General features: G+C 34.2%; 2 protein-coding genes across 2 annotated transcripts; both read left to right on the top strand.

Annotated features, from left to right (window-relative positions):
* The first annotated feature begins 6,942 nt into the window (after positions 1-6,942).
* On the top strand, positions 6,943-33,835 carry LOC143248098 (uncharacterized). The gene is made up of 9 exons (XM_076496534.1): positions 6,943-6,999; positions 7,997-8,126; positions 21,938-22,162; positions 22,373-22,584; positions 25,330-25,479; positions 27,102-27,272; positions 27,905-28,011; positions 31,237-31,327; positions 33,656-33,835. Exons 1-9 carry the CDS (start codon positions 6,943-6,945, stop codon positions 33,833-33,835), a joined length of 1,323 nt encoding a protein of 440 aa, XP_076352649.1.
* Positions 33,836-38,681: 4,846 nt separating this feature from the next.
* On the top strand, positions 38,682-45,902 carry LOC143248300 (glutamate receptor ionotropic, delta-1-like). Its single transcript, XM_076496694.1, has 4 exons — positions 38,682-38,800; positions 39,622-39,851; positions 42,715-42,977; positions 45,593-45,902. The coding sequence occupies exons 1-4, from the start codon at positions 38,707-38,709 to the stop codon at positions 45,825-45,827; spliced, it is 822 nt and encodes a 273-aa protein (XP_076352809.1). The 5' UTR covers positions 38,682-38,706; the 3' UTR covers positions 45,828-45,902.
* The last annotated feature ends 26,187 nt before the right edge of the window (positions 45,903-72,089 follow it).

The raw sequence follows: 72,089 nt of genomic DNA on the forward strand, positions 1-72,089 counted from the left end.
TCACCGTCATCTGCAACAACTTGGAAAATGGGTCTCCCATGATTTGACAGAAACCAACCTTATGGTCTCCCATGATTTGACAGAAACCAACCTTAGAGCAAGAGTGGACATTTACACTGCTCTACACTCTCGTGAACGTAACTCCCCTTTTTTTGAACAGGTTGCTGACAGGAGATGAAAAATTGATATATTATAAACACGTTAAGTGCCGCAGACAATGGCTCAATGCAGGTAAACTGTCCAAAATAGATTTCCACCAAAGGAAAGTCTTGCTAAGTGTTTGGTGGGATATTGTTGGTGTGATCGACTTTAAGTTGCTGCCACTCAATGTAACGATTACATTAGAATTATATTGTCAACAGTTAGAGCGCTTGAAGGAAAAGAGGCCTGCTTTGATCAATCGTAAAGGTGTTGTGTTACATCATGATAATGCACGGCCCCACACAGGAAGGATCACATCTGCAAAGATTGAAGAGCTGGACTGGGAAAACTTCCACATCCTCCTTGTTCTCCAGATCTTGTCCCATCTGATTATCATCTATTTCGAAGTTTGATGGAAAAGAGCTTGGACCACATAAACATGTCAAAACTACTCTTTCTACACTCTTTTCCTCCAAACCTCAAGAATTTTATAGAAGTGACATTCAGAAGCTTGTGAATCGTTGGCACGAAGTATTAATAGTGATGGGACATACATTATTGATTAAATAACATTAAAAGTGTTTGAAATCCTTTTTCTTTTTTTGAACCTAAAATTAAACATTACTTAAGGGATGACCTGATAGTTTCATAGAGTGCTTACAGAAAGGGATACTTCATATATAGTACTCCACAGGATGTAGTAATATTTTTTAGGTACAGTTGGGGGTCATAGATCTTTTTGAATCCACTAAAGACTGGGATAATATAACAAGTTAATTGTAATGGAAATCATGTATTCTGGTTATAATGCTAATTAGTTTTTTATTCCGTAGTTATTATTTAAGTTTGTATCTTTGCACATTATCACCCGTATTAATAGTTTACTTTCAATAACAACCCGTTTTATTAATTTAATATTTTATTCTATGCAGCTCAGAAAAGGCAGTTTTTTGTACTTTTTAATTTATACGTAAAATAACAAATCTCTCTCATATAGTCCACAAAATAGTTTAAGTGTATTGTGTAGCAAATAACGTTTCAATTTGAATAAATAAATAATCGTGAACTCGATACTATTTGACAGTTGTTTTATTTCTTCGACGCTTCGGCTTTATGCTTTCGCTTCGTCAGGAGTATGCGTATTCTGTAATGAGCTTTATCACTCAAATTAGAACTGGTATTCTAATAATTGAAACCGTATTGTTGAATGCATTTTGAATGTTATTATTCACCTTGCTCATAAAGCTCATATCATAAACACATAACTATGTAATAAAAAGAAGAATGTTAGTCAGTCAGTCTATGTGTATGCGTGCGTACTCAACTGGAAACCTATTATTCCTATCAGTCAATTTTCGTATAGAACAACGCGAGTTGAATGTCGTGCAAACTACGACGTTGGTAACATTAACTCTTTCAAAATAATTACTTCAGTAACATAATTACACACTCAAAGTAAAACATTGAGTTAGCTCTTTAAATATAAAATATAAATTCACAATATAAGTTCTAACAGATTCTCAAAAATTGATAATTAAGCCTAACTTTTAAATAAGCTTCGTACGCGTAGCCCGATTTTACTCGCTACATTATCTATGGTACTTAGTTAATCTTAATATTAATACCGCAAGTTCCTTCAGTTCCAATAATTTGCAGCTGACATATTGAGCGAAAGAGTATTATAAATGGTTTGAGATGATATTAAAATGTGATTTAACTACATATAAACATATGAAATATGTAAAGAACTACATGACAACAGTTAATTTTTACACTTATTGACACTATGATTTTAAAGATTCACTACTTTATAAATATTGTACGTTTTTATCTATATCAATACACACACTTAAAAAAATCGACAATTAGGCCTAAAGTTATTGGTGGTAGTATAATTGATGCTTTCCTGATACTTTAGGATATAGTTAAAAAAAAAAAAGAGTTAATACCACTATGGATGGAAATATAAGTGAAATAGAAGCAAACGAAGATGACTGATTTTTACATTTCTTGATACCACAATTTTATGTTTATATTCAACAATATAAATATTTTATAACGCCGTTTTTCCAAGTGTTCGATCAAGATCTTAATTAAAGATTTCAATTATCAAGAAAGACAAAGTGTTTGTATAATAAGTGTTGTGTACAAAGATATATTTCATTTGTAGTAACTCCATGTCATTCTTTATTGTAAATCTAATTACAACAACTTCATATTCCACTTACTAAGTTTTGTTTCATTCATGTCCAACTACATGATAGAATAACAGTATTCAAAATATTTATCTGTTTATGAATTTCGCGCAAAGTTACAGCAGGGCTATCTGCGCTAGCCGTCCATAATGTAGCAGTGTAAGACTAGAGGGAAGGCAGCTAGTCCTCACCACTCACCGCCAACTTTTGGGCTACTTTTTTTTACCAACGAATAATGGGATTGATCGTAACATTATAACACCCTCACAGCTGAAAGGACGAGCATGTTTGGTGCGACGGGGATTCGAACTCGCGACTCTTAGATTATGAGTCGAGCGCTTTAACCACCTGGCCATGCCGAGCCTATCTGTTTAAAATATGCACACTTTTGACATATATAATAGTACTCCACATAACAATGCTGCATATGTGAAAAATTATTTGGACTTTGCCTGTTATGGCGCACCACACGCTTCGTATGCAGGAAGTCGAGAATTAAATCCTATTTATGTCCTTTAATGTTTTTCTCTAAAGGATACTTCATTAATCAAATAATATTAGTACATACATTGTACGCGGTGCACTACTTTATTCCACTAGTGAAAACTTTGTTGTCCATCAAAATAATGTACCCTTTATCTGTCCAAGTTATATACTTTTAAAAAATTGGAGTGAATGCAATGATAAATAGCGTAAATATTCATACAATTTATTTATAACATAACGTATTATTATAGTATTAATTGCAACCTTACCAGATGTTTTGTATAAGCTTTAAAAATTCGCTGTATATATATTTAAACCGCTGAATGATGGTCAAAGAGACTTTGAAGGAAGAGGTCACAGCCAAATTCGTAGAGTAGTTTCTGTAACTCGTTTCCAAACACCCAGCTCTTAACTTCCTACCACTGTGTGTTACGCGATTTGTTAATCGAAGAAATGTATTACAGGCCCAGTTTGAAACATAATGTGTCAAAGTAGGAAGTTGGTATAACTAAAGAAACAGCCCTTACGTTAACTGTTGGAGTAGAAGCTTCAGCTGACTTTATGTTGTATTTCTGTAGTGACGGCCAATCTTTCATTGTATTCCTCCATAGAGAGAGCTAGCACATTATCTGAGACATGTAAGACTTTGTGCACCCTCCTCCCATGCGATGTGTATATTGTTCTACAGAAAATTTAATATTTTTTTCTTTTTTTGGTTTATGCGCGTGGCGCCATCTATGAATTTAGTTAGCATTAAGTTACTTCAAAGATAATAAATGTTTATTAACAACAATAATGGGAATGAAGAGGGTTGTGAACCACCACTAACTTATCCCTTGTTTCAACCTATCATCTCACATTGTTTGGTTGAGATTAGCTCAGCGACCTAGGGGTAGTTAGATAACAGATAAACAGACACACGTGTTTTTTTTGTTCTATATATATAAAGAAAAAATAGATATATAAAGAGAGTTCTCAGTGATGTCGAGAAAACCCACTTGTAGAGAAATATATATGTAAAAACGGCTCGTTTGGGTTGAGAAAATATTTTACGTAAAACCAATACAAAAGAACATCTTTATACCTATATTAAAAATAATAAAATAAATAATATAAAATTACATATTCAAACATCTAACACCGCCCTTTACATTCCAACGCTCAATTACACAATCCCTTTCAAACATGTGGTCAGCTTCTGGTCAGTTACCTCTTTCTTTCTTTGTGAACCTGACGATTACCGAAGAAGATCGAAATGTTGTTCGCTCCTCTGTGTAAAATATTTTCTCAACCCAAACGAGCCGTTTTTACATATATAAAGAGAGTTCTGTTGTTAAAGTAAAATGTTTTTTTTTCCTATGAAATACATATTTTAATAACCTGTGAGTAAAATCACACGCGAAAGGAAATCAGAACAGTAATTTTAAGTACTACATAGAATAAGTTGTAGGTTAAACCATTATAAGCAATCCTGTGAGTAAATCATAAGCACAGTATAACAAAAAGAAAGTTGCAATAAAATTGATGAAACATAAAATATTAATTTTAAATTACGTAATGCTGATTACAAAAATATAATGTTTTCAGTACTGTTTCGTTAACATTTAAAACACGTTAACAGACTGAGTGTCACTGTCCTTGTATTTTACACATATCACACTATTCATTTGTTTATTTTATAATATGAAAATAAAAAGGAAAACATGTTTATGTTTTTCTCTTGCAGCAGCTTAATTAAATTAAATTGATCTCAGAAGGTTCAAATGGCTCATAACAGTTTTTGAATGGAGTGGTTTTTCGTATTAAAAACGTACAGAAACACTAAAGTGACTAAACAGAACAAGCATGGGACATTCATTGTTTTTGTCAAAACACGTTTCCTGATAGAATTAAATGTATCCTAAATGTAAAAGAACTGTATAACTTAGAAAAATTCAAATCACAAATATTAATGTTTTCAAAACAAATGTTTCTATCTGATAAAGTGAGTAGGATAAGAATAACATACTTACCATTTTATATTGGTTCTGTCTGATTTAATATTATATATTCACAAAGTGGTATATTTTCCATAGAGCACAATGATTTAAAATACTTGAAATATTTTTGATTCACTTACAAATAAAAGCGCAACACCTTCTTAAGTTTTTACTATAAACTATATAATAATACTAATATATCGGAATATTGCTCTGTCAGTGAGGTTACGGTTCATAATAAAAGAACATTATTGTTAGTTGAGGCTGAAACATTTGGATTTAATTGCATTGATAATACATTTAGTATACAATATTTCTATATATATATATCATTATGTTAAACTTTTTTAAATCTTCTTTTCCTTCTACAAACGTTTTGTTCGAAATGAATAAATACAAATATTATACAAAATAATACTTATTTTCCCTGATGAAAATTAAAATAACAATAAAGTGTTTTGTTACCAAGAGTTTCAAGGTATATGTATCACAGTTGAAAGAACAATTCATTTCATTCTTCCATAAATACAAATAAATATATTTATTTGAGTGTATTAAGAATATTTACCCCGAATATTTGTTTGTTTATTTAGAATTAAGCACAACGCTACATAATGGGCCACCTGTGCTCTGCCTACCACGGGTATCGAAACCCGGTTTCTAGAGGTTTGGGTCTATGTAAATATTTATGTAAGCGTTCACACGGAATTAAAGACATACATGCACAATAGATGTAGAAATGTTATTGACTTATTCTAGTCCTGTAATTTAGACATAGCTTACAAGCTAGAACTATTGTTCAGTAAGGCTTATACTTGCTTGACCATACTTCTGCGCCACGATATTTTGGATTGTAAAAATTCAAGAACTGATGTAAAAAATCGTACAAGGCAGAAGATGTAAATTATGAGGTAATCTCATACACATGAGATACGCATACTTACGATTGTTATATAATATTACTTTCATTAAAATATTTAGAAAATATTCAACCTGATTTTCTCAACATAAAAAAATAATTATATTTGCAAATATCATTTTCTCAGTTCTTTAGACTTCTAACTTTTCAGGACTCTTCCTATATAGAAATAGACCTGCACTGAATAGAGACACTCTGACTTTAGGAAAGTGTAAATGGATGAAACTGAAGAGGCAAGAGACATTTCATAACAAATATATAACAAATATATCATTGAAATAGAGTGATGGAAGTGTTGTAAAACGAAGCCATACAAAAACAACTTGTATAGTCGTGGATTCCAAGATGTCCGTAAATGCGTGTAAGATATTTCCATTTGAGCTAATAATTGTTCAACTTGTTAACTTGAGCTTGAGTTTACTCTCTGAAAGGGTTCGTCTCTGTAATATCAGGTAAATAAACTAGGCTTTATGGAGTTTACGAAGCTGGCCGATTCAGAACAATTATATCAATTATATCGGCTATCACCTTAATACTAGTTTTTTCTATTGATTTAATGCTGTTTAACGTATATCAATTATATAACCAAAATATTTCTCAAACAGCGAAATTGTATAATCCTAATAATAACAACTAGATGACAGCACTAGTATTAAAAATTTGGATTTTTGCTTGTTTTTTGTCAAACGTAAAGATACACACAATGGTCTATTTGTGCTATGCCAAGGGTGTCGAAACCCTGTTTTAAAAGTTATAGGCCTTCAGATTACCGCTGAGCTTCTGTAGCGATATTTGAATTTTTTGTAAATATGTTACAAAGTTTACGAATAGAATTTATGTTTATTTGCCATTAAGCACAAAGCTGTGCAATCGGTTATTTGTGCTCTGCTCACCACATGTATTGAAACCCAATTTCTGGCACTATAAGTCCCCAGACATATCACTGTGCCCACGGAGGGCGCCGTTTAATGATTTAGTGTTAAAAAACAATAAATGTAACTTACTGAAAAATAAAAAACAACGAATCATAACCATTATTGCACAAACTCTGGTATAAACGTAACACCACCTACACTGATACAATTATGATTAAAGTTCGCGTTGTATAGAAAATGTCATCTAAACCTAATCAGTTTTTCCATTGATCACTAACAATGTACAGTTCTGATTTGTTATTTTCTGATCAAACCTGTTTGTTTGAAGTTAAGCACAAAGCTATACAATGGGCTACCTGTTATTTGTCTATCACAGGTATCAAAAGCCCCTTGCTGGTATAGCGGTAAGTCTACGGATTTACAATGCTAAAATCAGGGGTTCGATTCCCCTCGGTGAGCTCAGCAGACAGCCCGATATGGCTTTGCTATAAGAAACACACACACACAGGTAACAAAAACCCGCTTGCTAGCATTGTAAGTTTGTTTGTTTTTTAATTTCGCGCAAAACTACACAAGTAGCTATCTCTGCTAGCCGTCCCTAATTTAGCAATGTAAGACTAGAGGGAAAACAACTAGTCATCAACACCCACCACCAACTCTTGGGCTTCTCTTTTACCAACGAATAGTGGGATTGACCGTCACATTATAATGCCCCCACAGTTAAAAGGGCATGTTTGGTGCGACGGGGATTCGAACCCGCTACCTGGCCCCATTGTAAGTCTGCAGACAAACTTTTCTGCCACTGAAAGGGTGAGGGGGGGGGCTATTCATACCTTTCATTGACTGCCTCACGTTTCGTGCATAAACTGAGCAATGATTTAAATAGGCTGTCGTTTATAAACTGTATTATACAGACATGTTTGTGTGTGTATTGGCATAACCAGTGTTTTTACCATTTTAAAACAAACTATTATGACAGTTAGCTTATATGTACTAAATTTTAATCACGTAATTAAAATATGTTTCTATCAGTAGTTAATGGCTTTTCTTCAGACATTTTAATGCTGTATAAAAAGAGACTTAAACAATTTGTGAAAACTTACTTATTAGAGTAATCATTTGTTTTGTTTAAAAAAATTGTGAGCGCGGAGTAATTCAGTGACAAACAGTTAATCCTAAATATTCTACGAACTTAAAGCTCATAACTTGATTGTACTTGGGTTTGTCTTAACCGAAGAAACACTAATATCTGATGTACATAATTCATGATTATTTCAAGGAAATCTTAATATCTGATGCCTTACATTTGAGGACTACTTTTCGCTATACATGGATTAAACTGGGTGGTAAGTGACTCCAAATTTTGGGTATAACTAACCCTAATTTGGAATTCTTGAGCAGATGGAAAGGAGGGTAACCAACCAAAAGTATATGTCAAAAAATATTAGTATCTTTCAACAGATGTCCCCGGATGGGTCAGAATCAAGTTTACGAACTTACAACACTCAAATTCGGGGCTCGATTCCTCACAGTGAGCAAAGCATAGATGGTCCATTGTGCTCAAACCAAATTAAAAAATACGACAGCAACAAAGAATACACAAACAGATAGAGGGAGTGATTACACTCCACAACAATTATTTTGAAAAGTTTTGCTTCCTGAAAAGTTTTTGCTGATAGTGACAGGCACCTGGTGGAGATGCACAAATATAGTTTTGGTTTTGCTTCATCACGTAGGAACTCTAAGAAATAGACAGTTAACTGTTTACTGGCAATAACGTATTTAATTGCGTTCATGTTTCTAATACGCTATTAAGTTCAACATAATTAAAAGTGTTTTGCTCCTGATTTTCGTTTGTATTCAATGACCGGTGCATCACGTTGCAGTGTCCAACAGTAGTCAGCAAGCATTGATGGATTCCAGTTGCCCTGATATTGTTTTTCTATTGTAGCAATGTCCTGGTGAAACCTTTCATCTTGTTCGTCACTGACAGCACCAAGATTTGCGGGGGAGAAGTCCAAGTGTGAGTGGAGGAAATGAATCTTGAGTGACATGTTGCACTTCATTGTTTTGTATGCTTTGAGAAGTTTGTCTGTCAGCTGATGTAATGTGGGGCTCTATAATTGTCAAGAAAATTGTCAACAATGTCTTTGAAGGCTTTTGAGGCAATCTTTTCCAGCCCAACTAACAGATCTTCGAACCGCTTGTCACTCATAACATGTCTGATCTGAGGGCCAACAAAAATGCCCTCTTTGATCTTGGCCTCAGTTATTCTTGGGAACATCTGTCTTAAATAACGAAAACCTTCACCTTCTTTGTTCATTGCTTTCACGAAATTCTTCATAAGTCCCAATTTTACGTGAAGAGGAGGCAAAAAAAATATTTGCCAGGTCGACAAGCGGTTCATGCGCCACATTTTTCTGTCCTAGAACCAACTTTTTACGGAGTGACCAGCTCTGTCTAGAATAATGGCACGACTGTCCCATTCATAGATGAAACAACAGTACTTTTTATAGCCGAGCTGCAGTCCCAGTAACAGAGCAACGACTTTCAGATCTCCACAGATATTCCAGTTGTACTTGCTGTACTTGATGTGTTTCAGCAACATTTCCATGTTCTCGTAGGTTTCTTTCATGTGTGCTGCACAGCCAACAGGTATTGAGAGGTGAACGTTGTTATTGTGTAACAAAACAGCTTTGAGGCTTAACATTGATGAATCAATGAAGAAACGCCACTGTTGCGGATCATGGTCACACCCCAAAGCAGAAAACAATTCTTCGATGTCAACACAGAAACAGAGACTGCCAACTTGTGCAAAGAATTTGGTTATATCATATTGGCGGCTTCGAAAAAACAGAAATTTTCATACCTGGTGACAGCAAACACCATTTCTGCAGTCTCACACGCAGCAATTCGGCTTTTGCTTTTGATAGACCCAAATCTCTGACCAGATCGTTTAATTCTGACTGTGTTATGAGATGTGGATTGCCTGAGGAGCACGGCTCAAAATCCGGATCAATGTCACTGCCAGTTCCCTGCATTGCAGTTTCTTCATCTGGTTCGTCTAAGGTCCATTACTCTGGTGGTTTCAGAATTGGAAGACTGTCGTCATGTGGCACGTGTCTCATTGCTGAAAGCAGATTAGGGTATTCAATTGACTTATTGTTTTTGGCAGAGAAACCAGACACGTTAGTCAAACAGAAGTAAGAGTCCGTCACATAGTCTTTCTGTTCTTGCCATATCATCGGAACAGCAAACGGCATTGTCTTTTGAGTGCCTCTGAGCCAAGCTCTCAGACAGACAGCACATGTCGCACAACAAATGTTAGGCGCCCATTCCTGGTCTTGAGCACCAATTTTACAGCCGAAGTACAGATGATATGCTTTCTTCACAAGAGCAGTCATTGAGCGTCTCTGATGAACAAGCGTACACTCGCCACAAATATACCAGAATGTATCGCGGCTGTTACGACATTGACGAGACATATTGACCGACACCAATCGTCTTGTAAAACGTCTATAACATCTAACTTACTTGTTACAGTGCTACTGAGGCAATGCTATATTCTGAAACAATACGTACTCACTATAAGGTCTATATTAATTCAATGAGCAGCATCTGTGTATGCAAACCACTTTTATAGCCTGCTGAGACAGTGTCAAGCTGGCTCCGGCCTGCCCAGGCATGACCGGGCTGCATATTTCCACAGAACAGCTTCCAACCTGGCCTGATTTCATGCCTGGACATGCCCAGACTGCACAAAATATTGTTTGTAGGTCTCTTACAGAAATGAAAATTTTTGGACACAAATATAAGAAAAAACATGACAAAACTATTTCGATGAAACTGTACGTGATGGGCAAATTTGGATGTGATTTTTGTGATCTACAGCCAAAAATCTATGAGAAACACCCAACAGTGTTCAAGAAGCAAAAACTTTGTTGTGCAGTGTTATGAAAAGAGTAATATATGGCTTAGCGGTAAGTCTTTGTGCTCACATCGCAAAAACTAAGTTTCGATAGTCGTGGTAGGCATAGCACATGTAGGCCACTGTGTAGCTTTGTGTTTAATAATAAATAAACATTTGCATCCAATGCTGGGAGTATGGCCCTGTTTAACCAGTAGATCGACGTATACAAACAAATCTGGTGGCAATACGAGTATTTGTGTATTTGTATTTATACGCAAAATCTATATCATCAATAGAATACTTTCTCATCTTTAACTTATAATATAAGTCGTAAGTTTAACTGACAAGAAAAACAAACTAACCGGAACTTTCCTCGTAAATGTATCATAGAAACGCTACAAATCAGATATCGTGAGAAAGTACTTTGTCCGAGAAGTTCGTATTGCATATTGGCTTTTTAATCCAGAATCAACTTATCTGTTTTTTGCCTAGTCCAACTTTATAATGCAATGGATATGCCACGTAGTGGCACCATGTCGTTGTCATCGCGTGAAGACTGGTTTCCATTTTTATTCTAGTCTATTTGTAACGTGTTTCACGCAAATAACACTTAACTTCTGTGTAATTTCTTTAAAAATAGCATTCCACTACAGGCAATTACTATGAACGTTCTCGACATATCTAAAATATGTATATATAGTTTGTTCAAAACAAAATGATTATCGTTTTGAACACACATTTATACGTTTCTGCTTATGCAGCGATGTTTGCCTTTATTATAACTTTACTTTATTTTGCAATTAGTATCTTCAGCTCATTTCGTAGACCGCTATAAACATATTTTAGCTACCTTTGTCTTTAGTACTAATTTCATTTTTCGCTTTTGTGAATTTCATTGTTTGAACTCCTATAAACTTTGTCATACCCTCAACGCCCATAACTGTTTCATACCCTGTGCACTATTATAAATGCCATTATTTTAGTTTTCTGTTTACTTTACGTGTAGTTTTATTAAATAAAGTACGTCAGCAACACCCACCGCCAACTCTTGGGATACTCTTTTAGCAACGAATAATGGGATTGACCGTCACATTATAATGCACCCACGGCTGAAATGGTGACCATGTTTGGTGTGACGGGGATTCGAACCCTGTCTCGGGGAAAAATATCTGAACAATTTACAGTTTATGTGTGGGTGAGAGAAACGTAGAATAAAGAGACGTTAGTGAAATGAGCTGCAGCTCTTAACTTGTATTTCATTAAGAGAATCACCATCACTTGAAGGTAAAGAAAGATTTGTCAGAACATTATCATGTCCATTGTGAGTAATGTCACGCAATATATCGATCAACAAATTGCGCATAGTTATTACATAGCATGAAAACTATCCTGTTGAAGATATACAGTAAGTTTTCTTTGCATTACACCCATAGTTTACGAAACAGTTTACGTAGTAGATTTCAATGAAAAACAAATTCAGAAACTTTCGACGGTATTGCTAAACCTGTTTTGAATGTCACGCCCACTTGGAAAGATTACTGCAAACTTCAAATGAGGCATCTAATTTAAATAAAATAACCAATATATGTTAAAATGCAATTGGTTATTTACTTTTCATATCTTTCTCTTAGAAGCTGTTTCATTATATCATTTATTGTTCGCAATAAATGTTAACAATGTTTACTCTGTCGTGGGGTGGGTGTGGCCTACTTATTGGCGTGTCACTATGAATTCGAAGATCACATGCTGAAATACTGTTGTCTCTTCTGCAGTCTTCTACGAATATCCAGAACAAGACAAACAAACTAAAAAGAGTCATGAATTATCGAGGGTTGTAAAACTTTTGATTTATATACTCGCGAGTTACAAACAAACTGTGCAAGCTGTTGTGCTTAACTTTAAAAACGTTTTAGTACTTATTGTGCAAAATTCCTAACTTTAAAAACGTTTTAGTACTTATTGTGCAAAATTCCTAACTTTAAAAAGTTTTAGTACTTATTGTGCAAAATTCCTAACTTTAAAAAAGTTTTAGTACTTATTGTGCAAAATTCCTAACTTTAAAAATTTAGTACTTATTGTGCAAAATTCCTAACTTTAAAAACGTTTTAGTACTTATTGTGCAAACCATATTTATTTGTTTTATCTTACTTTATTACATAAATTATATTCACATGAAAATGTAATTTCTGTCTTAATTTGTCTATTTCAGTTGTAATGGCGTAAGAGATGCTCTTGTAACGGTTTTAAATTTATTGTTTTGTTTAGAATTAAGCACAAAGCTGTACAATGGAAAGTCTGTGCTCTGCTTACCACGGGTATCAAACCTGGTTTATAGCGGTGTGAGTCCGCAGACATGTCGCTGGATGCATTAAATTTATTAAAAAATCACACACACACACATATGTACAATAACAAAAATAAAAGATACTTGTAATAAACCCAATACGATTTCCAACATATATAAGTGCCATGGCTGATATATATTTACTTGTATTCACAAAGATACTTGTAATAAACCCAATACGATTTCCATGTTGTTTTACAAGTTATTTATTATTTTCTACACATATATAAGTGCCATGGCTGATCTATATTTACCTGTATTCACATGTAAGAGCTTTTCAGAGTTTTGCTCAGCATATTAAAAACGCTTTTTTTCACTCTTTAAGAATAATTAGAATTAATAAATGTAAACCTAACTTGCCAAAACTCAGATTAAGTTTGATTGCGTGTTCTAAAGCTTCTCAAATTCCTTACAAATCAAAGTTATCAAAATGGGGATTACTAGGATACATCTAGTTTTAAATATCTTAAACATATCAATGTCGTAAGGTTGTAATTACCAGGATATATCCATCTATAAATATCATACTCGTATTGGTGTCGTAAAACTCGTATTTATTGGAATGAATCGATTATTAAATTTCTTATCATATGTAATCATATCATAATGGTTGTAATTGCCAAGATACTTTAACTGTATAAAGATTTTTAATACATATTTCTTTTCATTTCACTAAAATCAAATTTGAAATTTTGATCTATCATATAGAGGTCTAATGCATTCTCTACTTTGCGATACCTTATTAGACTTTCAGTCTCTCTTTTGGCGTAATGCCACAATATTATTCATACACCTAATTCAATAGGTGTTATTTTGTGATAGTTGAAAAGGTCTTAAAAATCCCACGAATATCATATAGACATCTCTCTTATAAGAAGCCTAACTGTTTCGCTTTGGTTTGCTGACCCAAGCTGGAAGATGTGCCTTGAGTAGACAAAACTGCAGTCCACAGCAGAGGTACAGCCAATCAGACAAAACTGCAGTCCACAGCAGAGGGTACAGCCAATCAGAGAATGAATTTGGCCTCTATGTCACAGATTATAGTTTCAATTTACATTTGATGGAAACGAAAAGAAAGTTGTAATATACATATAGCATCATCAAACACTTGGTTCAATGTATATTATCGAACGATAAATTAAGCGCAGTTTATTCGTACACTAACTTAATTCAGGATTACTATACGGTAAACTAAAAAGAATTAAATACCACATAAACATAAACTTGTAATATCTTTATCAGTCATAAACAGGATGTATGACCTTGTAATATCTTTATCATCCATAAACAAGATGTATGACCTTGTAACTATCTTTATCAGTCATAAACAGGATGAATGAACTTGTAACTATCTTCATCATTCATATCAACGTCATGGAAATAATGATGATCAGGATACAATACCAGGAAGTATTTGTCTTGTGGATACAGGTACTGACAATGTGCCTTACTTGTGGTGAGTAATACTATAATATCACCACTTCATTGGAATATATATGTAATGAAGTTACCTTACATAACGCATCGATTGGCTTCACTGGTATGTCTTGGTGTGAAATAGAATAAATACCTGTTTCCTTGTTTCACTGTTTGAAATAGACCACGGTTGAACAGATACGCTACGGTAGAAACTTGTACATATGAGACATATGTCACTTTTCTATTTTCTAGAGTGATTGTGTCATTTTTATTTTTTGAGACTGAGTATCTTCCTAATTGTATTGAACACTGGAGGCTGTATAAGGCGTACGGCCTTAACTACTGATCTTTGTGTCAGTGGAATCTCTCCTGTAACAAGACACCATTACTTTCTTAGTACTGTTGGTATTGTTTGTTTGCTTTTTTAATTTCGCGCTAAACTACACGAGGGATACTACACGTCCCTAATTTAGTAGTGTAAAAGAAGAGGGAAGGTAGCTAGTCATTACCACCCACCGCCAACTCTTGGTCTACTCTTTTACCAACGTATAGAGGGAATGACCATCACATCATAACGTCCCAACGGCTGATAGGGCGAGCATGTTTGGTGCGATAGGAACTCGAACCCGCGACCCTCAGATTAAGATTCGAGCGTCTTAACCACCTGGCCATGCAGGGCCCGTAATGTTGATATACGGCTGTTGCATGTGTCTTTCTGGATTGTTCTTGTGTCGATAGTTAATCCATATTTAGGTATTTTATAATGCCTATTAGTAAAAGAAATATCCACGTCTTTATAATCTAAGTCAGTGGTTCCCAACCTTTTTTATGCCCCGCACCCCTAAAAGGTTTTAATATGTTCTCGCACCCCTCACAGTAATTATTTATTTAAGAATAAAGATGAAGGTGGCCAAAACAAATTTTATAATTAGTTTTTAATGATATATATAAACAAAAAGGAAACATTTGAAAAAGAAAAAATATTACAACAAACTAAAAGTTGCATAAGTCCTACATCGTCTACAAAAAATAAATTTTCATCCATGCATGAAATGAAATTTCTTTGAATTTGAAATATTCAAATGTTCTTAAGCCAATTTATATTTAATGACTTTTGTTCCTGTTTATTTCTAACAAGTTTTTCAAAGCATGACACTTTGTTGCTGATAGCAATCCGCAAGTCTGCCTGTGCACCCAAGCGATTTCTAGATTTTGTCTTGATTGACAAAAGGGCACTAAATCCAAACTCACATAAGTATGTCGTCACGAATGGGATGAGCACATTTGGTGCTTTTTTCACAAAGTCTTGGAACCATGTCCATTGCCGAACACCAATATTGTTCCAAAGTTTTGCTTTCAAACTGCATTTCAAGAACTCGATTTGTGCGCAGTTCAATAAGATCTTCCTTCAGTTCTTCATCATCTGACATATTATCCAAATTGAAGGAGTATGGATTCATAATCCATTCTTCGAAAGTTTCCAGTTCTCCTCCAAAATATCCATCAAATGACTTTAATAGTATTTCCAAATGATCCACAATTTCTTCATGGAATTAGCGACTCATCCTCACCTACCATTTCTTCGAGTGATGGAAAATTAGAAAGATTCCCTCTTTTAACTCGTCGACACCAAAGATGTAACTTTTCTTTGAAAGCATTTAACTTTTCGCAGCATTTCAATATGTTTATGTTTTACCCTTGAAGAGATACACTTAGGTCATTCATACGAGTGAAAATATCACTTAAGTAGGCTAGCATTTGGTTGAATTCTTGTGATTCTATTTCTCCGGGCAGATCATAGTCACGTTTCTTCAGAAAAGTTTTGACTTCTTCTCGCAGTTCGAAGAAGCGCGTTAAACTTCTCCCACGTGACAGCCAGCGGACTTCTGTGTGGAAAAGCAAAACTGAATGCTCACTTCCAAGATCTTCACAAAGCGACTTGAAGAGGCGGTGGTTCAGAGCGCGACCCCTAATTCAGTTGATGGTCTTTACAGAAGTGTCATGGACCTATTTAAACTTTGGAGGCAATGTTTTTAATGCCAAAGCATTTCGATGAAGAAAACAGTGGTACCTTGCAAGTGCGGAACCTCTTTTTTCATCAGTGCAAAAAAATCCTGATTTATTTCCTAGCATAGCTGAGGCACCGTCGGTACACACAGAACCAACAATTTGGATATCTAATTCATATTTCGCAAAGAAGTCCTTCACACACTGGAAGGCATCTTTCCCTTTTGTGGTTGTTTTCAGATCTTCACAGAACAGGAAATCTTCAATTATGGCACCATCATGGACATACCTCACTAGTGCGATGAACTGACTGCAATTTGCAACATCAGTTGTTTCGTCCAATTGGAGAGAGATTTTCAAGGGACTGGTCATGATATCTGTGATAACTTGGTCCAAAATGTCCCAACTCAAATCATCAATTCGGTTTTGAATAACATTATTTGATAACGGTACTAATTTAAGCTTGTTTGAGGCTTCTTTTCCCAGAACAATTGTTGCCGTTTCTAATGCACACGGTTTTATCACCTCTTCTGCAATTGAATGGGGCTTCTTTGGTTTGGCTACTTTATACGCCACGTGGTATGAAGCCATCAGCAGTGGTTTGTCAGCAGATATAAAACCTAATTTTGGAAGGATTGCTTGAGAATCAAAGCAGGCTTTTCTATCTTTCAACGATTCAACATCATGGCCTGCAACAGCTGCTCCACCATGCCGGTTGTTAAAGTATTCCTGCAGATCAGATGGCTTCAAATTTGCGTTTGAAAGGACAGCGTCACAAAGCATGCACTGTGGTTTTTGCAGATCCTCAACTGTTCTGATGCAAGTGAAACCAAACTTCACATGATCATCATTCCATTTCCTTTTCTTTGACATAATGAAGTTTTTTGCACGAACACAGAATCAACAATGCACTGACTACCATAGCATCACGCATGGGTTTATATACTCTGCGAAACTTTCTAGAACATTTTCGAATATACGTCACATGACGTCATCGATACTTCTGGAAGTTTCTCGAGTCACGATCACGCGAATACATAACATAAATAAATAACAGACACTTTAAGACGGCGTTCACGAACGTAACCTAATTAGTTGTGCCGAGTATTTAGGTCACGTTTATGTTTCGTGTGTTGTTTTTACAGTTGTAATCAAGATGTCGGTCTGCGCCAGTGACGGTAAAAACGATAGTTTATCGTAACAAGGTAAAAAGCTACGTCTGTGATAAGAAAATAAGAAATAAAAATCGAACGTAAATTTTGAATATATAGGACAGTACCCTTAATATAAACAAAAAAAACTGAAATGTTATCCCGCATCCCCTGGAACGCTATCTCGCACCCCTGGTTGGGAATCACTGATCTAAGTGTATGAATATTTTACTTCAGAAAGGAGTGTTAGATATCCTTCTCAAGCATATTCAGTCTTGTATGGTATTACGCTATCTACGAAATTAGAAACATGGTTATAATGTAGTTCTTATGCATGCTATTCTACAACTTTATATCAGCTGTGTCTGCTACACAAGATTCAGATCTTTTGCATTAATATCGTTTTAATTCAATGTACTCTTGGCTCCAAATATGAAGCTGCAGATGTTAGTGAACGAACAACGCTATAGTTGTAGATGAAAATAATTTGTAACTATATATTCTAAAAGCCGTTTAGAAATAATCATGCTCCCCATGGGTCCTTGGTAAATTTGCAGATATACAACGCTGAAATTCGGGGCTCGATTCCCCACAATGGACAGAATGCAAGTAGATCAATGTGTGGTGCTGCATGTTATGAAGTTGAGTGAAAGGTAACATTGGTAGAATTTGAGAGAGCGTTAAAAAAGTGAGCGGCTTTTTATCAACCTCCAAAGAATTAGAGTACTACAGTACTCTGAGTCGTAAGAAAGAGTTTTGCAGTAAGAACACTTAGAAGTCACCTTTTTGAGTTCAGATAGTATGGAGACTACAATATCCTGTATGGTTATGAAGCTTTATAAGCGGATGTACATGAGACATGCGCAAGATCAGGAAAAACGCAAAAGACAGGAGTTCAAGAAAATAAAAAAAGGAAAGAATATTGTGAGAAATATGAGAGAATGAATAAACCGAGAGAGAGAAAGGAAAAAAGTAATGCACTGCTAGTAAGAAACAAAACCTATTTATACATCTATGTGTTATTGGTGACCGCTCATAAACAAATATTCCTACGTCGACATTGGTAGGATAGATATAAAAACGAAAAGCAAAATGCGAGCACAGTTCGATCACAATATTAGGCTAAAACAAATTAATGTTAGTGTGACTCCAATTTCGTTGTCGAATTTGCTTGAGAAATTGAACATGACGTACTTGTTTGACTTTTCAATTATAATAACAAAACAGACTTAGCTCTTGCATGAAAAATGACAAATATTTTTGTCAGATAAGTCACCCAGATGGTTGAAAACCCGTTATTTCGGCTTAGCGGTAAATATTATAGTTAGATTCTCTTCAGGATAATTTTTTTATGTTTTTGTCTCTATCAATGGCTGAATATTAAAACAACTTGATTTATAAATTGTAATCTTAAGATGAACGTTATCATTTGAATGACTAAAGGATCCTACAGACAAACTAAAATTTATTTCGCGACATGCATGTATACACTTTCTTGCTCATTAATCGATTATCCAAACAATATATATATATATGTAGTCATTTTATTTGCATTTACAAACGTCTGTATAAAGTGCAAATAATTCTTTGTATAATGAATATGTCGTAAACACTGCACAAACTAATCTACAAGTTGTTTAGCTGGATTTTTTCTTATTTTATTCTGTATTCTATCCTTTCATTGCATCAAATTTGCACAAGATACATTGGATAGTTGAACGGATACTTGAAAAACATTAGTTCTAAACTTTGATGGTTTTCATTGTTGTTACTACAAATAAAACAAAACAATTCTTGCCCCTTATTCTTCCTCCCTGTCGCTGTCAAACACGTGCTAAATCAGTTTGCTTTATTCCCAAAGATTAAGTTCAACTCTAACATTTGTCTCTGAGCTGAAAGAACGGTCTATCAGGTAACTGTGCGACTTTCCTAACAAAAATATCTGTTTGTTTCTTTTTGCTTCACGTAATTTTTGTCACCAGTCTTGTTTCATTATAAATATGGGTTTGTTATATAAATGGTGAACAATCCTGGCGCTCGGATAAAAAAGTCTATGGGCTTCAGACACTGACTGGGTGCTCTTCTGCTGGTGAGTAGCTCAAAATTAAAAATAACTGTATCAAAATAATCCTACTTTGTTTTGTTTTTTTCCAGGTTTTTTATTCCACGTGTCGTTTGAATTATCGTTCAAGTTGACGATTACAATTCAAATTTCTTAATTATTTTTAATGTTTTTTGTTTGTTTAGAATTAAGTACAAAACTACACAATGGGCTGCCCACCACAATATTCGGAACCCGGTCACTAGCTTGTGAGTACGAAGACATACTGGGGGTTACAGAATGTGTGTAGGCAAGCGTTTTCTAAAGTTTATTTACTCTAGCTTTCTTATTTGCTCATGCAGTTTCATGGGATTATTAATTAAGCAAGTAATTCAGCTAAATATTCTAAACAAGTCTAGGTATACCAAAACTAGAGTAAGAAATATTTTTATTTTCTAGAAGAGAAGAAATTGAAAATGTTTTACTTTTGTATTTATAGTATCAGAACATGTTCTTGTTAAAACAATACTTTTAATTTCTAGCCCTGCATGGCCAGGTGGATAAGGCACTCCACTCGTAATCCGAGGCTGGCGTGTTCGAATTCCCGTTACACCAAACATGCTCGCCCTTTCAGCCGTAGGGACGTTATAATGTGATGGTTAATTCCACTATGCGTTGATAAAAGAGTAGCCCAAGAGTTGGCGAAGGGTAATGATGACTAGCTGCCTTTCCTCTAGTCTTACACTGCTAAATTAGGGACGGGTAGTGCAAAACGCCCTCGTATTGTTTTGCGCGAAATTCAAAACAAACTATAATATACAATAGTCGTTTTTGGTACTTAGACCACCGAATACATTTCTCAGTGAGTAGTGATAAATTTACAGGCTTACAACGCTAAAATCCGGGACTATATTCCTCGCGATTGATAGAGTGAAGACAACTCATTGTGTGTCTTTGCATTAAAAAATAACCTCTCAAATATCCACTCTCACGTATGCGCACAAAGCATCCCTTATACATTGAAATACAGCCAAGGATATATTTCAGGAGCCAATATAATGAAATGAGCTTTAATTTTTTCCGTAGCTTTCAGAAAATATATGGTATATCTTTTCATATTCACCCAATTGTTACACACTAAAACACTCTACTGAAAAATATTAAAAGGGCAAAAAGTAACATTTCACCATCTACACTGTCGAACGACTGAAGACAATCTTAATGGATAATGATATAATATACCTCAAATATCTCACTTTCCAATATTTCTTTTATTTATTTCAAATACTCATCGAGAAATTATTGATTATTTTGAGAGAAATACATTCATCTATCTTAAGACGTATTGTTAAATTATTTATGGGTTTAGAGAGAGATTACAATAAATATTTTCTGATATTGTTACAAATGAAATTTTTGTCTAACGGCGTATTTTCTTTCTGATTTCTTAGGCTAAAGACCTTCAACATGTGTTATTTGATGTTATTCAGTGGTCTGGGTGTGATATTAGTGGTTGCAATTACGTCACCACCGTGTGGTACAGGATTCGTCCATTCATTTCATTATGGTAGGCTAGCTGGTTGTTATGAAGTCTTTATTAAGTGGTTTCTAATATTAAAAGGTAACAATTCTAGAAACTTGTATATATATCTGAAATATGAATATCCTTAAAGGAATACAATTTTAATTGAATATTTAAGATAATTAAGTAATTCGAAATATTAAAAATATTGAAAACATGTAAACTAACCGGGTAGAACAGCCTTAGTAAGACAAGAAATGTAGACATTTTTTTACAGACCAGTGATTTGTGCTAAGATGTTATTTAAATGTTACACATAATTGTTCTAATTATGTATGGGTAATGTGTGCTATATGTTATATCTGTAGTAAAATAGTTTAACACCGTTAGTTACTAAGATTGGAGCTTACATTTGCACGTAAATAATTTTTTCATGAACTAACACATGACTTTGGTTTTGTTTTTATTATTATAAAGGGTTATTAGTATATCAATACTCTATTTTAAACCGAAAAGCTGGTAATTATTGATTGGAAAAAATAAATAATGACAAATATATGTACGTAACATATTTATTTCATTTTCCACTAAAGATAAATAGAAAATAAAGAGATTTAATGTATTTCTTGTTTAGCAGTGCCCTCTGCAGTTTCGTTTATTCATGTTCATCAGCACAGTTTAATTCGGTAAAGCACTCAGAACTCTTATAATGGTGTTAAGTATATAAGATTTATGATTTTCGAGTCCCTTTTAGTTCACCACAAAGTAACTTAAGTTAATTTAGGTGTGTGAAGAATACTACGACAATCTACCTTATTTATTATTTGACATTATACAACGGACGAACTGTTTAAAGATTCGTTGTGTATGTTAATGACTTTCTTCTTTTTCGCCAAAGGTAAAAATTGAAAATTAAACCTGTGACAAATATAATTTTAATATTTTCAGGGTCCCCTGCAGTGGTGCATGATGTGTACAAAAAACAAAGTACCCAAGGGCCTTCAATAAATGTTGATGATACGTACAATAAACAAAGTACCCTAGGGCCTTCAACAAATGTTGGTGATGAGTGTAAAGAACAAAGTACCCTAGGGCCTTCAACAAATGTTGTTGTAGATCTCGCTCAGCTTCTTCGCCTTCAACACATAACGTTACTTCTATCACAGATAAATGGTATGTTCTGTTTCATTGTAGCCTAGAAATTAATTATTTAACTTCGTGTTTAGAAAAACTGAGTAACTTTTTGTTAAAAAACCCATACATAGGGTTAGTAAAAAAGGTGTGGGGCGAGTTAAAACAGTTAAACTATATTTTATGTAACTGTCCATTTGTTTCTACCTTCATTTCTGTTTATGACTGAGGTTATCTTTTCTCTCAACAAAGGTTCAGAAGTCTCTTACTACGACTGTATCACTGTTAGACTCCAAGAAGCTGGAATTACAACCACTGTTATTTATTTGGAAGAAGTGATCGATCTTGATGAAAAAACGTTGCAGAGTAAACTCTTACCTTTTGGAGAACCAACGGAATACACGTTATCAACATACGTTGTTTTTGTCTTTGACAAAACTAGCCAGAAGGGATCTTTTGTCCAGGTACAATGACCTTATGGTGATTGATAACACAGTACTGTAATTCCAACTAAACATTTTTATTTTAAAAGTGCATGCTAATTCAATAATTTAACCGTGAAAGTACCACAAGTTGTCATTTGGAAAGACAGTATTGTTTATAAATTCACTGGATTAACTTAAACGACGTTTTATGAAAAAATAACATTTATGTGAAAATAAACGTAGATAACGTTTCCACTAATTAAGAATAACTACGGTAGGGCGCCAACCTCATAACGCTTATAATGTAAGCTGCAGATCCTGAGTTTGTTACATATCTAACGATTTATGTATTATTTATACATGGTTCTAATTTTTGGTTATTAATGTTATATGTATTATTTAGAAGTGGCTCTAGTTTTTGTGTTATTAATATTGTGTGTATTATTTACAAGTGGCTCTATTTTTTGTGTTATTAATGTTGTGTGTATTTTTTACAAGTGGCTCTTGTTTTTGTGTTATTATTATTTTGTGTATTATTTACAAGTGACTCTATTTTTTGTGTTATTAATGTTATATGTATTATTTACAAGTGGCTCTAATTTTTATGTTATTAATATTGTGTGTATTATTTACAAGTGGCTCTTGTTTTTGTGTTATTTATATCTCAAACTTACAGTACATTATCTGTATTTTCTCTCCGAGTTTTTAAGTTTTTATAAGCTGTGTACCTTCTCTAAGTGACTCTCTTAAGGAACGAAATAGACAACAGAAATAAATTAGCAATCATTTAACATTATTAAAGGTTATTTATTCATTTATATAAAAACTATGTTTTCAAGGAATGCAACAACCAGCCAGTGACTCAGTATAACGTTTTATGGTGTAACATTTTTTTTCCATATTTAATCCAAACGTGCTATAACTTTATCAATTCCAAGTATAGTGATTGGACGATTATATGCAATTTAATCATTAAGACTCACTTGTAAACGTCACATGAGTTCGAAAACCTTGATTTTAGTTTTTCTTCAGCATGCTATTTCCAAGCAACTGAACAAAGTACCAACGCATTCTTATAAGTTTACTGTTTTGTCTCTTTTAGCATACAAAAAAATAGAATTCTGTGGTTAAACAACAAAACATTAATTGAATCTTTTAAACAGCAATCTTGCTGATACAATTAAGGACGAACTGAGAACCTAAGTTATTTACTTTAACTTGCAATGTCCTTTATGATACGTTAACGTCCTGATGGAAACACTGATACAGTGATGTATTTTTCCATTCTCACAAGAGCCACACACTCAAACAATACATAATTCTTCATATCTTATTTTGATTGTTTAGTTTCGTCTTCTGATAGGTTTACTCAAGTTTTCTATTAGCTAATGGAGGCCTTCATGATCAACAATGTTTACAAATGCTTGTAATTTTAGTTTGTCAACACTGTGTACAATGTTTAGTAATTTCAATTTGTCAATAACGCTCTCAATCACTCTTCTCGGACAAAAGCGTAACGTAGCCAACACCCTTTAACAAATATTTTAATATTAAAATTAAAAACGATGTATACCTTTTAACCATGATAATAGACGCAAATTCTATGAACTATGTAACATGAATCAGGTTTTCTAATCCATGTATATATACGTTCAACAAATTTATAGTTCGCTTGTTTTTAAAAATAATAATAAAGCATGTTTAGTTTGAAACGAACTCAGATACTATTGTGAATTTTCTCATTTTTGAACTATTGAACCTCACAATATTTTTTTAAAAAAAGTTTTAAATGTTATTTCATTGTGTTAATTTTCTCCATCTGTTTAAGCAGTGTTGAGTCTTTATTGGCTCAAGTATGGCCCAGCATGGCCAGGTGGGTTAAGGCGTTCGATTCGTAATTTGAAGGTCGCAGGTTTGAATTCCCGTCGCACCAAACATGCTCGCCCTTTCAGCCGTAAGGGCGTTATAATATAACGGTCAATCCCACTATTCGTTGGTAAAAGAGTAGCACAAGAGTTGGCGGTGGGTGGTGATGACTAGCTGCCTTCCCTCTAGCCTTACACTGTTAAATTAGGGACGGTTAGCATAGATAGCCCTCGAGTGGCTTTGTACGAAATTCAAAACAAGCAAACAAATAAGGTTCAAGTACTTGTATTCATCACAAAAAACGGTTAAGAAATTAATTGGCATAAATTACCCAGTTGTAAAATTAAAATTAAGAATTTGGGCATTATTTCTTCTCCTAATTGAATTGTGGGATTAACTACCTCAGTTATAACGTCTCCATCGTGGATTGGTCCTGTAGTAGAGCTCTATATTTCGAATTTAGCTAGTCGGATTGTATTTTCTATGGTACCACAAAATATTTTCTACTCGTTTAGCTGTTAGTGCGTTATAAGAATGATATTTAGTATCTTAGCATCTGACTTTTTTCTGATCAACAGATGATAGCAGATAGCCTTGGTAGCTTTGCCAGAAATACAAATATAAATACGCCTTTATAACGTGAAAATTCTGGACGTGTTTAGCTGCTCAAACACTGGATTTAGTATACAGCCAAATACTTTGACAACTAGGTCACACCTAACGTTTGAACAAAGTACTTTGCAAGATTGCTGGGCGAAAATTGAACTTTGAGTGTGCTATAAAAGGAGAATAAGAGAAATAATAGATAAATTCATTTATTTGTAATGTGTGTGTGTTTTTGATGGATTTAATTTACAATATAACTCTCCGTTTGAGTTTTATATATTCATTTGATGTCTATGCTATCTAATTTTTCAGCATTTTTTGAAAGAGTTTTGTCTACAAAGTATACACTGGGTTCTATTTCTCCGCAATACCAGCGTCTCTGAAACAATTCTCAGTTCTAAGCTAAAAAGTCCTTGCTTTTGTTCCATGGTTATTGTTCAAGAAGACAGGAAAATTACTAAGGTCAGTATAATATTGAGTGTCTTCTTTGATTACCAACTGAATGGTTATAAATTTAAAAACAAATTAGAAAATATCATATGCTTTAATTTGTCATTTTTGACTTTATATTATCGATTTTTCTGTATAGTGAAGATTCACGAAATCAGGCCTGACGAAAACAACAACAATTATGTCTTAAAAAAACGAGGCATTGAAAAGTGAAACATTATTGTTCACATTGATAGCTAGCTCTGAAGTTAGCCTGTATAGCCTATAGGCCACGTTATGGAAATTATACGCTCATAGAGAAAAAATAACTTAAGGCTGTTTGAAGTGTAGAAATATACAGTTAAACGTTGTGAAAGAAATACTGTTAGACCCTAGAACAGTGTTACAACACTGTTAAAGTTTATCTTAAATTAATATCATATGAATGGAAACTTTATATCTGTTTTGTTGTTAATCACGCAGCAACACAATGGGCTATCTGTGATCAGCCCACCACGATTATCGAAACCTGGTTTCCAGTGTTGTAAGTCCACAGACATACTTCTGTGTCAGTAGTGGTGCGTACTATTGAAGAATGAAAAGTTAAAAAAAAAAAACAGAGAAAGAAAAGAACGTAAGGAAAATTGAAAATAGGACAAAACTTCAGATCGTGCACCACATTTTTGTATATTATGTTTATTATTATTCTGCGAAGAATCATGTGTCACATCTCTGGTTAATGTAATTATTATTATTATTTTGCGACATATCGTATATCAGTGTGCCATATTATGTCTCAATACTCTAGCTATCAGTTTTTTCTTATTAATCTATGGCATTTCCTATACCACACTGTAGTACTCTCTGGACATTATGTTTAGTATCACTCAATGACATATTACGTATCACCTATCTAACATGTGTCCCATCTTTAGCTGTCGTGTTTTATATTATCACTCTGTGACATGTCACGCGTCACTTTTCTAGTAGTTACATTTGATATTACTCTGTAATGTATTTCATGTCATCTACGTAGCTTTTTCGTTTAAGGTTAGTCAATGTCACACTATGTGTCACCTCTAACTGAATTTTAATATCACTGTAGCGTATCCTGCGTCACAACTTTTTATCGTACACTTAGTTATTCCTGTGGCATATTGTTTCATTTCCATAGCACATTTCCAGCTCTTAAAAGCTGGTGAACTTATGGAGTTCTGTGCTTATCATAAAGTACTAAGACAAAAGTTTAATTTGAAGTTTTAAGACTAACACAAAGTTAAGAAGTTCTTTATCATTCATGACTTGTATTTTATTATTTGCATTTCCGATGGTTTTTAAACAGCCACAAAAACCTCCTGTCCAACAGATGTAAGTTTAAGGAACTTATAACACTAAATGTCAGAGCTCGATACCGTAATGAGTAAAGTGCAGAGAGCCCATTGTGTAACTTTATGTTTACAAACAAACACGCTTCTCAGTTTTACAAGTCCGAACGTTTTAAGCTTATGTGCATAACAATATATATATATAAAGCCTTTTATGTTTAGTTAATAGTTTCGTACAGAATGAAAAGTTCTTATCTTTTGAATACTCAAATTGTAGTGTGGATGGAGTGTTATTGCTCAATTAAAACTAATGCATTTAGTCATTTTCAGATAAAATACAATATTTATGGAGTCCCTAAGGAAAACTACCATTGTACTGAAATGCAACTAGTAGGAAAATGGACACCACGTTATGGTATCAGTCCTAAGTTGTCTCCATTTTTACAAAACCAAGATTATCTGGATTTTAAAGAAGACGTTTTGGTGGCGTCTGTCATTAGTGTAGGTATTATTGACTGAAGTATTGCCTGTTATTAGTGTAGGTATTATTGACTGAAGTATTGCCTGTTATTAGTGTAGGTGTTGTGGATTAAAGAAGATGTTTTGGTAACGTCTGTTATTAGTGTAGGTACTACTAAGTGTATTTCTTACCACTAAAATAATTTACCTTAAACACTAATTTATCGTCCGAGGAAGAGTAAACTATGTTGTTGTTATAAAGCTATACAGCGGGTTACCTGAACTATATCAGCCAAGGGAACTATAATAACAGATTTTAATGCTGAAAGTAGATAGTCTTACTGCGGTTCCACCAGAAAATCGTTGAGTCTGTAACGCCTACAAAATTACAATAAAAAAGAACTGTTTTAAATAGCATACTAATTAACTTAATCCATAAATTTGGTTTACTACAAGTTGATAGATAGATACATATGAATACAACATAAAAGTACAGATGTATTGGTATAACACTTATAATTAATTGTAGTAAAGACTTAAGCAACCATAACACTGTATTTAATTATTACTTAAACAAGCAATATAAAACAAATATCATTAAATTATTACACATGATTACTACCGTGAAGGAACTTTGAACATTGTCTGATTTATTATTTCATGTGTGTTTTTAGTACTTTCCATATTTTGTGCTAGAAGACGGCCCTAACGGAACTTTCAGACCAGTGCTTGGAGTAGAATTTGAGCTTTTAAGTACCCTTGCCAGAACGCTAAATTTTAGGTAAAGCATTTTTATTTAAAGCTTGTAGAAAATAGCATGTTTAGGAATTGATTTAAAAAATGTCGCTTTTCGTACTTTATTTTCTAATGTATTGTGTTGGAAACAGTCGCGTTCAAAGGGTCTTAACATTAACAATACATTTTCTAAAATTGTTAAGTGATTACAACATGAAATTATTCTTAAGTCAAGAAATCAAAATGATTAAGATATTTTTATTGGTTACTGTAATAATTAAGTATAACAACATACATATTTTATAATAAAATGTTTCGTCTGCATTAGGAGACACCCCTAAGTGACTCCGTCTTAATTCAAGGTTATAATGCTTAAAATCTGTTTTTATCTGCGATAACTAAACTTAGAATGACCACCTACAAAATACCATGTTGGTTTTATTTAGCGTCCTGAGTTTCAGCATGTCTAAGCCACCTAACGTTTTCTAATTTACACAATGATTCTTATAAAGAAAACTCTGAAGTCGTGTTACATACAAGTTATTATGCAGTAGAAAATATATATATTTTTTTACTTTTTAATGTTATGCATTTCCCCGGTGGTAGGCTTTCGGGTACTTTAACATACTACAACCCAGAACGTTAAATAAAATCAAGGTCGTGTTGTAAATTATACTATGAATCTACTAAAGAATAACCTCAAATACTGTTAGATACAAGTTATTATGCACACAAATATGTAAATTGTACTTTATGATATTATGTGTTTCTCTGAACAGTGGCTGTTAAGTATATTCGACTGTGTAATAGGAAGCACTCCATATGCATACAATATATATTTTTCAAGTCTCAATGACGTCGGACTTCCAAAATCAAATGGTAAAGTTTAGGAAGTGAAAATTAGTATATGTTGGAAATCGGTATTTGTCTATAACACTACTTAGAGTCTACTGAACGAGATGTTAACTATTAATTACTTAGAAACTGATGTAATATTTGAAGGACAAGAAACTCGACTGTTCATGCGTTTCAGTTTTAACAGTTGTTAATATGTTACCGTTTCGTGCACGTGTTAGAAGTTTTATTTCACGTTGTCTGAAGCGATGCGCCTTCAGTGTCATACTCCACTGTTGTAAATATCAGTTCCGTCTCTACTTCTAGGCATTTGATCAGGTTTCTCTTAATTACAGTTCACATGATTAAACATAGTAAATTACTGGTAGGGTTCCGAGCGGTTTCGTCTTTTCGTATCGAGTTTTTATTCCGTTCCGACCGGAATATTGGCTTTTAATACATCACATACTTCTGTTTAAACCTAATAACTGCAGCTTTGACATTATTCTGAGACAAGTGGAAGGAGAAATGGGAAGAGCTTAAGTACATTTGGTCGTGTGGAACTGTGTCTAGATTGTTTGTTTGTTTGTTTGTTTTGGAATTTCGCACAAAGCTACTCGAGGGCTATCTGTGCTAGCCGTCCCTAATTTAGCAGTGTAAGACTAGAGGGAAGGCAGCTAGTCATCACCACCCACCGCCAACCCTTGGGCTACTCTGTTACCAACGAATAGTGGGATTGACCGTAACATTATACACCACCACGGCTGTAAGGGCGAGCATGTTTAGCGCGACGCAGGCGCGAACCCGCGACCCTCGGATTACGAGTCGCACGCCTTACGCGCTTGGCCATGCCAGGCCCACTGTGTCTAGATTCGTTTTTATATTTTTATTTGTTTTATGGAATTTCATCACGTATCAACGGTTTCAAGTATTAATTTTACTTTCTTTTAACCTTTCGGCTAGGCATAGCTAGGTGGTTAAGGTAATCGACTCGTAATATAAAGGTCGCGGTTCGAAACCACGTCACAAATAATATGCTCGTCCTTTCAGCTGTGGGTACGTTATGTAGTTACGGTCAATCCCATTATTCGTTGGTAAAAGAGTAGCCCAAGAGTTGATAGTGGATGGTGAGGATTATCTGCTTTCCCTCTAGTCTTACACTGCAAAATTAGGGCAGCTAGCGCAGATAGCCCCTCGTGTAGCTTTGCGCGAAATTCAAAAACAAACAAACAAAATACTTCCAGAAAGATATTGAGATTTAACGTATTTTATTTTAATTTATCAATACAATTATAATATTGTTTCAATGATAATTTGTTGGCAATGAAAACTATTTTCGACGTGCGAGAAACCTGAAATGCCTTAGTTTAGAGTAAAATATTTTAACTCGATGCATTCATCTTTTAAAGTATGGACTTTTTTGTGCGCGAAATTGAATTCAGACAAACATTTACTAGAAATAATGGATTAGGAAATTCTTACAGCTGATTTGAAAAAAAGTCCTCAGAGTTATAAAGTTTTAATTTTATAACACTTTCAGGGTTTATTTTTTTACATTTTTCCCCAGAAAAAATCAAGGTTAATAAAAGAATTTGAAAGAATGTGTGTGTGTTTTTCGTATAGCAAAGCCACAGTGAGCTATCTGCTCAGCCTACCAAGAGGAATCGAACCCCTGATATTAGCGTTGTAAATCCGAAGACATACCGCTGTACTAACGGGGGTCAAGGTTTTCTTATAGCAAAGCCACATAGGGCTATCTGCTGAGCCCACCGAGGAAAATCGAACCCCTGATCTTAGCGTTGTAAATCCGGAGACTTACCGCTGTACTATCGGGGGGGGGGAGCGAATTTGAAAGAATCCATTTTCTATAAAAAAAGCATTTATTTCTCAATGACAAATAAGCTATAATGAAGTAGATGCGTAATTCATATTAATGTCGATTAAATGTCATAACACTTTGAAAGGGCACTCGACTCGTAATTGATGGTCCCGAGGTTCGAATCTCTGTCACACCAAACAAGTTAGCCCTTTCATCCGTGAGGACGTTATAATGTGATGGTCAATCCCACTATTTGTTGGTAAAAGAGTAGTCCAAGAGCTGGTGGCAGGTAGTGACGAGTAGCCTCCTTCCCTCTAGTCTTACACTGCTAAATTAGAGACGGCTAGAACAGATAGCCCTTGCGTAGCTTTGCGCGAAATTAAAAAAAACAAAACAACAAACACAAATAGCGCACAAATAAATAAACAAAATATAGTGAAAGTAAAGTAAAAAATATCATAGTAGAAACGTTCTATATTTCGAACGATTGTTCGTGTAACAACCAATCGTTTGGTTTCGTGCTGTTCTAAAAATAAAAACTATTCGTTTCAGATCACTGTCCTAATAAGTAAGTTGTATTGGTTAAATACTGTGTCTTATGGACCCAATTATTTGAAGGTACGTTATCAGGACACCAGAAGACGCAGAGTGGGGTAAAAAACTTGCAGATAACTCCTGGAGTGGGATGATCGGTATGGTCCACAGGAAGGTAAGTTTAGGTCGTGTCGTAAGTGAGCCATCATTCGTAAGGAACAATAAATCTCTAATAATAGCTAGTTCGTGTAAAGTTAAGAAATCTCATCTGGACATGGTAGAGAAAAATTATAATTATGATGACGTTGAACTCACTGAACCATCAAAATGTATTAACTTTTAACTAAAGACTTAAGTTTATTCCTGCAACGAGTTAAGTAAAATTTAGCGATTACATTAACACCTTTGAAAATATTTATAAGCGTTAAAATCCCAATCTGGCTCTAAAGTAGGCCTAGCATGGCCAGGTGGTTACGGTGCTCCACTTGCAGTCTTCGGGCCGTCGCTGGGTCGAAATTCCATCACGCCAAACGTGCTCACCCTCTCAGCCGTTGAGGTATTTCAACGATTCAGTCAATCCCACTATTCGTTGACAAATGAGTAGCCCAAGAGTTGGCGGTGGGTGATGACCAAATGCCTTCCCTCTAGCCTTTCAGTGCTAAATTAGGGACGACTAGTGCAGATAGCGCAAGTGCAGTTCTGCACTCAATTCGATACAAAAAATATTTAAAGCACTAGAGTTCTTCAGATTGACAGCAACATTATAAACAGTTTTGTTTGTTTGTTTTTCAATTTCGCGTAAAGCTGCACGCGGGCTATTTGTGCTAGCTGTCCCTACTTTAGCAGCGTAAGACTAGAGGGAAGCCAGCTAGTCATCACCACCCACCACCAACTCTTGGGTGGCCTTGGGCTACTCTTTTACCAACCAATAGTGGGATTGAACGTCACATTATAACGTCCTCACGGCTGAAAAGGCAAATGTGTTTGGTGCGACGGGGGATGCGAACCAGCGATCGTCAGATTACGAGTCGCACGCCTTAACACACCTGGCCATGCCGGGCCTTATTATAAACAGACTAAAAACATTGACTTATCGCTTTTTTTTAATTGCACACGACTCCTTCTCCTCTATCCAGAGAATAATTCTTAGCCCTAAAAGAACTAGCTAGCATTTAAAAATGGAATATGGATAATTTGCTCCACGTTAGCAATACGCTAAACTAAATCGAATTACGTTAAAGATTTAGTAAAACTGTGCATTACTATATTTAACATTTGTTTTTTTAGAGAATGATTCCGGAAAATGCAAAGTTTAATAAAAATAGAAATTAATTTTTTAAAACAATAATTAAGGCCAGACATTGATCTGTTCATTTTCTTGCTCAGGCATATTATGCACTAAGCAGGCAAGTAAATATTACTAAGTTATTAGCTGTAAAACGTTTTAGTCTTAGCCAGCCGTTCGGAATGACGTGTCATTCATGATACTGAGTATTGTTTGTTTGTTTTTGAATTTCGCGCGAAATTACACGAGGGATATTTGCGCTAGCCGTCCCTATTTAAGTAATGTAAGACTAGAGGGAAGGCAGCTCGTCATCACTACCTACCGCCAACTTTTGGGCTACTCTTTTACCAATGAAGTAACCAACAAATTGATTGTCACATTATAACGCCCACACAGCTGAAAGGGTCAGCATGTTTGGTGCGATGGGGATTCGAACTCGCGACCCTCAAATTACAAGTTGAACGCCTTAACTCACCTGGCCATGCCGGGTCCGACACTGAGTAAACACTAATGAGGAAATTTAGTCTCCTACAGCGGAAACAGTAAATTAAAGAATAGACTGAACATTTACGCCATCTTTTCTTTATTAAATTCAATATTTGGTGAAGAAAATAAATTACTAATTAAATATATTGAATATTAATATTATGAATATATCATTCGCAGGTAACTGGTTATATATATATTTGTTGTTGTTGTTGTTGTTAGAGCTAGTAAACAAACCAAGCTTAAATCATTTAGTACTTTCGATATAATTAGCTAGTCAACGACACGAACATGGAAGACGGCTCCGCGACTTTATTTTATGGCCAGATGGTTAGGACGCTCGACTCGTAATCTGAGGGTCGCGGGTTCGAATTCCTGTTACACCAAATATGGTCGCCCTTTCAGCCGTGGGGGCATTATTACGTGATGGTGAATCCCACTACTCGTTGATAAAAGAGTAGCTCAAGAGTTGGTGGAGGGGGCGTTGATGACTAGCTGCTTCCCCTCTAGTGTGACATGAGTAAATTAGGGACAGCTAGCACAGATAGCTTTAGTGTAGCTTTGCCCGAAATTTAAAAACAAACTTTACAGTGAAGAGGGAGTTGTTAAAGTGTTTTGTTTTTTAAACTCTAGTCTAAATTTTGCAGGATCAATATATTTGACTTTGTAACAAGAAACATCCATCACAATAAATGTTGTTAAAGGTTTCTGTTGTGTTTTGTTTGTTTTCAGGAAGCAGACCTTTCAGCTGAACAGATTACAATTACAGAAGAAAGAAAACAAGCAGTTGATTTTACCATTCCATATTCGTTTGATTCAGTGACCTTTATCACTAGGGCACCTTCAGGAAATCATCAACCCTTAGCTATTGTCAAACCATTCACCTGGCAGGTAATATGTAATTCCTTGTAGACATTTATAATCTCTAAAAATAAATCAAATTCGATTTAAATACTCACTAATCTGTCGGCAGTTATAGTAAGATTGGTCAGTTTTAGCTATAGGATACGATATTTTTAATATCATTTAAAAAGGACCTGTTTATCATCATGAAATTTAATATGTAAACTTGAAATTACGATTAATATTCCCCTTCAAAACAAAGAAATTGTCCTGGGATAATGTTTTGAATAGATAGAAATGGTACGTTTCTGTAAGGCAACAATAAGTTACAGTGAGACTTACTTTTAACATCTACCACAAAAATGAGCCCACAATCGTTTAGTATGAAGCTTCAACAGTCAACAGGAGAGTTATTCCAAAAACTAATGATTTACGGTAAGTTCGATACATCTCAATGAATGAAATTCAACACAAATTATAAAATAAAACAAAATTACACAAAAGCAAACTAAATTTTCATAAAAATATGACAAGATGAAATCCTGGTGACACGTGAGCTATTTAAATGTCCATGTTAGTGACTCAAAGACTCGTATATAGCAATCTGTATTTTTGAGATACTAATCATGAGAAGAGAATCTAAATAGCAGAACCGACCGACTGGGAGATTAATTTAACCAAATAACAGCATTGACTTTTAAACTTATATACCCCATCAAATAACCGTGCAGAACATGTTCATTAGGATATTGTGACTCAGACCTTTGACCTTCCAATATACATATTTAGTGCTGCTTATTTGCTTGTCGTTAAACGCAAAACTACACTATGGACTATCTCTGCTGTGTCCAGCACAAATATCGAAACCCAGTTTTTAGTGTTATAAATATGCAGACATGCCGCTTAGCTAGCGAGGGACACCTTAATATTGTTGTTTTGAATTTCGCCCAAAGCTAGACGAGGGCTATCTGTGCTAGCCGTCCCTAATTTAGCAGTGTAAGACTAGAAGGAAGGCAGCTAGTCATCACCACCCACCGCCAACTCTTGGGCTACTCTTTTACCAACGAATAGTGGGATTGACCGTAACATTATAACGCCCTCACGGCTGAAAGGACGAGCATGTTTGGCATGATGGGGATGCGAACCCGCGACCCTCAGATTACGAGTCGCACGCCTTAACACGCTTGGCCATGCCGGGCCTTCCCACTCTTAACATGTGTATGTAGCATCATTTGTTCTTCCAGAAATATTTTACAAGACATTTTAGTTCGACAGATTTGTTTCTACCGTCATATGTTTAGAACTCTTCGTTTGTTGACCAGCAAGTAAAACCTGTTTAAAACATTCCTGATAGTGAACTGACACTATTAAGAAACAGGTTTGCGTCTATAAAGATAGAGTTATCAGAGGTTTCAATATTTAGTCTAATATAATTTTTGTCCCGATCAGAAATAATAAACTTACTCTTTAATTCAGTATGAGTACAAATCATGCAGTTTCTTGTTATACATATTTTATCTGAAGAATCATTAGACAAGTCACTTCAGCAGTGTTCTCTTCTCAACCTCCAGCCCCCGACTATGTTTTCTTTACTTAATCTGTCACCGGACAGCCGTAGAAATTGGGATTTGAAAACCTCCCCCCCCCAAGAAAAGAAAAAAAAACATAATTTTTTTTCTTTTGAGTAGATTCAAGACAACTGAGACGTGTTTATTATTATTAAATAACTTTAACGAATTTTATATTTGCCCAGAGACTAAATGATAAAACGCAACATAATAAACATCAAATTATCCTGCAAGTGATAAGAAACGTATTAGTGTGATTTAACCTGTTTCAGGTTTGTTACAGTATCACTCCACTTGTATTTCAGTGTACAAATATAATATACCTACGTAACAACTATAAACGCGTATTGTCACAAGCAGAATTCCTATATCTTTTAGACTAACCTACCTTTCTTCAGTTACTTCCACATATTACTTTCTCTAATCCTAATTACGAAGGACATTTAGAAAAATACGCTCACTTATTTCTCATATGTCAACCTTATCAGTAAACATACGCCAACAGTAACAAAGTTATGAACAATCCTGCATTACTTCTCAACCGTTATTAAAATTCGATTTTCTCAGCGTTCCTTCATCATACCAGTCCAGTACTACACAATTGTGAACCCCAATGACACAGCGGCATGTCTGAGAACATACAAAGCAAAAAAACGTGGTTTTGATAGTCCTGGTGATAGGTTATTGTGTAATTTCTTACGTGTTATAATTTATCTTGTACCAATCTCCAATATATTATGTTACGTATTACAGTTTGAAATAACCCAAAACTGATTTAAACTGTAATTTGGAGTTAAAGGTTTATTGAATGTTGATATATGTTAAATTTATTATATTTGTTACCAAGATTAATACACACAATCTTATTTCTTAGTTTTAATATGCAAACAATAATACAATTTATAATAACCGTTATTACAAAATAATTTATGTACAAACATATAAAGAATATTGAGTCTTTTATCTAATCTAGGACTTCCTTGATATCCTATCGAGGGTTTACGACGAGCGAATTAATTTTGAATTGATATAGGTACAATTCACTCAAATAGTGAATTGTACCTATAGGAGTGCTAGCTGGATCTTCGCTGATCACGTGCGAGTTTTTCGCAGTTGAACTTATATAAGGTCTTCGTAAAAATACTAACGTTCGATGGTAATCTGCTGAAATTAAACAGTTTGTAATGTTCAAAATCTATAAATGTTCCTGGTTAAATATTTGTAGTTTCCCGATTAATGAGCGCTAATCACATTTATAACTTCCGAGGTTTATAGTGTATCAACTGTAACAAACCAACAATATACACTGTATATTCGCGTAGCGTCGTTTACCTTTTATTAGCTAGAGAGGAGAGATTTTAAAAACCTCAGCTAAAACAACAATACTGGTAATCATCGTACATTACACTGCATTGCACACTGGCAAACATATAGTACATTGTTGATTATTACACTCGATAATTTTCTACAAATTTAATAAACAGGCGTGACTTTCGCAATACACATTTAGCAATATAAGTTATACGTGTTTCTAAATACATATTTAACAGAAACAAATATCGATATTAAAATAAATACATAATAGTAAATCTGTTACTAATTTTGTGCATAAACTGCAAAAAAAACAAAAACGTACATGTTATGGTTTGTTAAGGCCTACCATTATCACTACAGAAAAAAAAAACAATAACAACCATTCGGTTTGTTTTGAAATTCGCGCAAAGCTACACGAAGGCTATCTGCGCTAGCCATCCCTAATTTTACAGTGCAAGACAAGAGAGAAGGCAGCTAGTCATCACCACCCACCGCCAACTCTTGGGTTACTCCTTTACCAACAAATAATGGGATTGACCGTCACGTTATGGTGCCTCAACGACTGATAGGACGAGCATGTTTGGTATGAGGGGGATTTGAACCCGCGACCCTTTGATGAGAAGTCGAGTGCCTTAACCACCTGGCCATGCTGGGCTAGCCAGTTATGGACGGAAAACATTAATGCCAAGACTCAGCAATCATAACTTATTAAGGTCGTAAATAAGTGAAACAATACATCATATCGATTTATCTCTATTAATAAATACTAATATTATTGAGAAATGAAATTGGACTTTTTTCTTACATTGTAAATTAATGTTTGTGGATCTATGTTCTTTCTAGACAGAATTAAGAAATAGAATACATTTGTAAGACTGTAAACTACCATCACACAATCAACAGATTTCATAACTTGAATTTTAACCATGTTATTTAATTCTTTTCTTAGTCTTTAGTTATTCAAGTGATTTATGTTACGTTAAAAATTTAACTGAGTAAAATCCAGTTACGAAACTAATTTAAATGTTTTAATTGTATAGTTTATCATGAGTAAATATTTCATAAACTATTTCTTTCGAGCCAATTACGACATCACTACAGTCCTTTTGTTCAAGACTTAAGATCTAATAACGGATAAAATTGAAGAATAATGAGATACTTAACTTTTGATAATTGTGTGTACTGATGTAGTATAATGTAAGAAAATCTGATTTACTCCGTTGTAATGTGTTTTGGTGTAACTTTATCACAAGAAGAGAGAAATACTGAAATCACAGTTGTCTTGAATATTATCGTTTCTTATTAAACTAAAATATATTTACAATCATCTAATTGGTACTAGAGACTCCCTGGGTTAAAGTACTAATTATTAGGTTGTCCAGGAATAAATGTCTTTTTTGAACTGCAAAGTTTGGAAAAGTATAAACCAGTGTTGTGAAACATGCTTTAATCAAAGTAAGCACCATTTACTTCAACACAATTTTGCCAACATGTAACGATGCTGTTTGTGCCTCTGCTGTAGAAATCAGGGTTTCTATGGTCAATGAACTCCCTGAAAACTTCTTTTAAAGTTGCCAAAGTACTTGAAAAATTAAAAATCTGTAGGGTAAAGGTCTGGAGAATAAGATGGACAAAGCATAACCTCGATTCTCAAGTCGTCCAATTTCTAGAGCGTCATCCTTGACAGGTCTCATAACGTCAATTTTGTTGATCTTCAGTCAGCTCATGCGGAACCCACTTAGGGGTTGTGACACTTCCTCTGAGTATAGTTGGACCTGCAGACCATAACGATACCTTGAAACCAACAACACCAACGATAAGTTACTCAATGTTCAGCTTCTAAATGTCATCGTAAAAATTCCGTCCTTTATTTCTGGACAACCTAATTTACTATTGTTTAATAAGTGTTAGCTAGCAAGAGAAGGACATAAGTCCAAAAAGTAACGTTAAAGGACTAATAATTTATTGCTGTTATAATCTTACATAATTTGCAAATAGTTTTATATTTCATTTTATTATTAGGTTTGGCTGTGTGTTGCTCTGTCACTAAGCTTAGTGATGATTTGTTTAACAATCGGTACTAATGGAACCTGGAGATGCAACCTCTGGACCGCTACATTATGGTATCTGTGGGGATTTCTGGTTTCTCAAGGTGTGAATAATTTTTTTTAGTACCTTGAGTTTAAGAAAACAAAGGAAGTATACACAATTATAGATTAAACGTAATAAAACTATTCTTGATTATGGCTCTAAAATCTAAACATTTCCAAAAGTCTTACTGCTTATGTGTTTGGTATTATTACGTATTGGGTTACCTGACTCTGGAAAATCGACCGACTTCTTTAAGTTGTGTGAGAAATATAGGTTAAGCATGTTTTAAAAACAGTGAGAGCAGTTCTTCATTAGAGATACGACAACAATAACAAACGTGTAGACAAATGGATCAAAGGCTAGATATTCAGAATTTTTTCTCTCGAGTAGAATTTCAACCTAATCAGTTACAACTAGAACCTACCAATAAACGAGGTCTTGTACCAACGTGAAAACTCAATTTTTTTGTCTCTCATAGTCGCGTTACTTTGTGACTAAACATTCTTTCATAGCATTCCGATATTTTCAACTGATGGACACAACTGAAATTTTGTAGTTGAAAAGGTAGGAGAGATCAGAGAGAGACAAGGTCATCCTAGAACCGAAAAACCTAAGACCAATTGTTACGTCTCGACTGCACTAAATATTCTACATTACTAAACATGGTAGAAAAGTACATGATATACAGAACATATGGTAATATCGTATACCACACATGCGATGCCATTTTCTCCTTAATTTTTAACGTTAAACGAATTTGTTATATTATAGTATTTGAATTAAAGAATTCTTAAGCACTTTATTAAAATTAATGACAATAGAACACGTAGTGTCTTATCCATTCTGATACTTGCTTTATTTCACTTATTTTACTTTTTACAGGTGGAAGGATACCTTCAGTCAAGTTTTGTAGCGTAAAAATACTTTTGATCATTTGGTGGCTATTTGCAATAGTATTTGTTGCTTCCTATGGTGGCACTTTGAAATCACATATGACTATATTGACAAAAGGTAAACTGATTGATACGATATACGCTTTGGAAAGAGAGGTGTCACAGGGAAGGTTTACCTGTGGTGTGTTTAAGGGATCGTTTCTTGAAGGTCGACTTTTGGTAAGAACCACATAAATCATTTCCCGATATTATTTTACTGGTTATCTTCTTAGCTTAATTTATGCATTTGATGATGTCTTTAATGTCAAGAAGGTTTTACTTACAGACCACTCAATGGATGTCATGATTCAAAATTAATTTATAACAAAAAGGAACTTACCACAAATGTTAATCGTATCGTTCTGAATGCAGCGTAGAAAATCCGCAAAAAACTTTGATGAGATCTAATTTTATAAACCTTTAAAGATTTTCCATTAAAATTGCGAATATGTACATGTGATGCTTAAAACATATATCTACATGTATATTATATTATATAAATTATTGAATTATAACACCTAAAATTTGTTGTTGTTGCATCTACTAAGAGAATATATTGCAAAATAACATGTCTTACAAGGTTTTCTAGATTAACATAATTTACAGATCCGAACCAGTATCTTACCATTATAAAGACAACCTAGACACACACTGAACCCTTTTAAAATGAATACGAAAAAAAAGAACATAAATATAATGGCTAAAAATATCAAATAGAGGATTAGATAGAGATTATTTGATTTCATTATAAAAAACTTTACCAGGGGCTGTTATTACTATTTGTACTATTCTTTTAAGTGGTGAAGCACATTTTGCCTTTTCTAGAAGTGTCAAAACCTACAACTGTATCAGGTCATTCCTTAAGTAATGTCCGATTTTAGGTTCAGAAAAAAGAAAGAATTTCAAACTCTTTTACTGTTATTTTATCAATAATGTATGTTACATTATTATTAATTACTTCCTGCCAACAATTCACAAGCTTCTGAATGCCACTTCTATAAAATTCGTACAGTTTGGAAAAAAATAATGTGGAGAGGGAAGTTTTGATATCTTCATGTGTTCCAGACTCTTTTCCATCAAGATAGTTCTGAAAACTTTGGAACAGATGATAATCAAATGAGGCAAGGTCTAGAGATGTGGAAGTTTTTCCCAATCTAGCTCTTCAATCTTTACAGATATGATCCTTGCTGTATGGGGCCGTGCATTATCATGATGTAACACAACACCTTTACGATTGATCAAAGCAGGCCTCTTTTCTTTCAGTACACCTTTCAAGCACTCTAATTGTTGACAATAGAAGTCTGATGTAATCATTATGTTGAGTGGCAGCAATTCAAAGTGGATCACACCAACAATGTCTAACCAAACCCTTAACAAAACTTTCCTAGGGTGGAGGTCCATTTTGGGCTATGCTTTAGCCAGTTTACCTGTACTGAGCCATTGTCTGCAGCACTTAACATTTTTTATCTCTAGTCACTAACATGTCCAAAAAAGGTGAGTTACGTTCACGAGAGTGCAGAGAAGTGCAAATGTCTACTTTTGCTTTAAAGATGGTTTCTGTCAAACCATGGGAGACCCATTTTCCAAGTTTTGATACCTTTCTAAGTTATTGCAGATGACAGTGAACTGTTAAATGGGTTAAATTTAGCATCTGTACTGGTTCTTCCGAAACCACCTTCGACATTTTCTTTCATTGAGAGACTTCGCACCATAAACATCTTGAATGTTTTGTGTAGTTTCTGTTGCATTATTGCCTCTTTTAAACTCATAAAGCATTGTATGCCTAATGTGATCCTCAGAGACATCCATCTTCATAAGCGTTTACTTGATTAATGATCTGAAAAATTGGAGTTGGGTTAGTTCCTTTTATTTGTCTGAACATTTTTATACGAGTCCTACTACATATTTTAGTCATTAAAGCCTTCTACAAAGACAGAAATGATGATACACTTTCTGTATTAAATTTTCGGGCATTACTTATGGGATGACTTGATATTATCATGTTATAAGATAATCCATATATAACATTTCATACACGCCTTCATAATCCATGTATAACATTTCATACACACTCATAATCCATGTATAACATTTCATACACACTTTCATAATCCATGTATAACATTTCATACACACCTTCATGACGCTGAAAATGGGAGTCCAAAGGTGATATTATTATTGTTTTGTACCTTTAGAAGAACCATTAGCACATGCACTACAAACTTGCTTGATGTACTCACAAGCAATGTGATTCCCATACTACAGCAAAGAAATGTGATAGACATTATGGTTATGATGCACGATGGGTAACGTGGCATATAAGTAACGAAGTGAAACGTGTCTTGCGGGAGAAATATTAGCACAGTTTCATTTCATGTCACTTTCCTCGTGAATAACCACTTCACTCATAGGACTTGAAATCACTTGACTGCTAGTTATGGGATTGTTTGAAGTCATGTGACTCCCATGAAAAGTTTGTTCGTTCAATTCCAAAAACTAAATGATACAATTATTTGGGAAGTGGCCAGCATGCCAGATGAAAAGCGTGTTGTGACTATGGTGTCTATTTTCACGTGGATACAATGCATTATGGATGCTAGAAGAACATATTTTGAACAGTTGATGGGATTTATTATATGTTATGTTACAGTAGATTCTCTGGTGGCAACATGTGATAACTGAGGTATTTGTATTCTAGTGATATCCTTAATCCATTTCTGCAATTTCACCTTCTTATGTCATACCGTCTATTAGATATGATAAACTAGAGTGTGAAAGTTTTATGAATCATCCTATAGACTTAGGATAACTATTAAACTGCTATTTTCAAGACTAAAATTTTGAATGGTAAGCGTAAACATGTTGCGCTGACGTCTAGTAATTCACTCAAACATCCTATCTCATTATCATTTGTTTTAAGAACTTTGCATAACGAGAAATATAAAAAGATTAATAAACAGCAACTTCTATAGTATTCTTCATAAGTACGACTTTTAAGAACTCATGTAATCAACTACTAACTTATTATCAACAAATTCTACAGGACCCAAAAGATTCACTTTATGGAATTCTTGGTGAACCACTTCGAAAGGACTCTAGTCTGTTTGTGAAAAACACCCACGAAGAAGCTTTACTAAAGACTCTTAATAGTGATTATGCTTTTATCGAAGCCCGAGCCCAGATGGAGTTTGAAGCAGCAAAGATGGGAGAAGATAAGTTTTCTATAGCTAAAGATTCTTTCAGCAGTGTTACTGTTGGAATAGCTCTTCAGAAAGGATGTCCATATAAGGAGTCATTTGACAAGATGTAAGTATAAACCATATAATTTAAATACAAACATTAAAAGCAATCTCAATGAATTAGAAGAAACCTTACCTGGCATACACACAGTTTCATTACAATTTATTGAAATTATTTTTAGTCTTAAAACTTTATTTTTACTTGCTTAACATTACTTTAACGACACAAGACTAGATCTGTGCTTTTAAATCTGATGTTTGTTTTCTGTACAATATTGTTCATTATGTTTGGGGAGCAGGATAATCTGGTGTGATTCTTAATTCGATTCTTTAAGTTTTTTCCTGTTTAACCTACGTAGGTATTATGACATTCTTTGCAATTACGTTCGTAGATAGTTCTGTGGTTGTGGAACTTTAATAATTGGTTGTTTCTTTCTCGTTGTTTATATACAAATAAATATTTGTTATTAATTTTACTTATTATTCTTTGAATTTCGAACAAAGCTACACGAGGGCTATCTGCTCTAGCATTCTCTAATTTAGCAGTGTAAGACTAGAGGAAAGGCAGCTAGTCCTCACCACCCACCGCCAACTCTTGGACTACTCTTTTTACAAACAAATAGTGGAATTGATCGTAGGCGAGTATGTTTTGTTGTGACGGGGATTCGATCCCACAATCCTCAGATTACGAATGGAGTGCCTTAACCACCTGGCCATGCCGGGCCTATGTATTTATATTACACTTTTAATATTTTTTATGTTAAAGGAAAATACAGAAGAACAATTTCTTATCCTTTGTTACAAATAAGTTTTTATTTCACCTATCCACTGGACGGGTACTCTAATTAGTACTATATAATTAGTAAACGATACCGGAGATACAATAATGTTTCTTGCTGTGTTTATTTGAAGTTAAGCACAAAGCTGCACAATGGGCTACCTGTATCCTGCCTAAAAAGGCACTGAAACTCGGTTTCTAGCGTGGTAAGTCAGTTGACATGCCACTGTGCCAGTGTGTGTGTGTGGGGGCTTTTCTGTTGTCCGAAATGGGTTGGTCTTCACGTAATTATAATTAAGACAAGTTGGATTGAATGAGACACATATAAAAATCAAAACTTCAATCCATATAAACTTGTTGTTCCCTAATACTGGATCCAATCCTTACTTTAAATTACTTTATATAGTATTGTGTATATACCTATTAATCATAAGCAATTCATAGGGTTCTCAGATAATGGACTTCCCATGCTTGGTGCACCGATCCTTGTAAATAATTCACTTCAAAGAAAAGCTTATGTAGAAAGACATTGAGAAAATATTCTCCAATATTTTAAAGGTAGTTTGTACGAAATATTATTAATTGTGTCTATATAATTCTAAAGCTAGTTTAGCCTTATAATGCTTGGGTATCCTGCTTTACATTTGTATTACACCAGAACTGTCCATTTTTTTGTGCATGATTTATGATACTTAGAAAATTGTTTGAACTCATAAAAATTTTTGGTTGCTTCTTTGGATTTCACGTACGATGGCTGTGTTACATACACGAAAAAATCATATAATTGTTAAATGCAGCTGAAAGTCAATTGAGTTTTTTGATAGATAAAGTGTGCTCAATCTAAGCTGTCGTATTTCAAATTTTAAAATTTAAACATATTTTTTGTTAGTATAAAATGCTCACGCTCCACTGTGGGATAGTAAGTTTTCCTCATGATTCACAGCGGTTTCAATGCACCAGTCAAGCATCTCCATTATCTTAATTACTTCTATATCTACCCCAATGCACCAATTTTTACATTTATTTTTCTGTTGCCATTTACAGAACTAAATTCAGTTCAACAGTTTTAAAAATCAAATAGTTTAGATTTAGCTTCTCAGATTCATTTTTATTTCTGTGTTTTTATTTCAATTGTTTCATTTTCCGAGTTTTCCAATATTTTCTGATTCATAAGTTTCTTCCTGTTGTTTGCTGCCACTTCCCAAAGCTAAGCGAGTTTAACATTAAAATAACAGAAATCCAGGTGTAATAAAGGGTATACAATATGAAAAGTAATTAAACATACATATTAGGATATACCTTACTGAACATCATGAGGTCTTAAAAAAATTGATTGTATGTGCTTGACTGATACAATCTTAATATTCACAAAAAAAAAGGAAATCAGTATTCCATTAAACCTACATATAAAGATGCTCTTTTTTGTAGATATATTTCTGCATAAAAGAACTTTATTTGTAACGGAGAAGCCCTTGGCCTCCCAAAGTTCCAACTGTACTGTGCCAACAAATTCAATCTTAGTGAGTTGGTCCACTTGTTTAGTTGTGTGGGTGTTTTTCTTATAGCAATGCCACATCGGACTATCTACTCAGCCCACCGAGGGGAATTGAACCCCTGATTTTAACGTTGTAATCCAGAGACATACCGCTATACTAGCGGGTGGTCAGCTTGATTAGTTAAACTTTAATTACGTACCTATCCTCGATAACCTGACTTCTATACATCACAGTAAAATATTTAAATTTACGGAAACAAATATTTTCAGTAATTGATAACGGTAAATGTTTTATAAAGGTTTAATATATATAAAAAACACAGGAAACTTAGAAAATTTAAAATTTTTATCACTGATTTCTTCCCTTATGCTATACGTCAGCTTACACCTTTTTTCATTGCTTACTCAGAATAAGACGTATCGTACAAGCTGGACTGATGCAAAAATGGAAAAGAGATGTCAAGGAAACCTTACGTAGAAATACCTCTGGCAACAACCAAGAAACAACAATACGCCCTCTGCAGGTGGATGATCTGTTTGGGGCATGTATGTTTCTGTTAATCGGAAACACTCTGTCCACTTTGTTATTGGTTATTGAACTTGTGTTGTGGAGATTTTTCAAATATGTGAAATCAGGGATATAACAACATTTTAATATAAACTATATTAAAGAGAGTAAATCATAACAGGAAATATAATGTTAACATTTTAAATAGAAACTTTTTGGGGTAAAATTATTTGAAATATCCTAATGTAGTCAATATAGTGTGGTGTATAGATAGTATCGTAATTACCACTTTACCCTTTTTGATTGAATTTAATAACAATAAAAATATACTTTAGCAACCACACCACAAAAAGTAAATACACCATCCAAAGTAATTAAGATATGACCAATGTTTACTATATTCTAGCTACAAACAGATGCACCCGTCCCCAGTGATGGAAAGAGTTTAAATTAACCTATGAATTTAAATTATTTAATGGAATTTTGAAAAATGAGATTCAAAAGCTATGAGCTGCTTATACCACCCACTGCGTAGAGTAGTTTTTGAGCATTTCAGCCATGTTAAAAAGCACTCAAGAATAACATGCTGTAAATCTATATATCTCTAAGTGACGTCATAATTTAAAGTGTGAATGATAGTGTGCTTTATTCCTAAAACATTCGTGTAGAATATCCTCCATGGGAAATAACATTTGGTATTAACATTATTCATAACTATTTACTGGTCATTTCAAAAATGAATCTTGAACTTTGCTTGCGTGTGTAGCTTTTCAAACTGAAGACAGACAAATGTTCGGACAGATCTCACGGTTCATAATATGTGTACGATGGTATAATATACCGGAACGAAAGCAAACACAGCGATATAACACGTGGTACCGTTCTGTACCAGCTTTAAGCTGATTGTTTCGAGTTCATAGTGTAAAATAGTTTGTTTTCGCCGATGTTCTGTCTATCCAATTCTTCATTCAGGCGCATTACTGGTCTGAAAATAGATTCACATTCTACCGAACACATCTTATGTAATTTTGCAACAGCTTGGACTGCTTTTAATCAGTCTAGTGCTCTCAACATTATGGGTGTATTTGAATGTCTTTGTTGGGACCCTGGCATGCTTACTGTTAATATAGAGTCCTCTATCATTGTTTATACTGCTAACTGAGAACAAATTATATCTGCTTCATTTTAGATACCACTGAAGTGTGCAAGTCAGATCATATAACAGGCCGTCTGATTACTTCTTTAACGACATTTGTTTACTGAATAACATAGTGGTAGAATTTCATATTTCATTACATACTCACAATAATGGATTATCACATGTCTCTAGATTTCTCAGATTTCCCTGAAAATGTTTAATTATTATAATAATTGTGATAACTTTATTAAAGGAAATGACATTGTACCACAAAAATCTGTGTTTTGTTTGATAAAAAAAAATTACTTAGATCAAGAGTTCCTTTTTCGCACATCTGACATATTCTACACATAGAACATTGTAAAGTGTGTAGCAACGTGAAACTTGCTGTATTGTGTATTCATAAAGCGTTTTGACGATTATAAGAGATATTTTAAATCTGTTTCTTTATCGATGTTAATTAAATCAGTGTGCTCTTTATTTATTGATTCTATAGTTCTAATATAGAACTATGATGACATATTTGATATTTATATTAATTAACAGTCTTGGATTTGTTTCTTTCTTTGGAAGTAAGAACGATACTACACAAAGGGATATCTGCGCTCTTCCCCTAACGGGTATGGAAACTCGGTTTCTATCAGTGAGTGCACAGTCATACAGCTGTGCCACTGGAGAGCAACAATCTTAAAATTTAGCCAGTTTGGTATTTTGTTTTTCATACAAGACAAAGTTTAATTACATATGAAGTTCTTTGTACATACATTAACTGTACATTTGGATACGCTATTCTTAGTATTTGAGCAATATCTTTTAACTTTTAAACGACTATTGTCATTTTGATGATAAGAAAATGCATCTTCTGTTTTTTAATATATATATTTAGGGACATATATATATATATATTGTGTACCCAAATAATTTATAATAACTTTATTTATAAATTTGCGTGAAGATCCATTCTATATCAAACTTTTTAATGTCATTAAATTATTTTATTAAACCCATAAAGGCACTGTTTATCGCATTAGCTTTATCCGCTAGAATTCTAATTATATAAATTTTACATAAGACCGGGATAAAAATATCACAGATCAAATACAAGACAAAAAATTATTTCTATGGTATCTTTCAACATTTAAAAGTTCCAGTTTTATTTTCAACGAATAAACCTCGATATGGTAATTTATATTTTCGTGATGTATATCTTCTGTTTTTGTGTCTACTATTTAGATAATTCAAAATTATTTATCCATGTTCTTTCTCGTTGGAAACAATAAATGTGTCTTCTGCATGCATTTTGTAATAAATATCTTTGATTTTTTTTCCAGTTCAATCTATCAAACGTATTAATAATAACATAGGTTTGTTTGTTTGTTTTTAACTACGCGCAAAACTGCACGCGGGCTATCTGCGCTATCTGTCCCTCATTTAGCAGCATAAGACTAGAGGGAAAACAGCTAGTCATCGCCACAACCGTTAACACTTGGACTGCTCTTTTACCAACGAATAGTGGGATTGATCGTCACATTTTAACGCCCTCATGGTTCAAAGAGCGAGCATGTTTGGAGTCGAGTGTCTTAACCGCCGAGCCATGCTGGGATCAAATAACATAGGTGTGTTTTGAATTTCGCGCAAAGCTACTCGAGGGCTATCTGAGCTAGCCGTCTCTAATTTAGCAGTGTAAGACTAGAGAGAAGGCAGCTAGTCATCACACTCACCGCCAACTCTGGAGCTGCTCTTTTACCAACGAATAGTGGGACTGACCGTCACATTATAATCCCCACAGCTGAAAAGGCGAGCATGTTTGTGTGATTCGAACCCTCGACCCTCGGATTACGAGTCGAGTGCCTTAACCACCTGGCTATGCCAGGCAATAACATATTAATCTAGATTACGAACGAATCAATATATCTTATCATGCCCCCCGGTAATACAGCGGTATGTCTCCGGATTTACAACGTTAAAATCAGGGGTTCGATTTCCCTCGGTGGGCTGAGCAGATAGCCCTATGTGGCTTTGTTATAAGAAACACACACACATATCTTATCATACGTCTCTTGGATTGAAACATGGAATGATTGATTTGTATTTCAGTTCAACAACTTTCTAAATACTTCTTTAGAAAATATATTTGTATTTTCTTTACTATAAGTTTCCACTGAGCTTATTTGTTTTCTTGACGTTAAGCACAAAGCAACACAACGGGCTATCTGTGCTCTGTCTACCACGATATCCAAACCTGGTTTATAGCAGACATACCGCTCTGCCACTGAGGAGCCATTAACAACTGAAATTTTATTCTCATTGTGAAGTTTCTCATTAATTTCACTTGAAGATCTATAAGAAATTATTGCTAAGAGCTTTACTTCCTTATAACCACTCGTAGAAACTCAAATGGATTCAATCTCCTTGCAGTTAACATTAATAATCCTTAACTTCAACAGGATGTAACTCACATTTTACATATAATGCCACTCCTATCACCTCTCTAGTACTATCTCTATTAAATATCCTGTAGTTCAAAGAAACTTCTGTCATCAAAATAATCTATGTTTAACCATGTTTCAGTTACACCAAACATCCCACTTTTCAGCCGTGAGGCGTTATAAAGTGACGGGCAATCCCATTATTCGTTGGGAAAAGGATAGCCCAAGAGTTGGCGGTGGGTGATACTGCAATCATGAATGTCTTACGATGGAGTATTTTGCAATGTAAAAAGGCAGTAGAGTGTTTTGAATACTAGTTGTTGTTAAATAGAGCATGACTAGGTGATGTAATGTAAAAGTAACAACATGATAAGGCTATAAAATTGTGTTAATATAATGTACTCATCCACTAAATTTGTATGGAGCCAAAAATAAAACAGTTAAGAAACTGGTATAAGTTATTATCCAATCTGCTTGCATTCAAACATATTGCATTTTTACTGCTAAAATCCAGAATATATGAGATAAGGATTTAGAAAAAAAGTACACCAAACTAATGTTTTAACTTTAAAACGCTGACTGAAATAACGTTATCAATATACACGTTGGTATTCTCGGGTACTTTGATTGCCCTTTAAGAGTAATCGGTTACCTGTAACAAAAAGTTCAGAGGAAAATGTATTGCAAAATAAAATATGAATTATAAGTTCAAACAAAAATAAGCATAATAAAACAACCTTTACTCATCCAATCATCAATCACTGTATTTCTTGTCTCGATTGGAAAGCTCTCGGACAATAAGTGTGTATAATATAAATGGGATCATCATATATTTTCTTTAATTATAGCCAAGAATGAGAAAACGTAGCAGTACACACGAAAAACATCAATATCATTCTTCTTAATATGCAAGTGTTTCCCCTATGACTGCCGCTACAAAGTAAACGATATTGTAGTCTTAAATTATTACTTTTTCTGCCAGTAAATATTTTCAACTGTCTATTTCTATACAAAATATCTAATTTTACAGAAATTTCCTCACGGAAAAGTGTACGTGAGATTCTAGTGAAATGACACAGTTCAGTAGGTAACTAGGGAGAGAGAAAATTAATATTTATATTGACCTACATTTTAAATTAAGACTACATACTAAATTTGGGGAGAACTTTTGAAAAATTAAATAGAGAGGAAGAATAAGAATAGTATGTTTCCCTATTATAACGCTTTGCGTGGCACAAAGGTTTTTTAAACAAAATATGAAAACAAACGTAATTGTACATATGCTTTATTCGAGATTTTAATGCTATATAAAGTCAATGAAACAACATTTAATTTAATCTCAATAAATTTGGTTTAAATGATTTGGTTTTTAATATAAACCATCTTTAATTAGATTATTGCTACATTATTTGTTAAAGAGGCCAGCTAATTACGACAGTGCTATGTTGTTAATAAACAAGTGGACACGTGGAGTTTCACAATCATAGTTAAGAACTGAAGATCACCTATTACGATAAGAACACAGAATCTTAAAATTGGTTATTTGACTTGATCATTTGGAGGGACAGCAGTGAGCGTTCGGCCTTACAACACTAAAATCCGAAGTTCGACTTATCGTAGTGGACCCAGTAGATAGCCAAATGTGGTTTTACTCTAAAACAAACAAATCATTCGACCTGTTACTGTTCTGCTGGTATTTGTTGTTATTATTTTAATAGTGGTTTACAATCAGCGTAATGTATGAAGGATTTTACTTCCATAACAGTTTGTGAATAGAAAGCAGATTTTGTGGTGTATACAATTTTGTAATGAAAAACTGAGTACAGTGTAGCAAACTTGTCTTACAATAAATACTAGCAAAAAATCTTACAATAAATGAAAGAAACATATAATGAAAAATAATTTAATGTTCATCCTTTTTATAGATATTGTGCTTTATGTCAAGTGTATCATATTAAAATATCTAATAAATTTTTCTTTCGTGATATATAGAAATAATTTATTTATATACTCGTTCAGTTTATTATGATGCATTAAATAAACAGTTAAGTATCCAAAATTGAGTTAAATATTTGAGAGACGTATGAAAATTTTGTTTCAATATTAGAAAATATGGTCGAATCATATAGAAAACATGTAATAATAATAACTGGAACAACTGAAACCATAGGTGAAAAGTTGGTTACGGCAATTTATTCAAAATAAAAATGAAATGCATAGAAAACTTATAAAAGAATAAAACACCATGTTACATGGAACTCACTGAATTTAAGAACCTATAAATACTATTTACTGAAATAGATAAAAATAAATCAATAAAAGCGGAAGACACTTGACTGTAAAAACAATGAAATATAAGTAATGATCATACCACAAGAAAATAAATAGAATATACAAATAATTGCAAGTATTTCAGCAGATACCAGGAATATTAAGTTTAATGAATAACCCTAATTAAATGCAATTTCTTTCAATTAATTTTCATAAATAGGGTAAAGTTACTCAAACTTAAATATTTTTTTCAACTTCTTAAGTTTATATCCACGAAGTAAAATGCAACATAAAAGATACATAAATTTACATTCAATGTATTAACAACAACTGATAGGTATGATATTATAAAACGTAAAAAAACAACAACCGTTAAATACTACATAAACGATGCAGGAAAAGATAAAATTAAAGCTGAAATTTTAAAACGTATCACTAGAAATTAACAACGTCAAATCGTTTTGTTAATATGCTAATCTTAAAAAAAAATTCTGAATCTTTTAAAATACGATGCCGTTATCCCAAAGCTAAAAGATATGGTGAAAATAATCTATGTAAATACATACCTGTATATGGCTTTATTACTGGTTATTTAAGAAAATAAGAGATTTATAAAATACTTAGATTTTAAACTTTGTAATAAAAGCCGAATACGGTAAAGATACGAATACAGCGGATACACTATTTATGCGTGTTTTCCTTAGCAAAGCCGCATCAGGCCACCTGCTCTGTCTACCATGAGAATCGAACCCCTAATTTGAGCGTTGTAAACCCGTAGACTTACCGCTGAACCATCGCCGGACGGTTATAGTGATTAACGAATTAAACTGTTCAATAAATAATAATAATAATAGTCTAGCGTTTGCTCTTATGAAATAAGAGGTATTGACTTAAATTAATATAAATCATTCATTTTGAATAGAAAACAAATATTTAAAATTCAAACATTATAAGCAATGAAATTGAAATTAGCTTTAAAGTACCCAAGAAATCAGCATTGAATCCATTATCATATTTAGTATTTTATTTAAATTATTTCTGAGAAATTAAATTTATAAATAAAATGTTGATTACTACGTTACTAAAAGAAATAGCCCGTCATGGCTATGTGTGTTAAGGCGTCTTGACTCGTAATCTGAGGGTTGTGGGTTCGAATCCCTGTCGCACCAAACATGCTCGCCCTTTCAGCCGTGGGGGCGTTATAATGTTACGATCAATCCTATTATTCGTTGGTAAAAGAGTAGCCCAAGAGTTGGCGGTGGGTAATGATGACTAGCTGCCTTCCCTCTAGTCTTACACTACTGAATTAGGGACGGCTAACACAGATAGCCCTCGAGTAGCTTTGTGCGAAATTCAAAAAACAAGCAAATGTAAAAGTTTTAATACAATTATATAAAACTATTATAATTTGTATATTTTTACTACTACAGTTTGATGGCATAAAATTATTTTATTCAAAAATTGAAACATAGGTCCAGTACGTGAATTATATGTATTTATAAAACACAAAGTAGATTTAGCAAAGACGAAAAAAGAGCCGGCATGGCCAGGTAGTTAGGCCATTGGACTAGTAACTTAAGCGTCGGGGGTTCAAATCCCTGTCCCACCAAACAGGCTTGCTTTTTCAGCCATGGGGGCATTATAATATGAGGGTCAATCCAACTATTCGTTGGTAAAAGAGTAGCCCAAGAGTAGGCAATGGGTGGTAATAACTAGCTGCTTTGCCTCCAATTTTACACTGCTAAATTAAGAATGGCTAGCGCAGATAGCCCTCGTGTAGCTTTGTGCGAAATTCAAAACAAACAAAGATATAAAGACCTAACGACAAATAAAAACAATACATGAACTATAAGCTGAACAGCGTGAGAATTTATGTGTTTCTAAAGTTGAAAAGAAAACATTTCGGATAAGATCATTATTCTATGGTAAAAATATGTGTATTTCGTTGTAGTACAAGTAGTAGATAATTGATTTGACGAACCTGAAAGTATATTTAGAATTTATGTGTATTTAAAACACCACAAATATTAAAAAGTAGAATAAAATATTAGAACTATTTGAAATATAAATTATCATGTAGTAAATATTGTTAGTGTATATTCAATGTATCTTTATGTGTTATAATTAATTAATTTACCAATTATAAATAATATGTGTTATAGTTAACCTGCTAAAATAAATATGATCCACACTGGAGCAACTTTTATGGATCATAACGTTTATTTTACAAGTTGTTTTTTTTGTATTCAAAATTCGTTTTAATTATGTACTAATGAATAATTAAAAACCTGAAAACTAATGTGCGTTTTATAACTAAATCAGTACTTGAAGTTTTAATGAGAAATGTTAGCGTTAGTGCAAAACTTTACAAATTAATGCAACTTAAATATTCCTCTCGCAAAACTCGAGTAATACAATTAAAGTCAATTTTGTACTGAACATTCAGTCAACAGATGGCAATAGTCTCATCGTTCTGTGATTGTAGTTTGGTTTGGTTTTACTTTCGCGTAAAGCTACTCGAGGGCTATCTGCGCTAGCCGTCCCTAATTTAGCAGTGTAAGACTAGAGGGAAGACAGCTAGTCATCACCACCCACCGCCAACTCTTGGGATACTCTTTAACCAACGAATAGTGGGATTGACCGTAACATTATAACGCCCCCACGGCTGAAAAAGCAAGCATGTTTGGTGTGACAGGGATTCGAACCCGACACTCGAAGACTGCGAGTCGAGTGCCCTAACTACATTATTATGCCGGACCAGTGATATGTAGTATTCAAGCTATGAGGTTCGGTAACAGCGGGATTCTTTATATTTCTTTAATCGTTAAAGAAACTTTTCAAAATCCATAACTTCAGTTATACAGAAAATGACGTATGTTCATAATTAGAGTACTATGAAACTAAACTCATTAGGGCAGAAAGAGAGTGTTGAAAGGGCCTAAAGTAGATCTCATTAGAATCGGAAGAAAATATATCCAATTAAATGATGGACGAGATAGAAAGATTATCAAGTCATAATTACATACAGAGAGGGTACTAAACCGTGCTCACCTATATCTTAATCATTGTATGCTTTCTGTTTTAACATACTTTGAAACAGTTACAGTAAACGTAATGTATATTGCTCATCAATAAAACTAGTTGTACATATTGCATACATATATATCGCTTACAAGGCGACAGATGAAGTCACCATTCACTATGTTTCAATGTGGCGGTCAATGCGACAGAATGGACAAACACACCTTGCCTTTGAGTTACATTATATCCTCTTGAAACAAACGTTAGCTTCATGTAACCTACCCAGTGCTGAATGAATTAATAGTGATATTATTTAGCACTCTACTTTGTTCTATTTATTATATCCCCAGTCCTGAATTGTAACACCAAATATATACGAGTAGTTTCTCTCAGTGTTACCATGGGTAATATTGACAATATTTAATCTAAACTGGATTGCAAAATCTACAAACGCTAAACCTACAAAAATCCGATATATCATAAACCACAGAATTTAAAATTTATTTCAAACTAACACTTCCATACATATGACCTTCTTGGCAAATATCAGAACCGTAGACATCTGAAAATTGTTCTAAATCATGTCATGGTAGAGCAACATTTCGAGAGACGTAGTCATTAATGTACCTTGTTGCTATTTATTATAACATACAGCATGTTTAAGATCGCCTATATTCGTTTAACTCACAATCGCTGCTCGGCATGGCGAGGTGGTTAGAGTGCTCGACTAGTAATCTAACGGTCACAGGTTCGAATCCGTGTGTGGGAATTATAACGTTACGGTCAATTGCATTATTCGCTAGTAAAACAGTAGTCCATGAGTTGGCAATGACGACTAGTTGCCTTTCCTCTAGCCCTACATTGTTAACTCAGAAACGATTAGCGCAGAGGGATAGCCTCCCTGTTGTTTGACAAGAAACTTAAAACAAAGAAGTACCATGTATTATAATGTGTCGGTCAATCTCACTATTCGTTGGAAAATAATAGTAGCCCAAGAGTTGGCGGTGGGTGGTAATGACTAGCTGCCTTCCCTCTAGTCTTACACTGCTAAATTAGGGACGGCTAACTCAGATATTCCTCGTGTAGCTTTGCGCGAAATTCAAAAACCAAACCAAACTATAAAGGAGAAAAATACCAATGTTCAAATAGGCTTTTAGAAGTTAAAATAATAACTTAGTTTTATTCAGATTGAATGTAACAGAGTAAATTACAAAAAAGTTCTTGTCTTAAGGTCAAATTAACGTCATTGCGACAGCAAAAGCTTTATAATCTGTATTTGTTACACCTAAGAGGTTATGAAAGTTTTTTCCTTACGATATTTTACAGGAAATCTGACACGTTTTAAAGTACACTATTTTTACATTATCGATAACAGTAACAGTTATAAACAATGATAAAGGTATTGTCCCTAGCAATCCTATTACTTTGAAATAAACCTGGACTTAATACGCGTCGGATACGGCAGATAGCTTAATATGGCTTGCCCCTCAAAAATGTAATTCAGTAAATTATGATGTACTCTTCAATTAAATTTATTGATTAAAGCTTGGTAATCTAAAGTTCACGTTCTGTGGATCACAGAAACAGTCATTTAACCCTTAAACAGCTATAGGTAGCAACATCAGTTGATGATAACCGTCGTTTAAGGGTTAAACACTAATAGAATGCACATTCACTTAACCACTAGAAAACGAACCATGAAAACAATGGTGTTCTGCTATCTTCACTCTCATATAAAAGTCACGTGTATCTGCAAATATTGAAATTTCTGGTTGTTAAAACTTTCAGGATACTTGTTTGTTTTCGAGCAAAGCCACATGGGGCTCTCTGCTAAATCAACTACAGTGAATCGAACCCCGGATGTTAACGTTGTAGATCCCATAGACTTACCGCTGTCCCCGTCGATGGGTCTTTAGGAATATGACAATGTTAGATAACAAAGTTTTTACTGTATGTCGTGTAATTTATTTTTGTCACACATAACTCTAACCTAGTGTTCAACTCAGCTCCTTTTTTGTTATAGATCGATATAGAAATGTCTACATTTTACTCATTTCGTGATGTAAACAAACCAGTCATTTTCTTAATAGTAGATATACGTAGTTAATTTAGAAACAGCTTATTGTGTCGGGTTTTATATGAACTAAATTTCATGGTATCTGACAAGTAGATATTAACTTATGTGACCATGCCTACAAGCCTACAGTAAGATATATGGCATAGTAAATTTCATTTCTAATGTATTTGTTTTATTACCTTCATATATTATAATAATGGTAGCCAGAAACAGGATTACTATTACGTAAACAGTAAACGCTACTTGTCCCAAAATAATTAACTTTGGTACTATACTATAATGGAGAAATGATAGCAACAAAGAGTATTAATGCCAAATAATCCACATATAAAGTGTTTAGGGTTTGAGTAATTGTTAGAAGTATTTATGTGTTGATAAGATGCGACCTAAATGCATACAACGAAACTATAGTTAAATGCTAAAATATGCAACTATTGAGTTACTATGTAGCTAAGAGACCTGTTGAAGAAACAGAAGGGTGCAACGTTTTTCAGTTACTACGTCATTTGGAGACCTGCTGAAGATACAGAAGGGTGCAACGTTTTCAGTTATTACGTCACTCGGAGACCAGCTGAAGATACAGAAGGATGCAACGTTTTCAGTTATTACGTCACTCGGAGACCTGCTGAAGATATAGAAGGGTGCAACGTTTTCAGTTATTATTTCACTCGAGGTCCTGTTAAAGTAACAGAAAAGTACAACTTATTCAGTCATCAGGTGACTTGTAGATGTTTACTTCAAAATTAAGGACTTCTAACGATAGCTACCTACACGTGCTCCCCAGTGACACAGTGGTACGTCTGCAGACTTACACACTTAAAACCGGGTTTCGATACCCGTGGTTGGCAGAGAACAGATAGCCCATTGTGTAGCTTTGTGCTTAATTCCAAACAATCAAAACAAAGCTACACACAAAATTCGACGAAAATACTATTCTGTTCATTGCAATCCAGCACGTTAACTGTCGCACATTTACCTCACTGCAATGAGAACATTTAAAATTCACCTCCTAGTAATACGCTTCTTTCTTAGTCTGAAAGTTACTTTACCGGCCTCTCAAGGAAACTTTATCATGATTGTAACAGTCGCGAAACATGAGGATAAGCGGACATTGAGTATCAGTATTTCACTCTTAATTAAAAGTCTGTATTTGTGTTTCTAAAGAGGTGTATCTAATTAATGCAAACTCGTAAAATACTTTGACACTTCCGAAGAAAATTTGGTTTGTTTAGAATTAAACACAAAGCTACACAATGGTCTATCTATGCTTTGCCCAACATGGGTATCGAAACCCGGTTTTTTGTGGTGTGAGCCCGCAGTCATACCTCCGTACCACTAGGAAATTAAAAAAAAAAGTATGAAAAAATGATTAATATTATCGAACTTATTTTAATCGAACCTCATAAACTGTTATTGTATAGGTGATTAAATGTGTAATAATTACGTCTAGATACATCAGTAGACGATGTTTGTCTTTTTCTCTCAAGACAGTAATTTAGCTCCACAATTAAAATACATGACTTAATATTTTTTGTGCCCAACTTGTATTAAAATTTTAGTATTATAGTGGATCAGGTATAAGTTTGTTTTGTTTTTTATTCTGAGACCTGAACAACATTTGACTACCTGCTGTATCTACTGCAGAAATAGAACATTGGATTTTAGCGTTATAAGTCAGTAAATCTGCACGTCTCACTGGGGGACCAGCTATAAGTCTACGAATTAATAAATAAAAAAACTCTGAGGTTAGATTCCTTGCTGTGGAGAGAGTGCAAATAGCACATTGTGTATATTTGTTCTAAGAAACAACAACAAATTAAGATCTTAATGAGAAGTATTACTTTTTAAAGCATGTTTGAACAGAAGAAACTTTGAAAATACTTATTTAAAATATTTTAAAACTTATTTCTCAATTTGATTGAGCTTTTATATCAGTAAGAAGTACAATAATCGTTTACAAGTATTTAAGATACATGACATTTATAGGGACTGCTTTTATGTTTTTTCCCTCGGTGGACTTAGCAGGTAGCCCGATGTGGCTTTGCTATAAGAAAAACACACACACACTTTTATATTTGAAATAACTTTAGTTCCATCTATGATCACCAAATACTATTATGGCTCAGCGTGTTCTATCGTTATATATATATATATGCTCTCCAGCGGCACAGCGGAATGTCTGCGGACTAACAACGCTAGAATCCAAGTTTCGACATATATCTCACTGGGTTGATTTGTGCTTAACTTCGAACAAACACTCCCTGTATATATACATATGTGTATATGTAAATATAATAAATGTTTCATAAGAACTCGAAGGTATTTAAATCGTCTAATACTTTCAGATAATTTAAAGTTTTCAAAAATTATATTTCAATCTAATCGGAATATTGAGAAAATTAATAGGGTTCTTCACCCGTTCTCGAGACCTCATATAATACAACGTACTAAGCACATTGTGTTCTGCGCCCTCTGTCAAGACCTCATATAATACAACGTCCTAAGCACATTGTGTTCTGCGCCCTCTGTCAAGACTTCATATAATACAACGTCCTAAGCACATTGTGTTCTGCGCCCTCTGTCAAGACCTCATATAATACAACGTCCTAAGTACATTGTGTTCTGCGCCCTCCGTCAAGACTTCATATAATCGAAAGTCTTGAGTAACTTCATAAATAGAAACTCAATTTTTAGAAAATGAAAGTTTTTGAGACAAATTCGCTGCACATAATAAAAACCTTCACATGTTTACTACCACTGGAATTAAAACATTTACTGTGTAACCATGAAAGACTGCAACTTTAAATAAAGACGATAACATACATACATGTAAACGCAAAATCAAAGAAGTTATCTTAACTGAAGGAAACAGCCCTACCTCAAATCAACACCCAAGGGTACTAAGATATTTATATTAGACTGTGAAGCAATATCCAGCATGTTTGGTGCGACGGGTTTCGAACCCGCTACCCTCGGATTACGAGTCGAGTGTCTTAACCACCTGGGCATGCCGAGCCACTAATAAATATAAACGTACAACTCTAGCATCCTTAGTTCGATTCTCCGTGATGGACAGAGCTTAGGCAACCAATAAGTTTTATGCTAAAAGAACAACAACATTGTTAAAATAAATTTTTAAATGTTACACATCACGTGTTACATTATTAAATGATTTAAGAACCGTAACTAACTTTATTTAAGTTAGTGCATATCATAATATACTTCAACCGCTGATCTTTTGTCAGTATTAGAAGTTAATCTAAACGCGTTTACTAAGGGTATTATAATCTCTGAAATATTAATTTCAGACTATAATTAGACGCTTTTCACTTTTTTGGTGCCCCTCGAACAAATTAAACATTATTAGAACTATTTCTACTGTATAAATTCCACTAATGAATAAAAACCGTTTAATCCGAGCACTTCTTTGGGGCCAAACGAATAACAAAAGATCCATCTTTCGACAGCGCTCGAGTTATACGGTTTTTATTCATTTCTATCTATATTTCTTAACCCTCTATGGCCCCCTGCTAGAATAGCGGTATGTCTACAGATTTACAACGCTAAAATAAGGGGTTCAATTCCCCTCGGTGGGCTCAGCAGATAGCCCGATGTGGCTTTGCTATAAGAAAACACACACTTAACAAAGTTTGGTTTGTTGAATTAGACGAAGCATGGTGGGAAATACAAAATGTTTCTTTTAATTTAAAAATAATTGTATGAAAAATGTTCAAAATTTAAAATAATAAACATTTAAATGATACGGCGCGATCTTACTGTTTCACATTGATTTAACTCTGTCAAACTTTAAGAAAAGATATAAAGAGCACAAAATTCACTTTTAATAACAAAAAACGTACATTATGTTTTTTTAGGAAGAAACTTACTTTAAGTAGCTCTTTGTAAGTTCTCAGCTGGTTGACTTCACGATAAAGGAAACAGCTCGATGACCTAAATAAACACAGTATATTCAGTTAACAAGGGAACACACGCTCCAAGCGGATCATCCACTTGTAGAGGGCGTATTGTTGCATCAGATTGGTCAGTGGAATTTCTGCAATTTCTGCAGATGTTTCTTCTATTTTCTCACTCCACCTTTTCATCAGTCCAGCCTGGACTACACGTGTAATTCTGAATAGGTTACGAAACAGAAGGCAGAAACGTGTAGAGTGTCTGTTTTAAGACAGTTCACAGTCTCAGAATAAAACGTGTTTTAATTGTGTGCTTAAAAAGATTTATTGTTTAAGTGATCGAATGTTAACTTTTTAATATCGTGTTATAACAATACGTTAAAAGTGACATGTCTTGGTTTATCATGACTAGTGATAACAGTTGCTTTATTATTGTTTTTCTAGTGATGTTTTTATTGTTTTCATTTTTTGTCTTACATATAAATAGGAGGAACGATACAATTTCAATTAATTATTATCGAATTTTAGTACGTTCAGGTTAGAAGTGATCAGTAACGTCGACAACATAGACTTTACTGGGTTTTCACATAGTCCGGCTTCATTTTATAAAAACGTTACAGTTTTACTTTAACATTTGATTATTTACATTATGAAATAACTATTGGTTATAAAATGTACAGGCTAAACACAGTCCAGTGGTTATCAAACCGTGTACCTCTGGGTCATACTTTCATACATCATGCATAGAATCAAGCTTCGCTCTTTGAAGCCGTGGGTGTATTATATGTGTGGCGGTAAAATCACACCATTTAGACTTGAGTAGCCCAAGAACTAGCAGAGCGTGCTGTTGGCTAGCCAGACTCACATTCCATCTTGTATACCGCTTCAGAATTAAGGACTGCTCCTACAGACAGTCCTTCAGTATCTTTCCTCAAACATCCAACAACAAATAAGTCATAAGCATTTGCTTAGTCAAAGCTATAAATATGCATATGTGTTTACAGATATGAAATTAAATATATATACACAGATCTAAAGAGAGAGAAATACATTTTATTAATTTAATTATCTGATAAAATTTAATTACAGAAAAAGATAAAAATAAACACCATTCACATACAAAGATACAATTCAGGTAAAAGATCCGACATCAGCTCACGTCCACTACATTACACTAAGATAATAATTAGGAAAGTAAAACGGGAAATTAGCAACAGGAATTTTAGTAGTATCAAACTGTAAATCACTTTTATTAGCAAATCGTATGTATGATGATATGTTATTATATACCAGTTTAGGAGTTTCAACAATAGACGGACTGAAGATACGATAAATCAAATACAATGTGGAACAAATAAAGCATGCAGGGTTTCTCAGTCTCTGAATACATAAAATACATGTGAAAGATTAAATATTTTGTTTTTTCAATATTGCAGAAAATATAACGATATAACAGACAAATGTTGCCAGTTAACTACAGCTTTTTCAGAAAATCACACCGCAACTTGCGCAGAATGTTCTGAAGGTAATGTATCTAATCATGGAAAGCGTTAGAGAAGTTACAGTTGCAAGGTATAAACTGCGAGTGTACAAACAAACTAGTCGCAGTAAATAGGCTAGCATATTTTTTTCATTAATAGAAAATATTGTAAACATTTAGAAAAAGGTAAATCGATTTATAGCTGTGTATAGTCTAGCTAAGACGGGCTATTGATGTAGAGTTGTGTGTAATAAAGGAATTTCATAATTAAGTTGATTTTATTCATGATAAACTGAATGTTGATGTAACTTAAATAATTATTATATATATATCGTTACGTAACCGGATGTATATTTCGTGTTCAACACCTGATAGTATCTAAACCTATTAAAACTTTTATTATATTTAGCTGTTTTGATCAAGAAACAACGGGTGTTACGATATGCTTAATGTAGGCACTCTAGTCTGTAGAAAAAGTACAGCTGAGGCTTATCAGATTACAATATATATATACATATATAACGTGTAACATAGAATAAATGCCCTAACAACTATAGATTTTGTCATATAATACATAATCCTTTATACAAGATGTTTATTAGAAGAGTGCATACAGCCAAAAAGCTGTAAAAATATTTTTTTATTATTCGAAGAATCATTCTTACGGGAACTTGTCAGAGTCAGGAACCACATCGTAATACAAAAAATGTGATCATCTGATAATATATTAAAATATTCTCACTACACTTATTCAGATAAGCCTACTTATTTTGACGTACTCATTTGCTAATGTGAATTGCAGGTGGCTTTAATGTATTTTAAATTACTTGGTTTATTGAATGTTTGTGACGTTGAAACCAGTAAGGATTAATTTTGTTGTTTTTATCTTAATTGAAAAATGTGATTTTTACTTTCAGGTTTTTGAAATTACACTTACATTACATTTTCATGCAAATATTGGAAATTCAACACATTTTATTTTTTGCACATAATAGGTGCACATCAATAAATAGTCGAAAGTTTTGATTTGTTTTTGCTGCACGTTTTTGATATTTTTAGAAAAGCTTTGAATACACAATCTCAGAAAATAGAACCAGTGTAAACATAGTATGTCCAATTAACAGGAAAACATATGCTCCAAGCAGATCATCCATTGGTAGAGGCCGTATTATTGCTTCAAACCTATGGTCAGTGGCATTTCTACGCATGTCTTCTGTTTCATCAGTCCACTTTTTCATAAGTCCAGCCTGGACTGTTCGTGTAATTCTGAATAGATTATAAGAAGAATGTCATATTACATTATTTGTATTAATAATGACATTAATATAAAAATCCTAATTTTTATAATATTTAATGTTTTCTGTCTCAACATTTATACGTCTGCATCATGATATGATAATTTTTCTTCCAAGTCCTCCAACGTGCTCAAATGGAAAACCTATTTCTCTATAACAACTGTAAGGTTATGATTTCCATAGGCCCGGCATGGCTAGGTACGTTAAGGCGTTCGACTCGTAATCTGAGGGTAACGGGTTCCAATCCCCGTCACACCAAAGATGCTCGCCCTTTCAGCCGTGTGGGCGTTATAATATGACGATCCATCCCACTAGTCGTTGGTGGAAAAGTAACCCAACAGTTGGGGGTGGGTAGTGATGATTAGCTGCCTTCCCTCTGGTCTTATACTGCTAAATTAGGAACGGCTAGCGCAGATAGCCTTCGTGTAGCTTTTGAAGTTCAAAAACAAAAACAAAACAAATAATTTCCATATAATTCACGTGGTGGTGTCTATTTCAGAAGATCATTAAAATACTTTGCTTGGAACGTGTGCGAAAGAAATAAATTACCCCAACTGCGCACTTTAAATTAACCCGTATATAATAATTTGAAAACGTGTGCATATTCCCACAGACATCAATCAACAAAAGAGGCCACGTCTGCTAAAACATGGAATCCTACCCGATTGATTTAGTTCATGAAGGCGGAACTCTTTATCAGAAGAATGTTCATTTTTATGCATAAATATATCTACAAAACAGGATCTTAATGTGTGGGTCTAAATGAATACCGTTTCTTCATGTGCACATTCACATGAACATAACTTGTTTGAAACATGAACGTAAAGTTAGGTGCGCCCATTAGTAAATGTAATAGTTGATTATTCTTGAATCTTCCTCCCGCTAGTACAGCGATAAGTCTACGGATTTTCAACAAAAAATCAGTGGTTCGATTCCCCTCAGTGGACTCAGCAGATAGCCCCGTGTGGCTTTGCAATAGAAAACACACACACGCATACTTGAATCTGTTATTTTTAGACGTATGATTACAAACAACATATTAAGACTAACGCATTCAGTACCATCTGGATCGCTGGTACCTTAAATGTTTATAAAATCAGTACGTTTATGCTATGGTACTACAATAATAAGTACAAATGTCAATTTTGTCTGTTCTCTACCCTCGTAACATGACAAACCATACATGATGTATGGAACAAAATCATATAATGAATTAATAAGACCATAATTTTCAAGCAAATACAACATATTTCTGTCGCGCAATTCTAACAAGGCCAATTCGAACAACAGGAAAATCGTTAAAAACATAGAATATAAGAAACTTTCTGTAGCACTGCTTGGGACCGGCAAGAAGGTAGGTACCTTTGCATCAAATACCCCGTATGTTGGTTGACATACATATGAATAGTTCACAAAAACTCCTGTGCTTTCCACGCTGGAAAATTTAACAAAATACAAAAATTTGTTTTTGATTTGTTTTGAATTCAGCACAAAACTTTGCCCACCACGGATATCGAAATCCGACTTTTAGTGGTATGAGTCTCCAGACATACCGTTGTACCACGGCAGACAAACATTGTAAAATTCTGTTTGAGACCTGTAAAATATTATCTTTGTAACGAATACCATGTAAACTGGTCGAAATAAGGCGGTTTAATTTCCAAAATCCCTTAGTGACACAGCATTATGTTTACAGACTTAATAGAAATAGGATTGCGACACCCGTGGAGAACAGAGCACAGATAACCCATTGTGTAGCCTTTTGTTTAATTACAAGCAAACCCTATAAAATAACCAAAATAAGCACATCCATATTTTTGTAAATATATGGATGGGATCATAGAAAAGCGTCTTTGTACCAAATGCCATGTAAATTGACCGAAATACGGCGGAGTAATTGTAAAAACAAAACAAAAAACACTCTTAAAATATGCTTTTTGTGGCATCTTTACCCCACCTATAATTGCTAAAGTAGGCACTCCATTTTTGTTTGTCAATGTATAGGGTCCATAGAAAAGTAGCAAATCCCACGTAAATTGGTCAAATTACGCTTTTTAATGATTTCTTACCCCTAAAAGAAAAGACTCAAAATAGGCAAATATAACTTTTTACGTCAATGTTTTGGGAGTGTGAAAATTTATATTTATGACAATTTTTATCTTGACTGCTGTAAATATGACTGCACAAAACCCCAAAAATTATATTTTTAGGGTTGTTTGACCTTTGCGCCCGTCCCTCGCTGATACAGTGGTAAGTCTACGGAATTACAACGTTAAACTCAGGGGTTCGATTCCCCTCAGTGGAATCAGCAGATACCCAAATGTGGCTTTACTGTAAGTAAAACACGCACGCACCTTTGTACCTATAAATTTCTTTTAAAAGACCAAATCAAGTATATGAAAAGGATTGTTTGTTTGTTTGATTTTTAATTTCGCGCAAAACTACTCGAGGACTATCTGCGTGAGCTGTCCCTAATTTAGTAGTGTAAGTCTAGAGGAAAGGCAGCTAGTCATCACCACCCACCGCCAACTCTTGGGATACTCTTTTACCAACGAATAGTGGGATTGACCGTCACATAATAACGCCCCACGGCTGAAAGGGCGAGCTTGTCTGGCGTGACGGGGATTCAAACCCTCGACCCTCGCATTACGAGTCGAGTGCTTTAACTACCTGTCCATGCTGGGCCCCAGTGAAAAGGAGTCTCAAAATGGAACCAAGGTATAACCCTACCAAGTTTCAGGTCGATTTGTCGAGAAATGAAGGAGTGAAAGTTAATAGAAAAGCGTTTGGAAGACATGTAAAGAAAAGAAAAAAGTTCATCTCTCAATGGAAACATTGGACTTACGTTTATTGTATTTTACGTATGTGTTACAGCTATAATTTGAAATATATTTTTTATTCATATAATCATTAGATTACGTTTTCAAACGTGATGCTGTTGATTTTCTTGTTTATATGTTATTGGCATATTTAGGAGATAAACACGAGTTTTGATATTTTGAGTAAAGTTTTTTTACGTATGTTAAACTAACGTATTAATATTCCGCGAATTTTACATTAGAAGAAAACTATTCATACATATTTACCTTGTAAAAGTGGTTATATATGTTAAAAGCTCATATACTTACATCCTGTCAAATGACTACTTATATGGACATCCTTTCTGAAGCGCTATTCCAACAGTAACACTACTGAAAGAATCTTTAGCTATAGAAAACTTATCTTCTCCCATCTTTGCTGCTTCAAATTCCAAATGGCTTTGGTAATCGATGCAAGCAAAATCACTTTTAAGCGTCCTCAATAAAGCCCTTCGTGGGTTTTCACAAATAGACTAGGGTCTTTTCGAAGTGGTTCGCCAAGAACGCCATTTCTTTTGAGTTCTGCAGAATTTGTTAATACTATTATAATACTATAATACTAATATAATTAGTATTATAATACTAATATAATTATATAGATTATAAATAGTGGTTGACTTAGTTACTTTTAAAAACACATAATAAGAATCAAAGATTATCAATACTTGTTTTTCTTCTTTTGTAACTATTAGTTTCAGAACTTCAACTTTAGTTTGGAAGACAACATAACGCTGAATTTCAATAATATATTAATTAAAGCACTTCTTTTTTAAAAGTAGGTCTAAATCATAATTCTCTCTTCAATCTGATTTGCTATTTTTTAAGATTATTTTTTGACTCTTTTAAGTTAGGTCCCCTCGTAGGTCAGAGGTAATTTTTTGAAATTACAACAGGAAAATTTGAAGTTCTATTCCTTGCAATGGACAGTGTACACGTAGCTACTCATGTAACTTACACTGATGTGTGTGAGAAATATCGATTGTAGTTGAGAGAGGTAAGAAAGCTGAGAGCTGTTGGTCAGTCTTTAAAGTATTAAAGGATTACAGCATTTGAAGTCGTAAGAAAAGTATTGGAGAGAGAAGCTGCATTTCTTTCTAGCTATTTTGGAGATTACAGGGCGCTCTTTGATTACGGGACTTTGTAATGTGATATAAACAAAAAGGTGTGTTAGGCTTAGTTTTTGAGAAAGGAATATAAAAGATAGGAATTCGACAAAAGACTAAAGGTAGTGGGAGATGTGAGAGAGAATGAGTAAATCGAGAAAGGCAAAGGAAGAAAGTAATATGCTGTCAGTAAAAAACAAAGGATGATGTTCACTAGCTGCCATCCCTGTAGGCTGCCACTGTTAAATTAATGATGTTTAGCGCAGATAATTCTGGAGAAGTTTTGTTCAAAATTCCCAACAACGACAAATGCAGTTAACTGAGTCCTTATCTGCTCATTTTCAACTACACACAAACTTAAACTTCCTACAAGTTACCATCACTTTTATGTTAAACCTTGTCACAATTTTCAATGTTTCATTCAACTATAAAATTTTAGGAATAACATCAGTACCCTGGAGGTCCCTGTACTTTACGAGGTCTGTTCAAAAAATACGCGGACAGACGTCATAAAACAAAATGTACTTTATTTAGAAGTTACAGGTCTGGGACCCCTTCAAAGTACTCTCCTCCCCAACGCACACACTTATCCCAACGGTGTTTCCACTTGTTGAAACAGTCCTGGTACACTTCTTTTGTAATGTCCTCCAGCTCCTTCGTCGCATTTGCCTTAATCTCGGGGAATCGTCTCAAATCTTCTTCCTTTCAAGGGTCTTTTGAGTTTGGGGAACAAGAAAAAATCGCAAGGAGCAAGGTCAGGTGAGTAGGAGGGGTGGGGAAGAACAGTGATCGAGTGTTTGGCCAAAAACTCACGAGTTCTGAGGCACAAATTTCGCAGCAACGCGGTGCATCTTCAATTTTTCAGTCAAAATCTCGTAACAAGATCCAACTGATATCCCACACTCTTCAGCAAGCTCCCTGACAGTCAGACGTCGACTTGCCCGCACCAGGGTGTTGATTTTGTCGACGTGTGGGTCGTCAGTTGACGTGGAAGGACGTCCAGGACGCTCATCATCTTCAATGGACTGTCGACCATCCTTAAGACGTTCATGCCACTTGAAACATGCCGTACGATTCATAGCAACATCACCGTAAGCCGTGATAAGCATAGCAAAAGTATCAGTCACAGATTTTCCAAGTTTAACACAAAATTTCACAGCAAGTCGTTGCTCCTTCAGGTCATTCATTCTGAAATCCGCCAAACGAAAAAATCCCACTTCACTTAAAACTGCGTAGCTAATACACAAATGAAGATATCTGCAATCGGGAAATGGTGTCGTAATCAGCTGATCTGTGCAAACCTAGCGACAACAAGCGGATTCCCCTGGAGCCAACTGGAGCCGCGCAATTCAAACAGTCCGCGTATTTTTTGAACAGACCTCGTATGTCCTACTTGGAAATATGTGATGCAGTACAAAACGTTCAAGCTAATTATTAACTACTAATTGTAGTATTCGTTTGTTTGTTTTGTTTGTTTACAATTAAGCGTAAAGCTACACAATGGGCTATTTTTGCTTTGCCTTCCACAGGTATCTACACCCGGCCCGGTTTTTAGCAGGATGAGTCGGCAGACATACCACTGCACCACTGGGGGATCGTAGTATTCGTTTCTCATTGAAAAAAAATTAGAAAAAATGAAAATTTCATCAAATAAACGATTTCTTGGAGGTACTGTACGGAAAGTGTGATCGGATTGTGCTCATATGAAGTGTAATGTTTTTACATTACAGTGGTACCATTTATTGGAAAAATAAGTATTTAAGAATTCCACTTTTAGTACTATGTTTAGAAATTACATTACTCAAAATAAAATTAAATCCTCACAAACAGTCCTTGATAATCATGTTCTTGTTGTAAGGAAAGTGCTTTTATTTAAAAATTGTGTTATTCGATTAAAAAAAAAATGCCCCCCGTTAGTACAGCGGTGTGTCTTCGGATTTACAACGCTAAAATCAGGGGTTCGATTCTCCTCGGTGGGCTGAGCAGATAGCCCTTTGTGGCTTTGCTCTAAGAATAACACACAAACACACGATTTAAAAAAAACAACTGTTGCATGTTGCGTAGAGTATTTTTCTGTCTGAATCTTGAATGCCCAAAGTGTGAAATTTTTATATGGATTTTGGTCTGTGTGTAACTCAAAAGACCATGCCTCATTTATATTTATTATTTCGACAATATACATAGATAAGTATATACATTTTACGTCTATTACAGTAAGATGGATCACGCGTATGTGTCTTATAAACTGTTTAATTCATGGAACGTGTCACCCTGAAATATCAAGTAAATTTTTGCAATGTCATTATAAACTAGATTATGTAGTAGTACGATTTGTTTGGTTTGTCTTGAATTTCGCGCAAAGCTACACAAGGGCTATCTGCGCTAGCCGTCCCTAATTTAGCAGTGTAAGATCACTCATCGCCAACTCTTGGGAATAGTGGGATTGACCGTCACTTTATAACGTCTCCACGGCTGAAAGGGCGAACATATTTGGTACAACGGGAATTCGAACCGCCGATCCTCAAATTAAGAGTCAAGCACCTTAACCACCTGATGATATCCATATAGGTGAAATAATCACCAATGGTGCCAGGTTATTTATTATGTAAGTGTCTTAGATCTTATCCATGTTTTGTACAGTTGTCAAACAGCCATCTTGGGACATTCAAAGGAAAGACTTCCTATTGAAGTTAATGTCTCTCATTCCATGGTGCACCATTAGGTCCAGTGGTCGTATATAGCTTTACTAGAATTTTTTACAGTATTCTCAAAATTATTTTTAAGCTCTGGCATGAACCTCAGGGAGTTCACAGCAAAATATAAACCCAATCACAGACAGATTTGTGATCCAGTTTTGGATAGCTTAAACCAGGTGGTCTCGAGTTTAACCTCAAATGTTCTGCTGTGATACAAGATAAGAATCGCAAGAGAAGATTTTTTGTTGATTTCAAAACAACTTTTTCGAACGTATTATGGGAAGATATCAAAACTTCACAATCATATGGAAGATCACATTAAAACTTCTGCGCGATCTAAAATGGTCTTGGAGAATGTGTACGGACAGAAAAACATATTGTCCTAGGTTTGCCCCTCTATCCGGTAGAGTTTGGTGATTTAACTGATTATTTATTACTAGTGATTACAGCAATTGGTGTTTCATAAACTAATCGATTAATCAAATCATGAGAAACACTATTTTGGTTTACATCTAAGATGGAAGCAACCCACCTTTTAGATATTGTATCCTACAACATACTAAAACCAAACTTAAGTGAATGAGACACGTACTTCAGTCATAATGATGAAAAATGCTACTAGTATAACACATAACTAAAAACAAGGCAAAAATAAACCATATGACATAACACATACAATTTGACATAATCATTTTAATGAAAGGTGGCAGCACTTCAAATCAGTGACAGTAAACGATAAATAATAAATGGTCTGAGGAGAAAAATACTTGAAGCTGAAGCGTACTGGTTCCTAGTATACTCTTATATTAAAAAAAAAAGATGTTTATTAATATAGTTCCAATGACATACCATTTAGAACACTTTAATTGCTCGTCTGGACAAACTTGGATTATATATAACATAATAATTGTGATTTATATGTTGTAGCTAAGATTTTTCTGATAAAAATTTAATCAAAATATATTGATTGGCAATAAGACATTTATCTATGTATTTGTACCATTATAATCCCAAAGTATGCTATTGAAACAGTTTTATTGAGCTGATAGGACAAGGACCTGAAAAAAACCAATGCCTTTGTTCTTACCAAAAGTCTTTCTTCAAGAAACGATCCCTTAAACACACCACAGGTAAACCTTCCCTGTAACACCTCTCTTTCCAAAGCGTATATCGTATCACTCGGTTGGTTTTTCGTTAATATAGTCATATGTGATTTTAAATTGCCACCATAGGAAGCAACTTATGCTATTGCAAATAGGCACCAAATGACCAAAATTATTCTTACGCTGCAAAACTTCAATGAAGGTATCCTTCCACCTATAAAAAGTAAAATAAGTGAAATAAAACAAATATCAAAATGGATAAGATACTACATATTTAATTTTGTTTTTAAATTCCAAAATATACAAAGAGGCTCAACTCATGTTGTTGTTCTTTTAAACCAAAGGGTATTTACTAACCTTTTTTTTGGTAATTCCATTCATAAACATTGAAAACGCATGCAAGACATTCGTTTTATCATTAGTTTTAATATAAAAACTATAAAATACCAGATGTTATCATACGTAAGATAAGCATAGAAGATTTTAGAACTTAGTTTCTAGCCCCAAACAAGAAAGTAGTTATTTAGATTAATTCAGTTATATATTTGTAACATTGTACTTGCACAAAGTTTAAAAGAAATCAAGCACACCTTGAGCAACGAGACATCCCCATAGGTATCATAATGAAGCAGTCCATGGGTTCTGTCTCTTCCAATTCCTGTTTATGTTATTGATGACTGTTAAACAAATCGTCACTAAAGTTAACGACAGAAATACGCACAACCAGACCTAATGGTAAGAAGGATCATAATATTATTTACAATTTTTGTAATATAACAATAAAAATTATCGAAAGTTCTTAAACGGTAATTTTGGCATAACCTTTCTTTGTTCTTACCAAAAATGTAAAACAAAATATAATGAATTATTTATTTATCCATATAAGGGGCCTCTATTGCTTGGTACAGCAAGACAGTTAACTTTCAAATATAAAAAAAAGTACTTGCATGTGTTACAAGTAGGGAACGATAAATTACATTTTAGGTGATGGTAATTCCTGAGTTTATGGTTGACCA

The sequence above is a fragment of the Tachypleus tridentatus genome, chromosome 4 (genome assembly GCF_004210375.1).
Source record: "Tachypleus tridentatus isolate NWPU-2018 chromosome 4, ASM421037v1, whole genome shotgun sequence".
Lineage (NCBI taxonomy): Eukaryota > Metazoa > Arthropoda > Merostomata > Xiphosura > Limulidae > Tachypleus > Tachypleus tridentatus.

Bases quoted from the DNA above. Each gene is read 5' to 3' on its own strand.
- LOC143248098 (XM_076496534.1), top strand. From the start codon at position 6,943: ATGGGCTACCTGTTATTTGTCTATCACAGGTATCAAAAGCCCCTTGCT. The intron at 28,012-31,236 runs GTAAAGCATTTT...AATTATTTGAAG, and splicing joins GCCAGAACGCTAAATTTTAG to GTACGTTATCAGGACACCAG. The intron at 31,328-33,655 runs GTAAGTTTAGGT...GTTTGTTTTCAG, and splicing joins TCGGTATGGTCCACAGGAAG to GAAGCAGACCTTTCAGCTGA.
- LOC143248300 (XM_076496694.1), top strand. From the start codon at position 38,707: ATGATTTGTTTAACAATCGGTACTAATGGAACCTGGAGATGCAACCTC. The intron at 39,852-42,714 runs GTAAGAACCACA...CAAATTCTACAG, and splicing joins TTCTTGAAGGTCGACTTTTG to GACCCAAAAGATTCACTTTA. The intron at 42,978-45,592 runs GTAAGTATAAAC...TTGCTTACTCAG, and splicing joins AAGGAGTCATTTGACAAGAT to AATAAGACGTATCGTACAAG.